The 71,160-nt window shown below is 38.0% G+C and overlaps 6 protein-coding genes and 1 long non-coding RNA gene across 12 annotated transcripts; 4 read left to right on the top strand and 3 right to left on the bottom strand.

The window, feature by feature from the left end:
• Positions 1-4,758: 4,758 nt before the first annotated feature.
• On the top strand, positions 4,759-9,890 carry LOC142531807 (anoctamin-like protein At1g73020). The gene is made up of 16 exons (XM_075638072.1): positions 4,759-5,242; positions 5,563-5,632; positions 5,808-5,923; positions 6,076-6,202; positions 6,276-6,376; positions 6,766-6,857; positions 6,948-7,052; positions 7,141-7,407; positions 7,634-7,766; positions 7,843-7,956; positions 8,205-8,275; positions 8,352-8,482; positions 8,599-8,681; positions 8,774-8,881; positions 9,149-9,307; positions 9,388-9,890. The coding sequence occupies exons 1-16, from the start codon at positions 5,057-5,059 to the stop codon at positions 9,514-9,516; spliced, it is 1,992 nt and encodes a 663-aa protein (XP_075494187.1). The 5' UTR covers positions 4,759-5,056; the 3' UTR covers positions 9,517-9,890.
• A 2,196-nt stretch (positions 9,891-12,086) lies between these two features.
• LOC142532046 (large ribosomal subunit protein eL28z) lies at positions 12,087-21,960 on the bottom strand. Of its 6 annotated transcripts, none has more exons than XM_075638357.1 (6): positions 21,798-21,960; positions 21,477-21,698; positions 13,794-13,959; positions 13,011-13,171; positions 12,391-12,519; positions 12,087-12,266 (listed from the first exon to the last, which is right to left on the bottom strand). In XM_075638357.1, exons 1-5 carry the CDS (start codon positions 21,798-21,800, stop codon positions 12,397-12,399), a joined length of 675 nt encoding a protein of 224 aa, XP_075494472.1. In that variant the 5' UTR covers positions 21,801-21,960; the 3' UTR covers positions 12,087-12,266; positions 12,391-12,396. The 6 variants fall into 6 exon arrangements, with proteins under 6 accessions (XP_075494472.1, XP_075494471.1, XP_075494470.1 ...); XM_075638356.1 differs by having other exon boundaries at positions 12,387-12,519; XM_075638355.1 differs by having other exon boundaries at positions 12,087-12,519.
• Positions 21,961-22,569: 609 nt separating this feature from the next.
• LOC142532045 (putative F-box/FBD/LRR-repeat protein At1g78760) lies at positions 22,570-26,621 on the bottom strand. Its single transcript, XM_075638353.1, has 4 exons — positions 26,604-26,621; positions 25,105-26,555; positions 24,836-25,006; positions 22,570-23,038 (listed from the first exon to the last, which is right to left on the bottom strand). Exons 2-4 carry the CDS (start codon positions 26,473-26,475, stop codon positions 22,874-22,876), a joined length of 1,707 nt encoding a protein of 568 aa, XP_075494468.1. The 5' UTR covers positions 26,476-26,555; positions 26,604-26,621; the 3' UTR covers positions 22,570-22,873.
• Positions 26,622-29,957: 3,336 nt separating this feature from the next.
• Positions 29,958-31,398, top strand: LOC142532072 (uncharacterized). Its single transcript, XR_012816474.1, has 3 exons — positions 29,958-30,090; positions 30,191-30,461; positions 31,205-31,398. It is a non-coding gene; the product is annotated as an uncharacterized LOC142532072 (long non-coding RNA).
• A 9,368-nt stretch (positions 31,399-40,766) lies between these two features.
• Positions 40,767-42,205, bottom strand: LOC142530534 (uncharacterized). Its single transcript, XM_075636368.1, has 2 exons — positions 42,142-42,205; positions 40,767-41,173 (listed from the first exon to the last, which is right to left on the bottom strand). Exons 1-2 carry the CDS (start codon positions 42,203-42,205, stop codon positions 40,767-40,769), a joined length of 471 nt encoding a protein of 156 aa, XP_075492483.1.
• Positions 42,206-59,768: 17,563 nt separating this feature from the next.
• LOC142530535 (uncharacterized) lies at positions 59,769-60,360 on the top strand. The gene is made up of 2 exons (XM_075636369.1): positions 59,769-60,085; positions 60,225-60,360. Exons 1-2 carry the CDS (start codon positions 59,769-59,771, stop codon positions 60,358-60,360), a joined length of 453 nt encoding a protein of 150 aa, XP_075492484.1.
• Positions 60,361-65,166: 4,806 nt separating this feature from the next.
• Positions 65,167-68,383, top strand: LOC142530298 (glycosyltransferase BC10-like). Its single transcript, XM_075636065.1, has 3 exons — positions 65,167-65,391; positions 66,281-66,824; positions 67,447-68,383. Exons 2-3 carry the CDS (start codon positions 66,291-66,293, stop codon positions 68,083-68,085), a joined length of 1,173 nt encoding a protein of 390 aa, XP_075492180.1. The 5' UTR covers positions 65,167-65,391; positions 66,281-66,290; the 3' UTR covers positions 68,086-68,383.
• Positions 68,384-71,160: the final 2,777 nt, after the last annotated feature.

Genomic DNA, 71,160 nt, shown 5'->3' on the forward strand with positions numbered 1-71,160 from the left:
ATTCTGATTTCTACCGATATTAATTATGAGTTCTGGTATTATATCTGTGATGTTAAAATTGACGGGGCTATCGAGATTGTATTATTATTATGCCGTCGAAACATCAGTTGATTGATACTGATCAGATTCGGTATTGATTTAAATGGTATTGTGGTATCATATGTCGATTGGCATTGATCCGATTATGTTTCGATTTGAATATTGATCAGAACAGGTTTTGAACTGAGTTATGTACTGATATTGTATCTATTCGATTGTCATTATCAGATTGGGTATGGACAGAGTTGAATTCGGGACTTCGTCTTCGTCGGACCGAGAAGATAAAGGTATAAATTAATGTTGAGTTGAGATTTCACAACTCGAGTGAAGTTTGGCTCGAGTTTCCCTAAATCACATACTTTACCTCATTGCATTGATTTGATTGATGTACTTGTTCTCTTGATTTATAGATAGCAGGTATTAGACGAGTAATCTTGTGACAGAAGTGCCTGATAGTGGCGGGATCGCCACGGGCACATTGCACGATGTCACAAGATAGTGTATTGGCGATAGTACCAAAGTCTGTCACCGGATGTTTGGCTATCGATGTGGATAGAATTGTAGCTTCTTCTATTACTGGTGATCGGTACCGTATCGATGTGGATAGAATCATAACTTCTTCTATTACTGATGGTCGATATCATATCGATGTGGATAGAATTGGAGTTTCTTCTATTACTGGTGATCGATACTATACCGATGTGGATAGAATCCGAGCTTCTTCTATTACTGGTGATCGATACCATATCGATGTGGATAGAATCGGTATTTCTTCTATTACTAGTGATCGATATGGAATGCTAACATCTGGAACCAGGATCCCTAGACTAGGATGGAGTCTAGTCTAAAATGTGGAGTCATGAGTCTAATTGACAGTTTATATTGAGTTATGTTGATTATGTTCCTGAATATGGTACATGATGAATTATGTTCCTGATGATGGTACATGTTTAGAATAGGATTTATTCTTGATATGGATTTATATTCTGATTTGAATACATGTTAGAAATATCTGTTATATGCTTTTATATTGTTTTTATGATTGCATGTATACATGATTTATACTGAGAAGGTAATTCTCACCGGAGTTATCTGGCTGTTGTCTTGTTTGTATGTGTGCATGGCAACAGGTGGGATAGGATCAGGGTCAAGAAAAAAACGGGGCTGGACTAGATAGCGTGGAGATACGGGCTCTGAGGCAACTTAGGATTCAGCACTGTCATATAGTTGAACCTAGTTGAATTCTTGTAGACAATACAAGATTTATATGTTTATGTTTAATATGTAATTTGAATTGAATTACATTACGTTTCCGCTTTGTATTTTAAAAAAAAAAATTTTAGACCCTGTTTATTATAATTGTTTGAATTATTCCTAAAGACGATTGAGGAATGAATTAGCGTCCGGGTCCCCACAAATATAGTGAAGACCAAGTGAATTTATCCGGGATTTAATCGCCTCTCGAATAATTAATTAAAGAATTAATCGAAAAGTCTCGAATTAAGCCGAATAAAATTATGAAAAATTATATTTAAATATATTAATTATTTGGGATAAGCCCATGTCATTAAAAGTAAGAAAATGATAAAAACAAGAAATTTTATCTCTAGGGGCAAAAAGTCATTTTACACTTGGAAAAATACGTAAAAGCTTGGCAACGTCCCAAAGGATTATAATGCATGTTAAATGATATTTTATGTTTTAAAATGATGATTTTGATGAAAAAATATTATATTTTATGATTTATGGATATTTTATGATTTATGGTAAAAGCTGTGCAATTATCACTGTCTAAAATGCTATTTTTGGAAAGTTATGATATTGTATGCTTTTAAAAGAAAATGAAAAATATTTTCAGCGACGTGAATTGGCTGTGATAAATGATATATGATTTTGTGGAGATGTCGTGAGGGGAAAATGCCCCAGAGGAAGCCCATTTACGAGAGAAGACCCTAGAGGGAGCTCATTTATGGGAAAAGGTCCCAGAGGGAGCCCGTCTATGGGAGAAGGCCCCCGATGGAGCCCTGACGATCGTATTTCCATGGTGGAGCCTAGTGCCCACCCCCATAGATCATGTGGAGCTGAAGACTGATCAATCGACCAAATGATAAATGTTAATCGCTTTCGAGGATCAAACTTCACCCAAAATGATAAAAGATTAAAAGCTTTACGATTAAAATGATTTATGATATATGATTTATGGTTAAAATATTTTTAAATGATTTATTTATGCTTAAATGATTTTAAATGGTTTATTTATGTTCAAAAGATTATTTTAATTAAAAGTATGATTTTTAAATGCATGTGAATGTATATGTATTATTTGTTATTCATTTTTAGAACGCGCTGAGTCATTAGACTCATTATGTTTGTATGATGCAAGATTTGATGATATATGGGAGGCGCTGACGATTGAGTGGATCGAGTACAGCAGTACACTCCCGAGGGACTTTTATGTTACCGCACTAGCTTGTTAGATATAAGATTTAAAGATTATTATTAATGATTTTATTAGAGATATTTTTATGTTTTAATTTTATGTTAGTTGATTTTTTAAAATTCGACGTAGGATTTTTGGTTAGTTGACGATTTAGATATTTATTTTATGAACTTGAGATTTTACATGTTAATTTATTATGGTTATGAAAATGTTAGGTATTTTAAATTAATATTTTTGAGTTATGTTTTTTTTTAAAAAAAAAGTCGAGGTCATTTCAATAACAGTGAAACGATTCATAAAATTGGAAAAATTTCATTCTGCAAAAAGAAATAATAATCCTCAAATCGAAAAATTGAAACCTGAATTTGTAAATCAAACCCTAGCCATTTCTGAAAAATTGACCTCATCCCCGCCACCTTCTCTCGCAAATCATCAACCATTGACCATCACTCATGAGCGGCCGACCTCTCACGAAACTACTCCGCTGTGATGTTGGCCGAAAAAAAAAAAGATAAGCTTTCAAATCGCACAGCTATGAAGGCGATCATGATTATGAATATTCCGACCAAACGAAGACGTGGAATATTCAGTTGCATCTTCAAAACATCGGGCACGTATCGATCTACCATTTCCTTCCATAGCAGCTACATGATTGGTCGAAAATCGGGATAGTGTACTGAAAAACATTGGCTTAATTTCGCTCTGAGAAAATCACAATTGTCGGTTGTTTCTCCAATGTACTATTCCGGACAGTGGTGTAGAAATGATCGCGTCGACAAAAATGGGTTGTTGGTCGGTATGTCCAATCATCGGAGATGGGTTGCGTACGACAATGAATTTCATCATTTAGAAAAACTTGGGTTTACTGTCCAATTTTTGAAAATTAAATTTCCAAATCTTAATCTGGGACTTATTATTAATTTCGGAAGTCATGTGAAATTCATGATACAAATATAAGTTGCATCAATATAATTTTTCAAATTTTTTGTCTAATTTAAAAAAAAATCTAAAAATATCAAGGCGGAGGCCAAACCGCCCTGATACCAGCAGTGAGAAATTTAACATAATGAAGAAATAAATTCAATCTACATATGCACAAACAACGTATGTAAAGATCAATATGCGAAAATATAAACATGAACGAATTGTTACATCTAACAATTGGTTTTGAATTTGAGACTCCAACTAACAAGATCTTATGAATACCGAAAACAGATATATTTCTAAATCTTTATACAATTTATGAGATGATATATTTATGAATAACTGCATTAATAATTTACAGAAATTGTATGTTATTATTTATAGATGTTCTCTAACCATCATCTATTGAGTTTGAATTGATTGTGATTTATCTTCAAGATATTTATCCGATATATGATAAATCAAATCTAAAAATCTTTATCATCTTAATCCATATAATATTCTTGATTTATCTTCTTTTAAATATGATGGAAGATTTCACCCTACCATGTGGGGCACTGCCCAATGAGAAGATCAAAGGTCCAATTTTAATCAAGTATATGTGGGGTCCATCAATTTCTTTAAAATCATTGGTCCAGATCCTGTGGAGGCACTGCCCCCACAGGTAGCATCGACTTTACCAAATATGATACGCCTCTCATATTTATCTCAATAAAATATATTAACTACAAATAAATTATTTTATAAACTTTAATAAAATAATCTAGAGACGGTATCATGAATCTTTATCTGTGAGACGAGTCAATCCTATCGATATTCATAATAAAAAGTAATACTCTTAGCATAAAAAGTAATACTTTTTCCATGGATGATCCAAATGAGATATTTGTCTCAAAAAATACGATCCGTGAGACCATCTCATACAAGTTTTTGTAAATTACCTTTAGCTCAAAACAATTTCTTGAATCACTCCCAATTAAGCTAAAATGGAGTTTTGGATGAGTATCTCGATGGCAACTCGGACGTCACAACGTATAGATATGGTTTTTTATATATATTTTGTGATTAGTTTCTAATTTTTTGAATTAATTGAATGAATAGTGATTCTGGAATGGTTTGGAAGTTGACCTGCAACTGCTACTGCCAGCCTTTTTAACTTAAAAAAATATTAAACTTTGTGACATTTTATAGAGAATATATAGTGAAAATTGAAAAAGATTAATAATGAAATTACTTCTAGAACTGCATTGCTGTGTATTTAATCCTTGATAATATATGTATATATACATATAATCTTTTTTAATACAAATATAAACAAATGTTTATAGCAACAGCTGCGTTGCCACGCGTTAGCTCTTCGCCTCGCAGGCCTGTGTGACACTTCCAAGTGGATCTCTTCCTCGGTTTCCGACTGATACGGACATCTGTTATTTGTTTATATGTTTTTTTCTCCTGCAGCTACTATTTTCTCGTGGTTCCCTTTTTTTTTTTTATAATCGAAACAAGAGAGTTTGTGAACTTTCACGAAAAAGTTTCAATCTTTGTTCACTGTTATGTGATCGTATCTTAAAAAGGATTAAAATACGGACGCACTTTAGGAAAATTTTATTAGCTGTTTTAAGCAGAACAGTTTCTTGAGACTTTGGGCTGAAAATGAGTGGGAACGAGAGGGAGGAAGAGGGTGTTTTCGAGTTAGCGCTGGTGGTTCCTAAATGGGGTGATGATAAAGGAGAAGATAGCGATGATGCATCTGATTGTGTTGAGATTCTTGCTGACGAGCTCAGGAAGAAAGGGCTGATTGTTGAAAGAGTCTCTGGCCTTCAAAATGAATTCATTAAGGTAGGTAGTGAGTTTTATTATTTTCTCCCACTTTTGAGGTGCCCATTTGTGTTTTTTCCTTTGAATGTTTTCTGGTTTGATCCTTTTGTTTATGACTTTTTTTCCTCCCGCAAATTTTTCATGCTTTCTTGATTTTTACATCCTTTGTTCCTAAACTTTGATGGTTCTGTATTATGTGACCAAAGTTTCTGCATGGTTGTTAATATGTATTTCATGGAATTCTCCGCTTGATTGTTAACTCTGTGAGTATGCGTATGATGCGACTTTTATTGGCTTGAATTAAATTCGACTGTAGAATACATTACTTTACCTGTTTGCAGTTGCTTGCACCATTGGAGGTATTAGGAAAGGCTGCTGCTGAGTTGCGGTTTCGAAAACGGACTCATATAGGTAAGTTGGCTGTCATTCTTGTTGCTCTTTGTACGGGTGAAGCCTAGAATTTAGAACCTGTGGTGAATCAAAATCTATTTTTAGTGCTCACCCAGAAATTTACCCAGTACTTTATCCAGCGGTGTGATGTGCTATTTTTTTTTCCTTAATCATGAATGACCCATGATGTTTTCAGGAATGAATTTTCCATTTGAATGGGATGAGGCCGAGGCTTTTGTTAGGCATCCCGATGGTTCGTTGTTTGGTTGGTCTGAACGATTCCATTGCTACCATCACATCATATATGGAATTGTGAGTCAGTCGTGTGCTTGTCTCACTTAATACTTGATTTCATCAAAATGCATTAAATTTCAGTAAACATTTACTAATAAGAGATCAAGGAATTGGTTATTATATGTGTGACCAAGGGAACATAATAACTGATTAAAGCAGAAAATTCGCAGGTCAATACAGGAACAGCTGTTATAGTAATGAAATCCAAATGTAAGGAGGTATACTGGAATCCAGGAGAATCTTTACTTGAAAAGTTGGAGTCAGTGGGCATTGTGAAAGAAGTATTTCCATTGCATGGTACTGATTGATCCTATAACCTTCATAGTTCTCAAAATCAGACATTAAAACACATTGTCAATATTGTTTTTAGATGAAAGTAAACGGAAGCAGCTTTTGAGAAGTTGGGCTATGAATTGGCTGGACTTCACCACACAGCCGATTGATGACATTTGTTCATACTATGGAGTGAAGGTAATGATTGTGGTGCACCTTGGTGTTGTCCACTAAATTGCTTGATCACCGTGAGATCATCTGAGCCAAACATGTAGGTGGGACTAACAGCACCACCATTGATGTTTTTTTTTTAACAAAAAATTAACGTGTAATTTATCTAAAATAAAAAAGGTTTACCTCTCCATGTTCTTCGGGCTGGCTTCCTCTTCTGATTTTTTGCATCCGCCCTTGCTCGCATAAGACCTGTATGATTCAACAGTTTTAAAGATGCTGTGTGTATCACGGTGTAGCACAAAAAATTATAGTTATTACCTGTTCATAGAGACTAAATGCCTGGTTTTGATTTTCGTCATAATAAAATAACGTTCTCAAATTTTTTCTAACAAGAATTTTGTTTTTTTCTGTAGATTGCTACGTATTTTGCATTCCTTGGAATGTACACAAAATGGATGTTGTTTCCAGCTACATTAGGACTTATTGTGCACTTGGTTGATTTCGGGTAATCTTATTCATCTACATGCATTTGTGTTAGTTTGTACTTTAGACACTGAATTTTGGAACTCACGGGTGATTTTAGTTCATCGTCTAGGTCCTTGCGATTTCTAGTTCTCCCGTTTTTCTTCATATCTCTGATATCATGGGCCACCTTATTTTTCCAGTTCTGGAAACGTAAAAGCTCTGCCCTGTCAAACAGGTATTATACAAGTTCTTTTCTATCACAGATTTCTTTTTTGCCCTTCTCATATTCGTATCTTGTCTTGATTATGTCATGGATGCTGCAGATGGCACATTTACGATACAGGTGCTGCAGAATCTGAATATAAGTTCTGGCATACAGATCGGAGCTCTTCATCATCTCCTACAGAACACATGAAGAAAGGGACGAATAAATTGAAAGAGAAGGCGGTATTCCAAAAAGAAGAATGGTTTACTTGGTTGATGAGGTTAAGAAATGACGTCTTTGTTATAATTGGTATCCTTTGTCTCCAGCTCCCTTTTGAATTGGCTTATGCTCATCTTTACGAGGTTATAAGGTCTGAACTTCTGAAGTAAGCACTGCATTGTCTTTTTTTCATTTTGAATTATTGGCACTAAATTTTGTTTCAAATTTTGATTTTACTTTTGGTGCCATGGATGCTAATACATTCATCGGGCATTGTCCTTGTCCTCAGTTCCACTAGTAAATGGTTTTTAAGAGACTTCTTAGGTGCTCTTTCATTATAAGTAGAAATAGATTTACTTTGGTAACTTTTTTTAGACTTCCTTTTGTTCCAGGTTTTGTTTGACGGCAGTTTACATTGTTGCCATTCAGTATTTCACAAGAATGGGGGGCAAGATATCAATGAAGCTTGTTAAATATGAAAATAATGAAAATGTAGAGTATAGTGCAAACAGCTTAGTATACAAGGTAAGCAAGAAAGTTGGGTGACATGTTTGGGATTACAAAATATAGCTCCATTGTAACCGAGCTTTGGTTTTTGCAGGTGTTTGGTGTTTACTTTATGCAGACATATATTGGTTTGTTTTATCACGCTCTTTTGCACCGCAACCTCATGACCCTTCGACAAGTTTTAATTCAGCGTTTAATCGCGTCTGAGGTAAAAGCATGCCACTTCTTTCCTTCCTTTTTTGTAATTTTCTTGTCTTGGGACGAATCCAGCGGGAGCCAGAGTGCTATCCCGCACTCATGCCAAAAAATATCATGTAATTTTCTAAATCTGCAAATTTGGCCTCCCAGAAAATCCATTAGTCATTTAATTTCAACCCTTTGTCCCATCTCATCCATCCCGATTTGCTAGAGCTTCCCCTGTTGTGTCTTGTGCTTATGTGAGGAACTGTATCTCAGGTGATTGGGAATATATTTGAAAATTCAATACCGTATTTGTCTTACAGCATCAAGAAATTCCGGGCTATCAGGTATTTTTATTATCGTTAATTTGTGGACAACTATTATTTTGATTTTATATGAAAGAAATAAATTGCTTCATTGAAGGAACAAGAGAAAGCATGAAAAAGGACAATCAAAGGTTAAAATGGGATCTATGCCACGAGTCGAGAAGGAATATCTTAAAGCTTCCTATGCTGCAAGTATCGGGCAAGAACTTGAAGATGGACTTTTTGACGGTAATATGCAATTTTTTATGTCTCATTCCATTATAAATAAATCATAACTATATGTGAGAGTCCATATTTTGAGGTTATATTAACATGTTTAGACATAAAAATCCGACTTCTGGCAGATTTTCTGGAGCTAGTGTTGCAATTCGGGATGATCATGATGTTTGCATGCGCGTTCCCCCTTGCGTTCGCCTTTGCAGTAGTGGTAGTGATGGATTTTCTTCCCTTTTCATTCATCACATCACTTTTTAAACTTTTACACTAATTGGTGTCTTGCATTTTGATGATGACTGGCAGAACAATATTACAGAAATTCGGGCTGATGCCTTAAAATTGCTTGCCATGATTAGAAGGCCCATACCCCGGGCTGATGCCACGATCGGAGCTTGGTTAAATATATTTCAGGTAAGTATATACTCTTACAAGGGAGTACTCGGAAAGTTATTTACACGCGATGATGCAATATATTTCAAGGGGAGCTGTTTCATTACAATGTCTAAGAAATCCCACACGAATCTGATTTTCTCGCTAAACAAAATTAAATATGCGGATAACCTCCTTGCTAGGTTCACCGCCATTCTTATAGGACTCGGGCATGATTTTGCTATTTTTTCTTACTTTTGCAAGTACTTTCTGATTTATTAAGCTGGAGTTGCTATTGATTTTTGTCAGCTTCTTGTCGTGGCTTCCATTTGTACAAATAGTGCACTCCTGGTATGCTTATATGATCAGGAAGGGAACTGGAATTTATCTCCAGGATTGGGGGCCATCCTCGTCATGGAACACGTGCTTTTGTTCATTAAATTTGGATTCTCACGCATTGTTCCCGATGTATGCCAAATTTTTTCTTCAAGTTGCTTGAACAATTCAATAGAGAATCGTGTATTATTCTTAAATGTTGCAAATCGCAGGAGCCAGAGTGGGTAAGGGCTGCTCGGAAGAAGAATGTGACTCGGGCAGAAAAAATGTGTTCTAAACAACTCTTGAGGAGCATTTCGGCTGACGGAAACATCTTCAAGGAGATGAAGAAAGATGATTAGAAGCCAAATTTTTAGCTGTTGAACCAGTTGGTTCGTCAATCACTTTCTTTGCTTTCACGAGTTCAAGATCTGATCAGGGCTTTCATACTTGTGTGTATGTAAGTAAGTATTGGCTGAAGTTTTATTTGTGTGGAAATGGTAGTTTGTATGAGTTGTGTGTGATAAAGATGATATTTTCTTGGTAATATTCAGTTGAAGAATGAAAAATGTTACAGTGTAATACGCCTTTCTCCCACTTGCACCCCGGAAATAGAGTAAAACAGAGTACTCCAAATCATTGCTATTCAACTCTAAACCTCTTTTAGAGCAATGAGAGGTAGTTTAAATCATAGGATGTGTTATGCTTCCTTCCAAGTTTGTAGTTTTATCTTTCATAGTTCTGTTCGAAGCTCTGGATCTTGGCTCCCCAATCAATATCAGATCATTTTACCCTTTTCTCTGAAATTAACAAAATAAATTTTGAATAAAGAAACTGTTTTGCTTTACTTTTTCTGCACTAGCCGCCATACCTTTGCAAAGAAAAAATAGAATATTGCATATATACACTATGTCTAGCCTTGATTCCAATTTCATCATACCACAGCTTTCAGCAGCAAAAACTTCTGAAGAATCTTGATATTAAAGGAAACCATCAAATTCAAAAATCAAACAATAGGTCTTCAAACCATCTCTCACATTTCATTCCTTATCCTCCCAAGTTTCTCGGGTTCCCTAGTTTGTGGCTCACCTGCCGAGTGTAAGTCACGACAGCTTTAGCTCATTTCTTGATCTCACCTTTCAACTTCTGTGAATCCAAATGCTTAAGAGACTTCACCCCGAGATCAATGGAGATTTCCATGAAGGAAAGACCGTGTCGTAAATCACCGTGCTCTCGAAAGAAGCTGACTTGCCTGCGGAGTCCTCTTCCTTCATTCGATGGAACTGTTTTATTGTATTGTTAGGTGAAATACGGTTCATTGTAACATAATAAGGTTTAAATACTAGAATGTTGAATTGGGGACATGAAAGAAACAAAAAAACATATATGACTTTGGGACTTTTTGCAGCCAAGGAACAATATTTTACACCCTGTGAAACGAGTTGTCTTGGACACACATTTTTTGACATTGCTTTAACTTGTAATGATTAGGTGCAAGACTGATATTTTGTTTTATTTTCAGAGTAGTGTTTGCAAGGAGAGGGATCCATGGACTTAGTAGGAGGTTTTAAAAAATTATAAATTCCTTCTCTGGAACATGTCATTATTCCATTACAACATAATTAACATGGACATTATATAAACATCTAATGATGTATATGAAGTTTATGGTCTAACTTATATAAAATAACAAAAATGTGTCCATCAATCCAAATACAACTTAAGAAATTTTAAGTACCACAGTGTCGAATGCACCTTCGTTGAAGTTAGTGTTAAAATTTATATATTCTTGCATGCATAAAAATATAGTATAAAAAAAGGTTAGTCTATATTATGTCAGGAGTGTTTTTCTTCATATTTCAATATTATTAGATCATGTGGGTTTTTCATATTTTCAGGGAAGTTAATATATATGTTGATGATATAAAAGAGTGTCTCATCTTGTCAGTGGCGGAGCCAGGTTTTCATTCCTACTGGGCTATAATTTTTTAAACCATGGTTGAACTAATATTGATAAATAGAACTCCGAGCTATCAGAAAATAAGACAATTTTATGTATAAAAATTGGAAAAAAAACAAGTCGTCCGGACGGTACATGGCTCCGCCAGTGTATCTTGTAATCTTAATTTGCACAAATTTGCTCAGAAATTTACTACCCCATAAATTCTCTCTTTTAACACCTCCTGCGCACTCTTTCTCGAGAGGGGAGGCTTATCATAGGTTACATCTCATTTTTATTAATTATTTACTTCATTTAAAAAATTAAGTTGGAACTTATACCCATTAAATTACATACGAGAATCATGATAAGGGTTATTATTAAGCCCAAGAAAGGTTCGCACGTTTCAAAGACCACATCCCTTATAAGATATCTATAAGTATGATAATCATGTACAATTTGAGGGTAACTTTTCATTTTCCCTCTTTAACCTTTCGTATTTCTGCATTTTTTTGGGTGATTACACTTCCTTTTCGTAGGCGTTTGCCCCCCATCGAATCGTGGGATAAGATTCCACTTTTACGGACTGCAAAGATACTTTCAAAGTCATTAAAGAACCTCAAAAGAGGTACAATCAAGATCACCGGTTGAACAACCGCTTATCATTTGGAGTTGCATCTCGAATGTAAATAACAAGTCTTCGCATCAAAGATTTTTTACTTGATATCCCTCGGTGTCTCTAACGTTTGTTTGCACGTAACAATTCACCGAGTTTTCTCCTTTGGGTTCACCGGATCGCAAAGTCAAAGTCAATTGTTCAGCGTATGTTCGAGTCTTTTAACGCATATAACATTTTTATTTGACTACATTATATACCATATATGCTTTCAGAGTATATTTATTAATGCTTTTATTTTGCATGTTGCCAAGTTTGATAGTTGTAAAACCTGCAAGTCGGTGAGAAAAAAAAACTTAAAATAAAAAAGAAACGAGTTAAATTATAATTAACGAATGGATGATCAAGTTCCGATTTCCAATAATAGCGTAAACCAAATAACTTTCAACCGAACAACAGTACGAATTTAAATTTCATCCGAAAATAGGGAAATGTAGACATCAAATAAGCCTGAAAGATAATGGTCTTCACTTGAGTCCCCAAAATATGACATCCGACTGATAAGAAGTTTGAGTAAAAGGGAGAATTAGAAAAAACTAGTACCCTATTTTCGGATGTAGCGAAGTAAAACAGAACGACGTAGCAGCTTGAGTTGTGATATATCAGCTAGTCTTTACCTACTTGGACCTAAGCAGCTTGTCTGTTCCTCTTCTTGACTCCAGACTTGGCAACCTTAAGGCTTCTGTTCACGACACTCAATCTAGCAAGAGCAGCCTTCTTTAGATCGGGCCGGTAATAGTTATCTACCACCTGTAGTAAGAGATTCAATTACTACACAACCAGGGGTAAAACTCATGATTTATGTAAACTTTATAACACAGCATTAACATTTTATTAGATAATGGTCATCACATAGATTATCTAGCTCGGTTATTCGATTAAATTCCCCAACGGATAGCCCAAAAATAGAATCAGTGGCTCATGCACTAAAAATATGTGAGGTTTGACACTGCCTAAGAATGGGTAGAAGCAGAAAAGAGTACGCAGAGATAAACCATACCTATTAACTTGTGTAACCAAAAAATTGAGGGCTATACTAAGAGTCATAATGCACCTTTTACAAGGCAATAAATAGTAATCCAGAGATTGAGCTACCTATTTGACTAGTGTAGTACCAAAAAAATTCAAATACTACACTCCAAAGTATTTTTGCTAGGAAGATACATCGCAAATCAGAAACACAAAAAACAAATTATTAAAACTGCACAGAAAAGACCACATTAGCAATGGGGCTCATATACCTGATTCGATACAGCCTTGGCCATGCGGCTGAATTCCTTCTTCATGAGAGACTTGTTAAGCAAACGGGCAGGCTTGTTCTGTTTCTTGGTCTTCGTAGTTGCAAACAACACTGATTGATCCTTGCCTGGTTGGATGGTCACAGTTTTCTTATTCGCCAACCCTACAAATCATAATAATCAAGTGGAGATAATCCAGTATAAATGCATCAATAAAACACATTCTCAATATGAAAACTCAACCAGATGTATGGTCAGAATCACAACATAACCAACTTATAATTTTCAGAAAATAAAAAAGAGAGAATTTAAAAGCTCAAAATACAGCAAGATCCTTTGACAAAGTACCAAAAAACTACATTACAATACATTCTTCCGCAAAGCATTAACCAAAAGACACGATATTAGACGGCCGAATCAAACCTTGAAATTGCACAAAAAGATAGACTTAAATGAAAATATATACGACGGTTATAAGTGGGCAATAAAAATAATCTCAGTTGTCCGTTTAATACCAAGATACATATTGCAAGTTCATCTCACTTCACTTTACAGACAACAAAAGATTGTGAAAAAAAAAATCTTGCCCTAAACAGAATCCAACAAATTCCCACAAAAGGTATTGCAGAAATACGAAAAAAATTCCAATTGAACTTTTCCCAACATCTTCCCTGATCAGAAATCACATTTCAACATTCAACTGAATCACAATTCGAATAGAACAAAGCTAGAAATACTGAAAATGCAGCTAACTAGCAATGATAATACTTAAAAAGAAAAACTAACCAGAGTACTTGTAGGAGTGAACATTGAACAGATTATTGGGCTCCTTGCTGAATTTCACGCCAGCGGTTCCGTTCCCAAATTCCTTCACCAGGAAACAGTTATTCTTTTTCACGATCTCCCATATCAGCTGGCCAGGAACTGTCGTCATTTCTAACACGGAAAAATCCTACATACAAAAAAAATTCTATAAATTACCCACTTATATGTAAAAGAAGGAAAATCTTATGGTAGCTGGGATTTACCTCTCGAGAGATTTGGGTTCTAGGGTTTAACTGAGACGGCTTGGTGATTAGCAATTTGGAAGGAAATTGAAGAGACTGAATAAATAGATAAATTAAAAACCCTGAAGGACATGCAATGACAGAACTAGCCCTATTTACATTTTCGTCCTAATAATATTTATGAACGAATCTTTATATGTGAGACGATCAATCCGACAGATATTTACAATAAAAAATAATACTCTTAACATAAAAAGTAATATTTTTTATGGATGAGCCAAATAAGATATTCGTCTCACAAAATACGACCTGTGAGACCGTCTCACACAAGTTTTTACCAATAAAATATGGTAAAAATTCCTAAAAATTATTAGGGTAAAAAACCACGAACAAGATGAAAAGATTTCCACTATAATATTTTATGGTGTACAACTCACTCACTGTGTTTTCAAATAAAACACACTCTTTTAATATGGGAGAACAAAACACCTCACAAATATTAGGGTAAAAAACCACGAACAAGATGAAAAGATTTTCACTATAATATTTTATGGTGTACAACTCACTCACAGTGTTTTCAAATAAAACACACTCTTTTAATATGGGAGAACAAAACACCTCACAAATATTATAGAACTAAGCACTCAAATGCTTATAAAATGAGAGAAAACTCGAAGAAATACATGATTTCAGAATGAAAAGGAGGAACTCTATTTATAGAGCTCCTTGTCCGTGTGAAGACGCGTGCGTCTTCCGTCTTCTATCCGAAATAGCCAACCACCACGTTTAAAATTCAGCCAACCTTTGTTGATTAAATGACAATGCATTTCATTTTTATTACTTGCTGACACTTCATAAGCGAGAATGCTAGGACCCTGATATTCACGAATGATACTCTACCGATCGTTCACAAATGATACGACATTTGTTAAGATTATTTTTCCATGAATTAATAAGGGAGTGTGAAAAACTATTACTCACCAAAGTTGACCGGCACACAATCCTCCTCTGCAGAAAGGTTCAGCACCTCATTGATTTATCAAAGGGGTTTGCGAGTATGGTTCTTGGATTACATGTTGATGTGATCCCGTTAAAATGGGTGAGCCGGGTACGGGGCTCCAACGGACCAAATCAATAATTTATAGTGTTGTTTAGGAAAATGAGCAAAGTAGATGACTTCGATCGTGACCTGTACACAATAAAAGGAACTCGTGAATGGGCGCCGGAGGGGTGTCCGGCGTGACCACTCCGATGCTTAAGTCAGCAGGTTGAAGATGAGAGAAAATGGCGATATATGTGCGAATATATGTGAGTGCCAATGCTCAGGATTTTTCCCCCCCCTTTAAATGAGAAACATACCTGCTATTTATAGGAGGAAATATCATGATTACTTCGACTTTCGTGTACACCTACCACTCATAGCCTTTGATGTTGACTTTCTGTCAAGCCACCCTACCTCTGATAGCTTCTCTGACACGCCAAACCCCTGTAGTTCTGACAGATAAGAATGCCCATACCGATATACTCGAGTATGGTGCGCTTCTCGAGGTAGCCCGAGTAGAAAGTTCCCGGGAGCTTGCATGAGAGCCCGGGCTATGATGATGGCCCGGGAAGAAATGGAATGCCCGGGAAGCTGGCTATGATCTGGGCTTCCCATTTAATAAACCGGGTTAAAGACGACCCGGATCCTTATGGGAGTATCACCACCCATCCCTAAAATAGTCGGGCTAGAGCTTGACTCGCTGTCCCGATCAGTTATACTTTGTACTTTTGTTGAAACATAATTTAGAGTGTGTAAGAGCATCGGAGGCTTCAAATTTCCCATAGATGAAATGGGGTACCGGGGTCTGATACAACCCGGGTTTTGAATGAGGCGCCGGGACCTTATTTTTCATGGGCTTAATAAATGGTGTCGGAGCCTCATATCTCCCGGGCTTTGAATATAGTGTCTTTAGTATTATCGGGTAGTCCAAAGAGTGTCATTATTACCCATGCTTTAGCATTTATGCCGCCGAAAATCGTTTCATATTCCGAGGATCCGATAAGTCTGACATATTGACATTCGTGCACGTCCTTTCATATGCTCGGTACAATTTACGAGGGACATCTTGATCGTCCACGTGTATCTAGATTAACGACAGAGATCTCCCCTCGCCCATATATATTAGACCTCCTCATTTTCAAAAATTAATTTCAAATTCAAATTTGCGGCGAAGCTCTTGCAAATTTTCCTCTCAGCTTTCCGGCGTGTAAACTCCTCTATCTCCGGCGACCTGGTACCACTGCAACTAGTCCCTTCAAAAACTCGTAAGTTACTTTTCTATAATCCATGTCTAATTCTACTTCTTCCACCTCAGGAGCCAATGCGCGAGGCTCATCTGGGTATGAGTCCATCGCGATGCGCTCCGATTCCCCCCCTTCTCCTCCTCGCCATCGTTTTGCTCAAACTTCTAAAAAGCCTGCAGCCCACCAAACTAAACCTTCTTCTTCGGGCACTTCACGGGTCCTGAAGAAGGACAAGAGTAAGGGCAAAGCCCGTGCTTCTGACCATTCTTCTATTGAGGCCCCGGGAGTTCCTTGGTTCTCCTCAATGAGCAGCACTTTGCGCTCAGGGGCGGACGAGGAGCTCCGGGTTCTGGGGTCTATCCCTTCTGCTTTTTCCATTCTGATCCCGGTCCTTCCGATAGAGCCAATAACCCTCCTCCCGGGTACACCACTTTCTTTCGGGACCAAGTCAGAAGTGGTCTTCGTTTTCCCCTCCCTCCGTTTTATATCGAGGTTGCTGAATTCTTTGGCGTGCCCATTAACCAATTCCATCCAAATTCCTTCCGCATTATGGCCTCGGCTTATATTCTTTTCAAAATGAATAATCTCCTTATCACTCCCCTTATTCTCCACTATTTTTTCGTTTGTAGATTGGGAGATAATGCCTTCTCCCTCACTGCCCGGCTAAATGCCCAGTTCCTTGATGACATTCCTTCTTCCCAGAAGGGGTGGAAAGGAAGATTCTTTTATATTCGACTCCCGGGTTCTCTCTCCTGTTTAACAGAGTTTCTTACTTCCCTTCCTCAACAACCCACCCTTCCCTGGGCCTACAAATTTGAGGATTTTTATACCCGGAGCCAAGACTTGGCAGAGGGCAAAAGATACGCCTCCTCTATCCTTATTTCCCAGGAGAATCTGGTTGCCTATGGGTTGAGTGCCCGGGCTGAAGACCCCATAGATCGGGCGATTGATGAGGCGGCTGGCTCGGGCTCTCAGCCTGGTAACTCTCTTTTCCTTGTCTTGTCTTTCCTATTCTTTATTTATGTTTCTTAGGTGATACCCTTTGTTTTTTCATAAATGCAGACAAGATGCAAGAAACTTTCGCAAAAAAGTGGGAGGCCGAGCGGCTAGCCAAGGAGAAGAAACTGGCAGCACGGAAGGCTGCTGCTGAAAAGAGGAAACAAGCACCAGAGGAGGCGGCGGCCAGGGAGAAGGAATTAGCCCGGGCAAATACTGAGCCAGAACGGGAGGTGCCTTGCTCCCCGGAGGATGAAGAAGATCATATCCCCCTTCGGCAGAGGAAACGAAAGGCTACCACAAGCCCAGAGTTGATTCTGGTTGAAGATGATCAGGCAGGAGACCAAGGTTCTTCCCGGGCAAGCCAATCCAACACCCCTTCCCTCCAACAGGCCCTTCAGGAGCCACTCCAAGAGCCCTCCCTATCCGAGCAGCCTACTCGGACCAGCATCTTCACAGCAGGGGCTACGACACTCGGGGTGAATCTTATTAGGCAGATGTTGATCCCTGCCGAGGAGGCTTTTCTGAAGAGCTCCACCCCGGGTCCTCGGTTCCTCGAGGGCTCAAACAGGCTTCTATCAGTAAGTTTCCTTACCCTTATTTCCTCTTTTTTTTTTGTTTGTTTCTAACCTCTTTCTTACAAAACAGGGCATGCAAATGCTGATATCAGCCTTCGAGGAGGTAGCTGCCATAGCTACTCGGCAGGCTCCCCAAGTCCGGGCTTCCAGAGAGATCCACGATCGCCTCCAGGGAGAGATTGCCCGGCTGAAAGGGCTCCATGAAGAAGAAAAGGCTTCCCTTCACGCCTCCCTGGATGTAGCCCGGGATGATTTACAAGAAAGTCTTGTCCGGGAGAAATCCCTTCAAGAACACGTCTCGTTTTTTGAAGGCAAGAATAAATCCCTGGCAGAGGGTATGACTGAGCAGACGTCCCGGGCGGATGCCGCGGAGGAGGCTCTGGCTGAGGCTGAGCGAAAGAGGGAGCAACTTCAGACCTCCTTCCTCACCTCCCCAGAATTCAAGGCAGCAGTTGAGGATCGGGCTTATCCTCTTTTCAAGACTGGTTTCAACAAATGTCGCAAACAATTTGAAGAGACCGGGCTCTTGCCTAAGGATAAGTCTAACTTCCCAGACTTTAGGCTAGCCATTGCATCACTTCCAAAGGCCGGGGAGGAGGAGAAAGAAGACTCTGAGGACGAAGAAGATCAGCCAAGGTCCGCGCACCCGGACATAGAATAGGATTTGTACTTGCATTTCTCTTCTTTTTCCTGCTCTTTCTTGTAATTCCGCGGCCTTCGGGCCTTCTTTTTTTTAATGAAATCTTCATTTTCCCTTTATCATTTTTGCAGTCATATCCTGATAAATCTTCAAAGACCCGAGTAATATAATTTCTTGTGTACGAAATAATTAGGAAATTTTCTAAGTGTTGTGATTTAACCGATAACTTCAAATGAGTACCCGGGATCTTGATCCTTATAATGAATAAAATGCCTCATAATCAGTAAGTGACCCAGATGTAAGCAAACTTAAACCCGGATATTGGTGCATATAACCAAAATGGGAAAATCGGGCAAGAAAGCAAATACCGGGATTTAGATTGGTCGAGGTGTGGTGCTCCGAGCCTGGGTCTAGTGCCCTGGGCTTTTGAATAACCAAGGTGCGGAGCTTTGGGCCGGGGAGCATGTCCCGGGACTTGGGAGTGGTCGAGGTGCGGAGCCCCGAGCCAGGATGTAGTGCCCTGGGCTTATGAATAACCAAGGTGCGGAGCCTTGGGCCGGGGAGCATGTCCCGGGACTTGGGAGTGGTCGAGGTGCGGAGCCCCGAGCCAAGGTGTAGTGCCCTGGGCTTATGAATAACCAAGGTGCGGAGCCTTGGGCCGGGGAGCATGTCCCTGGACTTGGGAGTGGTCGAGGTGCGGAGCCCGAGCCAGGGTGTAGTGCCCTGGGCTTATGAATAACCAAGGTGCGGAGCCTTGGGCCGGGGAGCATGTCCCGGGACTTGGGAGTGGTCGAGGTGCGGAGCCCCGAGCCAGGGTGTAGTGCCCTGGGCTTATGAATAACCAAGGTGCGGAGCCTTGGGCCGGGGAGCATGTCCCGGGACTTGGGAGTGGTCGAGGTGCGGAGCCCTGAGCCAGGGTGTAGTGCCCTGGGCTTATGAATAACCAAGGTGCGGAGCCTTGGGCCGGGGAGCATGTCCCGGGACTTGGGAGTGGTCGAGGTGCGGAGCCCCGAGCCAGGGTGTAGTGCCCTGGGCTTATGAATAACCAATGTGCGGAGCCTTGGGCCGGGGAGCATGTCCCGGGACTTGGGAGTGGTCGAGGTGCGGAGCCCCGAGCCAGGGTGTAGTGCCCTGGGCTTATGAATAACCAAGGTGCGGAGCCTTGGGCCGGGGAGCATGTCCCGGGACTTGAGATAATGTGTCAGGGCCTCATACCTCCCGGACTTTCAACCTTTTTGCTCCTCCTGCTATACTAGTTTTATTAAAAATCAAATCACTAACCTGGAAATATTGAATCCGAATTCATTTTCGGTAGAGTGAAACTTCTCTTGGTTGAGCTAAATTAGGTGACTAATATAGCTGTATGCTACTGAGTGCATAGTAAATGATCTTCATGCCAATCAGGGATAGCTGCTGAGCTTTGAGCCCATATGAAATCCACATATAAGATCTGTGTGTCGAGTTGGTCGGACTTACTTTTGAATGGAAACCATAACTACGTCTTGAGCTCAAGTTCCCACAGACGGCGCCAATGATGTGATCCCGTTAAAATGGGTGAGCCGGGTACGGGGCTCCAACGGACCAAATCAATAATTTATAGTGTTGTTTAGGAAAATGAGTAAAGTAGATGACTTCGATCGTGACCTGCACACAATAAAAGGAACTCGTGAATGGGCGCCGGAGGGGTGTCCGGCGTGGCCACTCCGATGCTTAAGTCAGCAGGTTGAAGATGAGAGAAAATGGCAATATATGTGCGAATATATGTGAGTGCCAATGCTCAGGATTCCCCCCCCCCCCCCCCCCCCCCCCCCCCCCCCCCCCCCCCCCCTTAAATGAGAAACATACCTGCTATTTATAGGAGGAAATATCATGATTACTTCGACTTTCGTGTACACCTACCACTCATAGCCTTTGATGTTGACTTTCTGTCAAGCCACCCTACCTCTGATAGCTTCTCTGACGCGCCAAACCCCTGTAGTTCTGACAGATAAGAATGCCCATACCGATACACTCGAGTATGGTGCGCTTCTCGAGGTAGCCCGAGTAGAAAGTTCCCGGGAGCTTGCATGAGAGCCCGGGCTATGATGATGGCCCGGGAAGAAATGGAATGCCCGAGAAGCTGGCTATGATCTGGGCTTCCCATTTAATAAACCGGGTTAAAGACGACTCGGATCCTTATGGGGGTATCACATGTGCTACAACAATCATGCATTAATGATTAGTCTTTAAGTTTTCACGTCACTGGCAATAATTTCACTCCAAGTTCATGCCTATTTGGTGGCAAATATTTGTATTCGTTTGACAGAAAATAAATTTGAACTCAAAATGATACACATTGCTACAATAGAAACTCTCAAATGTCCATTTATCTTGTCCCAATCTTTCGACTTGGGATACTTTAGGCCTTATTACAGATTTTCTGATGTTTGTTTTACACCAGAGACTTCAAAGGTTTGGTTCTAGTTTCTTCGCCATCTCTAGGGCCAGCGAGCGATATGGTGCTGGTGAGTCTTCTGAACCTCTGTTGAACCTTCTGCATGATTTTGGCTGTTTTGGTTCGCGAAATATGGAAACCAATGGCATCAAGATACCAACCGCTCCTCCCTTTGAATCCTACAATCTGCCCCCCTTCCATAGGTAAAGAGAACGGGGTTCCTTCTTCCACTCCAAAAGGTCCATATGTTCTTCGGTTACTCTTAAATGTGACGGACCGGATAACATGGCTGCCACCACGAACCACCGGGCTGTAATGGCCGCTCACGGATGTCAAGAATTCCTCCGGAATCTGCAACTTGATCTTGGGCCCCATATATGTACAAGGTCCGTTTCAAGATTTTATTAAGAGGAAAAAAAATGGCTAGACCATATAAACAAGGGGTTTGTGTAATTAAATCAAAATTAGGCCGGAGCTTAATAGAATGCATAAAAAAAAAGATTAAGGAAACAAATTAACTAAGTTTACCTCAGCAGAGTTATTGCCCCCACTACCTCCATGCTTTTCTGCTGAAACGGGCTTACCATTCTTGTCATACACTACGGTTATCGAGTCGATGCAACGAGCATAAACGACAGTGATTTCCCTAACTCCGTCGTAACTTCCATCATCCCAATCTGTCCCTCCATTACCTCCCCATGGCCCAACAACTATCGTCTTCGTTTCACCGGTCCGGTCCTTGTTCCCTTCCTACAAACCAGAATTTGTCTCCACAGGTGATATTCTAAAATGGGATGGTTTAGAACTAAAAAAATTACAGATATTTGTATAGACATCAGTTTCACATACCATTTTATCCAGGGAGCAGAGGATGTAATAGCTGCGATGAACGATGATTTTCTGGAGGTGGAAATTACCTCAACTTATAACAAAAAAGTGGTGTTTCAGCTATGGTATCTGATTCCCCTTATGGCACCTCAATTAAAAATATTGCTTTACTTTTCATTCTGGTATCAAATTAGCTGGCGAAAGTGCCAATATGCTTTGATTCTTGTTCTTATAGAATCGGGTAAGCATCTAATGCACCACAAAGAATTCAAAAGGGAGACTGTATTATGGTGTTACCTACATCCATCCATTTTGTGATGCATAGACCTTTAGTCCCTGCCCGAGATAGATAAATCCAACCTCGTACGTGGAGGTTTCAATAGTCAACTGTCATCAAACCACTCGAGTCGAATTCGAGTTTTAATAGTTTCTATTTGACTAGCATGCGCTATATATTAATTTTTTTTCAGAAGATATATAATTTAAGAATATTTTTATTCTTATAAATACAAAATTCAAGATGTGACTAACTGATTCACTCTACGAGATGTCGAAGGTGAAGATGGTGGTCAACTTGCTACCTTGAAGTAGAAACCCAATTAGTGAATTCACTTTCTTCTTCCGAAATGAACCTTTTTGCGCACAGTTTATTGTTGAAGAATGGAAGGTGCCATTAAACTGTCGAACTCGAAAATGAAATTGAATACTTGATCAAGTTCAAGTCGGGCCTACAAAATTTTAATCGAGTTGAGCTTCAGTAGTACGATAATTGAACTCGACTGAGCTCGATCGTGTGCAGCCGTAATCACATTAATACCTTTGCACTATAACAAGTGACATTCTATGCTAATTGCTACAAGATAAGAAGTTGATCATGTGGAACATACATGGCACCCACATGAATGTATATGAATTCTGCATAAAATTTCATAATTAAATGGTACTGTACCCTCTCAAAAAGTCATGCATCGTTTGGCGTTCAGCTATACTACCATGGTGTCGAAAGAAGCAGGCATACTACTTGAGTTGATTGGTTACCTAATTGACAAGAACTCGAGAATTTTTTAAAAAGTTTAAAATTTCAGCTTTCATGCAATTCACATGCTTCTAGGTCCTTTCCATTTGAAGAAATAAAATGTCTTTCTTGCAGACTTTGAGACCACCATTTGAACATTTGCCAGGTAGTGTCGCCAACATTTTTTCGAGTAGAAACTGCAGCAGTATGGATCATCTTCTCGATTCACGATCATCATGCGAATTAACTGCATTTAATTTGAATTAAATTTAGTATGACGAAAAGAAAAGGAGAGAGCACATAGTAAAGCAAAAGTTGAAAGTTCAAAAGAGGGATATGTGAGGCTTTAGATGTCGAGGGGATGATTTATTTGTCGGGTCAAAAGTAAAAAAACCGAATTTACCTTTTCATTTAAAAGAACCTATTCACCTTGTGACCACCAACCTCAGGAGTGCTGAACAATCTAAATCTAGATAAACAGAAGTATAAAGGAAATCTGTTGAACACATTGTTCTAAATGACGGTCGAGGCGGCCAGGCACCGCCTCGATCGCACCGCCTATGCATGAGGCGGGTGTTTTAGGCGGCCCAAGCTATACGGCGTTGAGGAGGTGGTGGGCGAGGCGGCCAAGATTTTGAAGTTGTAATCAACAATTTTAATAATCTAGTCAACAATTTTAAAATTTTAGTCAACAATTTTAAAAACCTAGTTAAAGTCAACTAATTTTAAATATCAAAACCCTAACATACCTCACTTTCTTTATTTTATTTTTGGTTTTCACTCTCAAGTTTCAACCACCACACACAGTCTGCCACCCATTGTCCGCCACCGCCGCCAGAATATTTAGGTTAGACATTGCATATTTATTATTTATCATACTTTTTTATAATATTTCATATTTTGTGATTTCAAGAAATCAATTTTTTTTTCCTATTATTAATTTATTATTTTATTATTGATTTATTGTTTAAGATTAATGGCGGAAAAAGATAAACAACTGGACTTGGAATTTAAGCTAAAGTCTATTGATATTGTTTGGGAATATGGGGTGTTGTATAATAAAGAGAAAATGGATTGGATCAAATGCAAGTTGTGTAAGAGATCTATTAAAGGAGGAGTTTATAGGATGAATCATCATATTGCGGGCATTATAGGACAAGTTGAAGCATGTCCTAAAGCATCCGATGAGGACAAAAAAAGATTGAGAGACTACTTGTTCTAACGATGGATAATTGATTGAAACTTTGAAATTTAAACTTAGTTTTTTGGTAAAAGTAATTATATTACTTTGTTAGCATAATAGCATTAATATGATGATAAATCTTTATTAATTGCACATTATATATATTATATTATATTGTATGTAACTTCTTTGTGTTTAAACATTATTTAATTGCATATTTTATATAAAAAATGATGACTATTTGTGATTATATTGCATGATTATCTATAAAAAATTACTTAAAAAATTCAACCGCCTAGGTGGCCGACCGCGCGGCCGAGGCGGTCGGCCGCCTAGGCGGTCACCAACTGCCCCGCCACCACCTCCCGCCATTTACAACATTGGTTGAACACAAGATAATCAACTTATTCGGATGTTCAAGTGCACTCACCATAGGGACCGCTATATATTCATCGGCACTACTTCGAAGAGAGTGGATAAGGTAGTTGTCTAAAATGGGAAGAAAAAATATTCAATCTACTATGCAGCTTTCGCGATATTGTTAAAATTATCTTTTTCAGATTTAAAGAGTTGCTCCATCTTACTGAAGCCTGAATCCACCCACGAGATATAACTATTATTAGATATTTTACGACGTAATGCTTATAAGATTTCGAAATCCAGAGCGAATTATTTACACATACATCATTTACATTGAGCAGCTGTGTATAACATGTTGCAAGTATTAAGCTTCAGTCATAAACATTTCTTCGATTAGGTGTTTAATTAAAGTTAAAAACAGAAAGCTAACAATACTTTGCCCCTAATTAGCTTCAAAAAATTTCATCGCAAACTTAAATATACGGACAAAATCTATCTTACTTTCACCAATTCACTGCCAGGAGATATTAGAGTAAGACTCCTTCCATGCGATTCCAATAACCACTTGTCAACAATTTTCACCACAGTTGATGATGATAGAGTCAAATCTAGCTTGCTAAAGCTGTTTTGAACTAGATCAGCTTCTTTCAGATCTTCATAAATCTGCATAATCTAGACAAAGCAATAGAAAGGAAAGATGCAAATTATTAAGATAGACAGACGTTATAAGAGAACTTTGGCATTGACTATGAATCAAGAACTTATGGTACCTGTTTGGTATGTACAACTAATTTGAAACCCTTAGATCGATTAATATTCCCAAAAAATTTTTTACATTCATCAATAATCTGTGGTGATTTCACGATATGACCAAAGGAAAACTTTACTTCACACAGACCCAAAACATTCATGGAAGAAAAAGGCATTCGATGGCTGCTAAACTGGAAGGAGTAAAGATTTGGAGCATCAATATCAACTTCCTGCATTTTCGTGCACTTCAATAAGGCTAAACTCTTCAATTTTGCACTCAAAATTGTGAGTCTTTTCACTTTGCTACATTCTTGGAGCACCAAATTCTCAATCAATGGACACTTGGACATATAACTCTGAAACTTAGTATCTGTCATTCTGCAGTCCCTCAATGTCAGATTCTTCAGAGTCTCACATCCTTTTAAGTTGATATCGCAATACTGATGCTTCTTTGCATGATACCAAAAGGTTTCAAGATTTGGTGCCATGATTTCAATGTGAATGAGGCCAGCACACTCATGCACCTCCACCCTCCGGAGCTTGGCAAGTGAAGGAATAGTCAAAGAGGACAATCCAGTGCAGTAAACCAGCCTCAAATCCTCTAGCAATGGGCAGCTTTGTCCAAGTTTCTTGATCAAAAGTGCAATACCAATAACGCTTTTCAACGATAGTTCTCTCAAATTACATAGCTGTAGAGAACTTAAACAAGGTATAACTGACCCTGACAACTTCAGGAAAGTTATTGCCTTGGAAACTAGCCCATCACAAGGTAACCTATATCCGCTCTCCTCTGAATTTACATGAATCTCAAGCACCTTGACATTTTTCTCCACAGCAAGATGTATCCAACGTTCCATACTAAATTCCAATTGATAATTAAGATTACTAACATACAGCCTGAACTTATCTATGCAAGTAGCAGGTGCAAGTCTTGTTGCAATCGATTTCTCGACATAACTCTTGAACTTCCTTTCCTGCACTTGGCGAGATCTGAGCCTATTATGCTTCCTTTCTCCCCCTCGTACACTAAAACACCTCTCATCAAAATCAAATGTCAAGTATGAATCGAACATGTTTTTCCACTTCTTTGACCAAATGCACGTACGCACCACATCTTTCGGGCAACGCAGGTGTGCGAAAATGTGATGAACAATGGGTTCAGGTAACTCCGAAATCCGATCAACTTCACGAGGTCTATCATTAGTCCCACTATTTTCACTCATCCTCCGTTTCTTCCCAGCTCTGTCGTTGTTCGGTTCAACACGGCTGCAATCTAATTTTCGCTTCCCTCTCGAGGGCTTTAACTTCAAATTAGCACCAACAATTCTTGATTTCTTAGTAGAATGATCTCCCTCGAGGAGCTGATGCAAAGCAATTCTCTTCCAAAACATTGTTCGATCAAACTCTATTCCTTATAAAATCAGTCCAACAATTAGTCAATAAGAACTCAAAATTATTATGAAGTAAAACACTTCATGCGAAAGCATTCACACAAAACTAAAGAACATTGCAATACCACCATACAAGCAATAAAAAGATCACGAATAAAAACATGAGATTCACATAAATGATTCAACGACTAAGATTTCGGTAGAAACAAAGAAAATAAAACGCCAATAGGTTAAAAAAGCCTCGTATCTTCCGAATAGAATTTGGGGGAGGAAAACGGAACTCATGAGAAAATAGGGTTTCTTGAGAAGCAAGTCTGTAAATTGCTTTCGGAAGCGAGATTCGTGGTCAACTGGGTCGGATCCTATCCGACAATTGGGCCCATTCAATTTTTATTTAATTTTGTATTTGAATTCTATTGAATTGAACATTTGGTGTCTCAGATACTGTGGGATCTTTCGCTTTATACACCGTATAGATACAATAAAACTTTATTAAATTAATAATTTCAAGACGATTAAATTTTATTAATTTTAAAAAATATTAATTAATCGATAAATTGATAATTTAATATTTTAAAGATTATTTTTTAGGTTTGTCAAACATAATCATGTCTAAAAATCACTCTATTTCACTAAAGTCTTATCGTATTTCTTGAATTAGAGTAGGTCTCTTGTGAGACGGTCTCACGAATTTTTATCTGTGAGACGGGTCAATCCTACCGATAATAACAATAAAAAATAATATTTTTAGTATAAAAAGTAATATTTTTTCATGGATGATCCAAATAAAAGATACGTCTCATAAAATACGACCAGTGAGACCGTCTCACACAAGTTTTTGCCTTTGAATTAAGATTAAAAATATTAATTATACATATATATATATGTGTAAAATAATTCAAGATTTTCATTTTTTTAAATAATTAAATAATATTTATTGATTGATTAATCAAATAAAATTTACTTTATAATATGAGTATAAGCACTTTTGGAACTTAGATAAATGACACCCAATTTGATCACACAGTAAAAATTAAATAGCAATAGAATCATATTTTATTAAATTTTTCTAATATTTATAATTTTGGAGAATTATTAATTTTGATATCGAGGATATCATAGATTTATATAAGTGTATTTCGAAAAATTATTATCTTATTACTTTAGCAAAATTATTAATTTAGTAAATTGATCAGAAAATATTATTTTAGAAAGTATAGAATATAGATTTTATGTAGACTCTTCACAATTTTGAAATTTCCTTAAACAGAGGTTTTTAAAAATTTATATCCGTTAAAGACGTATATAAATTTTTTTTTTTCTAATAAATATATTCACTAATTTTCATATACAATCCTGTAACTCATATTTTCTTCCAGTTTTAATTATATTTACCAATTGTGTGAAAATGTTCTTATAATCTCTTTATCATAATAAATAAAATATTATTTAATCAAATTCAGATACTTTTTGTCAAAATTTTTAATTTTTAAAGCATTTTAATCGAAGATATTTTTAGAAAAAAATTATGGACAAATGATTTTTTGTTGTCAAAAAACATAAAATTAGATATAATGAAAAAAAATTTTTTTGTTTCATTGGTTTAATCAACACATAAAAAATATTGGCAAAAACTTGTGTGAGACAGCCTCACGGGTCGTATTTTGTGAGACATATATCTTATTTGAGGCATCCATGAAAAGTATTACTTTTTATGCTAAGAGTATTACTTTTTATTGTGAATATCGGTAGGGTTGACCCGTCTCAGAGATAAAGATTCGTGAGACTGTCTCACAAGAGACCTAGTCATATATATATTATCATAAAATGTATATTTGAAACCTTTATAGTTTAATATTATTATCATAAAATGTCACGCCCCGGGACGGGGATTGGTTGACACCGGCGTTGCTCTCAAATTTACATTCGAAAACAACAAGCCTCAGAAGTACAAAATTGAGAAACAAGTCTTTTATTCATAATACGAATTAATTCATTGTCTGATACAACTCAAGTCACTAATGTTTTACAGCGGAAATGTAAAACCAAATATAACAGTATCTTAACAGATGCAGCGGAATAAACATAAACTAGAACTGATAAACAACGGTCTTCTTCACCAGCCCCAGAATTGAATCTGCTCTTCTTTTTCTAACTTTTCTTCCTCGCTTTTATCTGAGATGGGTTTGGTGGGTGAGTGATATGGTTGTCACTCAGTAAGCAGGGGCAGGAATAACTCCTAGTTTTCGAAATCGTTTTCAACAGAACCAGTAATACAATAATATACAGAAAACTCGTATTTTCAGAACAGAAATCAGAATTCAGAAATCACAGGTTTCAGAACAAAAATTAGAATTAGTAAGCACTGAGCACGTTAGTGAATTTTCATGGCTAAACTGATATCAGTCCCCTATATGTTCTCTCCTCTAAGGGGTGAGGCCAGAATCAGAATCAGAATTCAGAAATGTTCAGAATATATATTTCTACCATTAGTTCACTAGGGAGTTTCAGTGCTTCAAAATCATATATCAGAAATTAAACATACAGAAACGGTACTTTAAGACAGAATTATCAAACTGATTTCAAGATATTTATATATAAGCCCACTTACAGTAATTTGCTTAAAGAATTTCGGTTGAAGTCTGGAAATCTGCTTGTCTCGCTACTGGATTTTGCCGCTTCGAAAAATGCACTTTCTTAGTTCTAATTTCAAGTGATAACTCAAGATTTTGGTAACATCAATTTCAGAGATTGATGGTACTATTTATAGGCAAAAAATTTGACTATTAGCCTTCCAATTAATGACCATAATCTGCCATTAACAGTCTTTATTCCATGTTAAATGCTTCAGTTACAACTCCTGAGCAGAACCAATAGCTATCTGCTGGATTCTCGCTACTGAACTCTTCTGCTGCTGGATTCTATCTGCTGGAAAATACCATATTCTGAAATCTAAGTTGCTGCTGGAATTGTTAGCTTCTGCTGAAATTTGCTAGCTGCTGCTACTGCTGAAATTTCAGGTTCTCACATAAAATGTACATTTTAAACCTTTAGAGTTTAATATTTTTGGGTAGGTCTCTTGTGAGACGGTCTCACGAATCTTTATCTGTGACATGGGTCAACTCTACGGATATTCACAATAAAAAGTAATATTTTTAGCATAAAAATTAATATTTTTCATGGATGACCCAAATAAGGGGAAAATTTGCAAAATAACCTCGGTCAACTATTTATTTAAGAAAATGACTTCCTCATGTGTATTTGAAATACACATGAGGAGGTCATTTTCTTAATTAAATAATTGACCGAGATTAAAAAACAAAATACCCCCCAAATAATCACAAAATACGACATGTGAGACCGTCTCACACAAATTTTTATCTATATAAATACAGGAACCCACCTGCGTTACTTTTCGATTAACATCAAGTAACCCTCGCAGTCCTGCCGATCACAATGATTGGAAACCCGCGGGCCTTCTGAGAGCTTCGACAATTTATTGCCGAAAGACACCCTTCTTTGTTGTTTATATATGAAACTAAATTAGATAAAACCTAGTTTCAAATATGGAAGTATCAACTTAAATTGAAAGGGCTCTTTATGCGAATTGTGAAGGTAGGAAAGATGGCTTGGCTATTTTGTGGTTTGATCCTTTGGATATTACTATCAGTACCTATTCGACAGGTCACATTGATGCCTTGTTTCTCTTTAGCAGCGTGTTTGGAGGTTCAAAGGATTTTATGGCAATTCGGTGCCGCACCTTAGACCTCGTTCTTGGACACTCCTCCACCTCCTCTATCAGATTAGGTGAATTTCAGCATCTCTATGGCTTGTTGGTGGGGATTTCAACGAAATCCTTTACGATGGCAAGAAAGTATGAGATATCTTCTCTGTGATGTTCAGTTTAGGAAAGGGCCTAAGCAATTTACCTTTGAGCATAAGTGGATGGTGGAGGAAGATTCTTTTTGCTTCTTGATCATTGGAAGGTATGTGGGTTCCATGACGATCTCCCTAATAAGCTCTCACATTTCAGTGGAGTACTCAAATCTTGGACATGATCTAGGTTCTCGGATTTTCCTCAAAAAATATTGAAATTTGTGTAAAGAGTTAAATGGATTGCTACATTCGAATTTTGCCAAATATAACTTCGCTACGATTACTAATTTAGATCATGAAATTGAAAAGCTGGTGATCCAAGAAGAAATGCATTGGAAACAGAGTCCATACTGTTAAGATCTGGACATGTGTTTTTTGACCAAAATTGTAGGTAAAAAAATTGTGCCTATGTTCACATTGTCGTCCAATACGAACGTCTGCACTACCGTCCAAATGATGACTAGCAAAGTTTGAAAAGTTTGCTATATATAGAGCTCATTTGCTAGATATTCAATCCCAACAAACTTTCTAAGCATCCAAACTGAGAAGAAAAAATTGAGTGTTATGCTTGTGTGAGTTAGAGAAAACATTTTCTCAGTAGTACTCAGGGTTGAGATTGTGAGTTGAGTGTTGTATACATTTGTAATATTTTCTCCCTGTAATAAAGATTTGCAATAGCTCCGTAAACGTAGCCTATCTTGGTGAACCACGTAAATCCTTGTGTTTTTGTTGATTATTTTATTCCGCATATTTTTTATTTTCACGATCGTTATCGCTTCGGTGTAATTTCTCAACACGTACTAAATTGGTTGGAACATGAAATATGACTCGCTTTGTGCTCTTTTTACTGCAGTTGAAATTCGCGAGGCTTTATTTGATATGCACCTCTGATCATGATGGTTACACATCATTTTTTTCCCAGAAAAATTGGTCCATTGTAGGACACGAGGTTACTTCCGTTGTTCTGGAAATGTTGAATGGGAGGGATGAACCTTCTGGATGGAATTACATACTTATTACTTTAATCCCTAAAGTGTCGAATCCCTCGTCTCCGAAAGATTTTAGGTCCATAAGCTTATGTAATATCTGCTACAAGATTGTCTCTCGTGCGACTACTAATAGGTTGTGACCGATTATGGCGATTGTGATTAACCAGCTATATAATGATTCCGTGCTAGGGAGAGTTATAACGGACAACATTATCATAGGTTTTGAGTGAATGCATTGGATTCGGAACAACATAAAAAAAATCTTAATGGTTTTGGTGCCCTCAAGATAGATATGATCAAAGCCTGTGGCCGAGTGGAATATGATTATGACTAAATTAGGTTTCACAATGAACCTTGTCAATCTCATGTCATGTGTGTCTCTTCATTCTCTTATTCATTCTGTGTTTACCAATCAATTTATGGCTTTCTAAAACCACATCGACGACTACGACAAGGTGATCAACTATCTCCTTACTTGTTTGTTATATGTGCCCGAGGGCTTTTGGGTTTTTTCCAATAAAACTGAGGCTGAGAGGCGTTTTAAAGGAGTGAAAATTTCCTAAACACTTAGCACATCAATTTTTCACATCTTTTTTGCCGATGATAGTTTTATTGTTTTCCCAACATTGGAGAATGATTGTGTTCAAATTTGACATTGTTTACAATCCTATGAACGGGTTTCTGGTCAATTGGTGAATTATGATAAATCAGCTCTAACTTTCAGCCCAAGTGCTTCTCCGGATGCAATTCAAGAAAGGGCTTGATTTGTACTGCCATGTGCATCCAGTTTAGAGGTTTGAGGGATCGGGTGCCTTAAAAAATTTAATGGGTGGTCGTCTAGATTTTTTTCGGTTGAGGTTAAAGTAACACTTATAAAAATATGTGTTACAAGCTGCACCGAGTTATGCTATGTCATTTTCAAATTGTGAGTTTCTCTGTGTCGTGAATTGGAGCAGCTTTGTGCAAAATTTTGTTAGAGTTCAAATACAAAAAGAGAAGAGTTGCATTGGGCCAGCTGGAAAAACATGCGTAAACCAAAAAAAATATGGGGGAGAGTGGGTTTCAGAGTCTTATTGAGTTTAATCGGGCCATCCTAGCGAAGCATGTTATCCATCATCCTTTATGGCACAAATTCTTAAATCGAGACATTTTAAACATGTTGATATCTTGGATGCGACTTTGGGTTCTATTGTTGGAAATTTATAGAGTCTTCGGAACGATTCCAGTTATAAAAATTATTTTTCGATAGGCACTCAGAAATATACAAACTTAGAAATCAATTTTTTTTTTCTTAGAGAATATATTATGCTCGAAAATATTTTCATCAAACGAAAATATTTTCTCAAGATGGTTTTTCTTCAATTTTTCTTATTCCTTGAATTGCATGTATTGTTCTATATAAATAATTGAGATTCAACAGTAGCAAATTGATTGTTATAGAAAACTGTTTTTCTACGTAAGTTTCAATCATTTATAAGGCCAATTGATTGTCTTGATTTTTAAAACAATGAAAACAATTTTCCAACGTTTAATTCAATTTTTTTAAAATAATAATAATATACAAGTTGATCAATTTTGACTACTTTTTTTTAAAAAAAATCAATTGCCTATTGTATTTGAAAAACGTGTATATTCATTTATGATATTATCACGATAACTAAATTTATAATTATCTCATAATTATAATTTAAATATAATTAATAACTCATATTTGATTATATTTATATCTAAGCCTTTGATGATATGGAAACAAATTTTCATTATCTCGTGTGATTTCTAAATTGTATTTCTTATCCGTCATTAATTTGAAAAGCATACTGAGGACCATGGACTCATAATTAGAAGCTCCAATAAATTAGATAAATAATTAAACTCTTTAAATAATTTACCCAACTTATTAATTACATAATTACTCCACTAAAAATATGAAATTGCACTCTTCTTCATTATGAAATATTTACTCTACAAAACGAGTAGTCCATTGATATAATCATTACATATGAATTAATCCTCAATAGACAATTCATAACTGAAGCTAGAAATTTTTCGTTTACCTTTTCAATTACTTATTGTCCTCATTTACCATTAATTCACTAGTGAGTGGTTCAATTTATAATTCAATTATAAATTAATTGGGCCCACACTCAGTTCTAAAATTAACAAATGAGAGAATTATCTTTCTGCTTCTCGCAAGAAGTAATGGATTCCATGTCTGTGAATTCATATTCTCGACCATTAATTTCAAATGTAAATCTGAAATGCAAGTATTGAGAATGCATAATTGCAAACTTTAAACAAGCAAATCAAGAATCACATTGAAATGAACAGGAGTCTATAATCACATCAGGATTCAAATTTATTCATATATGATCATTTTCATGATTTAATTTAAATTTCATAGTAACAACGGAATTTATTATGAAATGTCTAATTAAATCGGTCAAAGTCCTACATAATCTCATTATATATAAATGCCTCCATCTAGATGTCTCTACATCGACAGTCCGGATAAGATGGTCACATTCTTGATGTTCATGGGCCGCATTGGTGATGCTTTAATTAAAGATCCCATAATTTAGTTAATTTCATCACGGATTTTGTAACGTCCCGAAAATTTGAAGGGTCTCGTAAACCACATGCATGCAAATTATTAAATTTCTTTAGTATTTTATTAAATTCTTTTAAAGCATAAAATGCATGTTTATTAATTTGTGTTTAATTATTTTTATGCATTTTATACATAATTCACGCATGATAGAATGTATTCCATACATTTTATAAGTTCATGCATTAGATTTTTTTTTTAAGTTGCATTTCGCGCTCGAACGAGGAACGGAGGTCGGGGAATTATCAGAAAAATTATTTTATTACACGATTAATTTTTATTAATTAATATAAGATGTTTTAAAGGTATTTTTCTAAGATTGGGATTTATTGGGTATTTTTACCCGCATAATTTTAATTTTTAACGGTACGTAAATTTTATCGAATCGAGGGACTTTTTAAAGGTTCGGCTAATATTTTCAAAAACTTTTCAACACGAAATATTTTTCGGAAGTGTGTTTGGATTTAATGGACCTATTTTTAAGATTATTGGGCTTAAACTCTTTTAATTTAAAATAAAAACTAATTAATCTAATTGTTAATGATACATTAATAATTAAATAACCCTACATCTTTTAATTTACAATTCAACAACAGGCACACTTCCTTTTCAAGCCAACTATCATTGTTTCTTTTTCCCTTCGTTAAATAGATATGGGTGTCTCGGTTCTACACTTGTCCTTGCAAAACTTCATCTTGAATCCTTCACATCGGTTTTGCTCTCCAAACATCTAAGGCACGCTTGTTACTTCGTTTCTGCATCATTCATGTTGATATTACTGATGTGTATGCATGTGTACATGAAATCTTTCGATCTAGTCGTGAGCATGAGAGATCCTTCGGTTTTGCTCTTTAATATTGCATTTTTATGTGTTGCTCACGGTTTCTTCAATTCTGTGCAAGGGGCTGCTGTTTTCTTGTTGGTTTAGGGACTGATCATGATGACAATAAGCAGCTTTAAGGTGTAGGGTCATGACAGGGGCTGCTGGTTGAAGGGCCGAGTGTAGGAGGATGATCGCGTTTGTGCTTGGGGAAGGGGCTCGATCGTGTCTCGTGGTTCTTGCTGTTCAAGGGCCTTCTCCAACCCTGGACCAGACCTTGATGGGTTTGAATTGGGGTCTGGAATGGCTCGAACCAGGCTGGAGTTGGCGGAACGATCGATCTAGCCGAGATGAGATGGGTTAGGCGAGGTAGGAGATTTTGAGGATTATCAGTTCTTAGCAGTTATCAGCGTGCATGGAGCTTATTGTGTGGGTCAGGTAGGTCCATTAGGGTCTCGTCTAGGTCCATGGTAGGCGGTTTCAAGGCTGGTGCACGCTGGTGCGAGCATGGGGCTGGTGGAGTTCGGTTGGTGCCTTGAGGAATTGATAATAGGATAAATGAAACAGACCAGCAACTTTTAGGTCCTTTCAGAGATGTTTAAGGGCTGAGTCTTGATGGTTTTAGGACCTTTTTAGTGTTTATAATGGGTGGTAAAAAGATGGAAAAAAATTTGGTTAAGTTTCGAGTCAATTCGGGTTAAAACCGAGACACCGGTACAAGTTTAAAAATAATTCGGTTAAGTTACGAAATGAGCTCGAGTTTACGTCTAGGAATATTTTTAAATATTTTTGGGACATTTTTAGGAGTTTAGTAAGTTTTGAATCAAAATAATGAGTTTTGGATTTATCCGGGATTTAATCGTCGCACGAAATGTTAATTAAAGGATTAATGGAAACGTCTAGATTTATGCTTAATAAAATTATGAGAAATTATATTTAAGCTCAAATAATTATTAGAAGTCTAATTTTTTAATTTGGGAATTTTATGCTTATGTTTGATTTAATTCGGGATTAAAACACATTAATATGTTATATTTAAAGATTAATTTAAAAGTCGTAGATTTAAGCCAAATAAAAATATGAGAAAGTTCTTGTAAGCTTAAATAATTATTTGGGACGTGTTAGTCAATGGAATTAAGAAAATGTCAAAGAAGTGAAATTTTATGTCTATGGGCAAAATGGTAATTTTTGGTTTTTCAGGGGCAAAATGGTCATTTTGCACCTGGGGTGAGATGTTGGTCCTGGCAGTGCCCTGAGCACAAATTTATGATATTTTAAATGTTCATGCATCATGATCACGATTTTAAAATTTTATGAAGATATACGTCATATGCTTGGATTTAAGAAAAATTGCATTTATTCAAGATTTTTATAAGTGATGAAAATGATAATGTTTTGAATGATGGGAATTAGTTGTGGCTATCGAAGTATATGTAAATGGTTAAGATGTATATGTAAATGCTGATGATGAGCCCTAGGCACAGTGGATGGGTGATCCTGTCACTGATGTCCGACAGCCGCCGGGTACCGCGGTTCTATGTATGATGGATCCATCGTAAATGATGTACGATAGTCACCTCTAATGAACTGAATTCACAATGATAAACGATGAATGATGAACGATGAACGATGATTAACGATGAACTGTTTTGACATGTCACGATTTCATATGGCTAGTTTACATTATGTTTTTAAAGTTCATGAAAGATATGTTGAGTATGATATTTTTCACTGCTGTGTACCATGTATATGTACTTGTTATTAACAGTGCAGGTGTGTTGAGTCTTTAGACTCACTAGGCGTGTGTGATGCAGGTGAGCTTAATGATGAGTAGACTGGAGGTGCCAAACTCTGAGTAGGCAGACCTGGTGCATTGACACGACCCGAGGACCGCATATTTTCCGCATTATGATTTATGAGATTTGAAGTAAATGAATATTTTCATACGTTGATGATTTTAAGAATTTTATACGTTTATGTTTACCTATGATTTTAGACGAGTTAGGTTATTTTAAAGGCGCTATTTTTACTGAAAAATATTTAAGATCATTTTTTTAAATGTTATATTTTTCTATTACGATTTTTACTCCTTTACGTTTACATTTGATGTTGGTCATTTTAAATTGTGATATTTTTATTGTAAAATAAAGACGATTATTTTAAATGATATTTCGAAAATGTGAGCTTTAAAAAAAAATATTCCGCACTTTTAAAATGAGTAGACGTCACAGATTTAATTTAAGTTTATTATCCATAATTTTAATTCTCTTGTATATATAACTTTTATATATACTAAAATCATGGTTACATCCAATAAACTAGGGATTTTTCTACGATATTTAAGACAATAAATTTCATGTAAATATGTTCAATAATATATGTCACTTTTATTAATAACATAAAAATATAGTCTAATTACAATGTTTTTGGGCACTATTCCCAACAATCTCCCACTTGCCCTAAAGCATATGAGACATGTTTTTAAGTCCCATATTCATTATATGCCTCTCAAACACTTTTGCAGGCAGTGTCTTAGTTAATGGATCGGCAAGGTTGTCACCAGACGCAATCTTGAGAATGGAAACGTCACCTCTTTGTACTATCTCTCGGATCAAATGGTACTTTCTTTCTATATGTTTCGATCTCTTGTGACTGCGAGGTTCCTTTGAATTAGCCACCGAGCCACTGTTATCACACCACAAAGTGAGTGGATTATCCATATTTGAAACAACTTCCAAATCATATAGGAACTTCTTAAGCCATACAGCCTCTTCAACAGCTTCAGAAGCAGCTACGTATTCAGCCTCCATGGTCGAGTCGGCTATGCTGAATTTTTTTATGCTTCTCCAGACTATGGCATCGTCACCAAGAGTTAACACTGATCCAGATATTGACTTACGAGAATCTCTGTCTGATTGAAAATCAGAATCAGTGTAACTGTCTATTTTAAGGTCTCTACCCGAATAGACAAGCATATAATTTCTCGTTCTCCGAAGATACTTGAGAATGTTCTTTACAATTATCCAATGATCCATACTAAGATTTGACTGAAAACGGCTGACTATCCCCACAACATAACATATGTCTGGCCTAGTGCACATCATTGCGTACATAAGGCTGCCTACTGCAGAGGCATAGGGAACGCGTCTCATGTCCTCAACTTCTTGCGGTGTCTTAGGACACTGCTCCTTGGAAAGATGATTCCATGTCGGCTTGGTAGATAACCTTTCTTGGAATCTTGCATTCTATAACGCAATAACATCTTATCAATATAAGAAGCTTGAGACAATGCCAACAATTTGTTCTTACGATCTCGAACAATTCGAATTCCAAGAACATAATTTGCTTCTCTCAAATCTTTCATTTGGAATTGCTTGGCTAGCCAATGCTTTACTATAGACAATTTTTCTACAACATTCCCAATGAGCAGAATATCATCTACATAAAGCACTATGAATACCACACAAGGCTCATCAACACTTTGATCAAAGCCATAAGATTTAATTGTTGCATCAAATCTATGGTTCCAAGATCTTGGGGCTTGCTTTAGTCCATAAATGGATCTAAGTAATTTGCAAACTTTTTGCTCTTGACCTTGTGCTATAAAACCTTCTGGTTGCCTCATGTAGATTTCCTCATCTAGATGACCATTCAGAAAGGCCGTCTTGACATCCACTGCCATATCTCATAATCAAAATGAGCAGCAATTGAAAGTAAGATGCGGATAGATTTAAGCATGGCTACAGGAGAGAAATTCTCTTCATAATCGACTCCCTCTCTTTGGGTATAACCCTTTGCAACCAATCTTGCTTTAAAAGTCTCTACTTTCCCATCTGCAGTTCTCTTTCTCTTATAAATCCATTTACACCCAATTGGTCTAACCTCTTCAGGTGTATCTACAAGAACCCAGACAGAATTAGAGTACATCGACTCCATTTCTTGGTTCATAGCTTCAAGCCACTTTTCTTTGTTAGGATCTTCCATTGCATGTTGAAATGAAAATGAATCATCTTCCACCCCATCAGTGACTGCAACATTTGCCTCTTCGTCTTGACGATAGCGGAGGGATAGTCTCACTACTCTCCCACTGTGTCGAGGTGAGATTATATCTTGACTTGGTTTAGTGGTATCGTTAGTGGTTTCCTTAACAACATTTGTTGTACGTGGAATGATCTCATCATTTAGTAACTCCTCGAGTACAATCTTACTTCGAGGTTTGAAATCGGTCATATAATCATTTTCAAGAAAAATGGCATTTGTCGTTACAATTATCTTCTTTTCTTAAGGATCATAAAACCAACCTCCTCTCGTTCCCTTGGCGTATCCCACGAACAAACACACTTTTGAACGTGGATGCAATTTCCCAGTCTTTCTTTCCAGCACGTGCTGGGCACCCCCATATGCGAAAATGAGATAAACTAGGTTTTCTCCCATTCCACAACTCTAGAGGTGTCTTATGGATTGACTTAGATGGCACTGGATTCAAAATGTAAGTGGCCGTCTCTATTGCATAACCCCAAAACGAGATTGGCAGTGAAGAGTAGCTCATAATAGATCTCACCATATCAAGCAAAGTGCGATTTCTCCTTTCAGCAACACCATTTTGCTAAGGGGTACCATGTGCTATGAGTTGGTATAAAATACCATGTTCTAGCAAATTATCTTTGAACTCAGTATCAAGATACTCTCCACCTCGATCGGATCGAAGACATTTCAAAGATTTTCCTTGTTGCCTTTCGGCTTCCACATGAAATTCTTTGAACTTTCCAAAAGTCTCAGATTTTATATGCATAAGATAAATATATCCATACCTTGAGTAATCATCTATAAAATGACAAAGTACTTATAACCACCTCTAGCTTGTGTAGTCATAGGACCACATACATCACTATGTATAAGCTCTAGTGGTTCTTTGGCCCTATTGCCCTTTGCAGAGAAAGGTCTCTTAGTCATTTTTCCTTCTAAACAAGATTCACAAACAGGAAAAGTGTCAACATTTAACTCTCTTAAAGGACCATCCTTTACAAGTCTGTTTAATCTTTCTAAGGAAATATGCCCTAACCTTAGGTGCCATAAATATGTTTTATCTTCATGAAAAACCTTTTGATTTTTAGTTTTAGGATGTTCTACTTTAAATATTTCGACATTAAGCAGTGGTTGTTCATTTGTTCTTAGAATATATAACCCATTTTCCATTAATGCAATACAAAGCATACGTCTATTTCTTAAAATAACAATCTCGTTATTATTAAAAGAAGGCGAATAAAATTGTTCATGCAATTTTGGTACAGAAATCAAATTTCTCCAAAAACTAGGTAGAAATAAACATTGTTCAAAACCAAATATTTATTATTAAATCTGAGTTTAACTCCAACTGCTCTTGCCGAAACCACTGCACCATTGCCTACTCTCATCGTGAATGACACATCGACAAGCTCTTCATAAGAACTAAGTATCTGCAAAGAAGAACAAACGTGATTAGTAGCACCTGAATCAACTATCCATATAGAAGAATCAATGGTTACTAAACAAGATTCTAGAACAAGTAAATCATATTTACCTTTCTTCTTCTCTTTTAGGTCAGCGAGATACTTGGGACAATTTCTCTTCCAATGACTATCAATCCTATAGTGAAAACATTTTCCTTTGGGCTTTGCAGTGTTGCCTTTCTTTCTTTCATTGGAACTCTTCCAATTCTTTTGCTTTTTCTGAATTCACTTTCCTTTCCATTTATTCTTCCTTTTCAAACTAGATTTGGAGGAAGATGGCTTATTCTCGACAACATTTGTCTCACCTTCTTGAACTTTTCCAATGGAAATAGCCTCAAAGGTTTGCAACTCGTTGAGCAATTGTGTCATGTTATAATTGAGCTTGTTCATGACATAGTTGCTCTTGAATTGAAGGAAAGTAGGAGGCAATGATTCCAAAATCATACTCACTTGTGTACCATCATCTATGGTCGCACCATGAGTTTCAGCTTCAGTGAAGTAATTAACCATGTTCAAAAGATGCGCACCAACTGATTGCCTTTTTTTTTCATTTTAGCATTCATAGCATTCTTAATGGCCTCATGCTTAGATTGACTAGATCGCTTGCCAAACATTGCTTGTAGAGAATCCATTATCTGATAAGCATTCCATACATGTTCGTTCTTTAACCTAAGCACGTCATTCATTCCAGCTAACATGTAGCCTTTTGCTTTGTTGTTTGCCGCGATCCATCGATCATAAATTTGTCGTACACTACGAGAAACATTAAAACAGGGCTCAGAAGGACATTCCTCCGTTAAGACAAACTTGAGGTTCTCACAGACGAGGGCGATGTTAATGTTACTCTTCCATTTTAAAAAATTTTCGCCAGTCAACTTTTCATTAAGTAAAGCAAGAAAGAGATCGGAAATCATGATTGCTGAAATATAAAAGTGACATTTAATCAATTGAACAAATATCATAGATAAATAAATTTAGGAATAATAAATATGATGTACGATACAATATATTTATTTCACCAATTCCGAGGAAATTTAATCTCGCATTTAAAAAGTAGCCTTAGAGTCGAATGAATTAAATGACGATTAAATTGAGACTATCTCTATTAATAAATAAAACACTAAGATATCTCATATTTTTACTTTTATTTATTAATTACCATTTAATTTAGCCTAGATGCATTTAAACAATTTAATTGCATCTTTATGAGTGTAACCCACAATTTCAGATTTTAAAGCTCAATCCATAATTGCCACCTTAGGGTAGGTAAAGAATGAACTTAATTAAAAATCTTATCCTTTCGGAAACTAAGCCTTGAATTTTGATTTAAATGAAAACCTTCCATAGGGAGGATGTCCTATGCGTCACTAGGCGCCATGTAAATCTCATGTTGCTTTTGTTAATAGTGGATGCAGTAGAATTTATTATCATATATTCTTCTCCCACTCATTATACTAATTAAAGTTTCTCAAATTTTTAATTATTTAATTAATTAAATCATCTAATAATTTAATTATAAAAATTACAATCTTATTGTTTTTTTTATTAAAAACGTTGCATCAACTTTTTTCTTCTTCCTCAAGCAGCTTTGCTGCCATTAAAAAAAAATTGCAGCAACTCATTATGCAATATGGAACATAGGTTTCATATTCCTCAAGAAATCCATCGAATTTTCCGTACTATAACTCGTCCGACGAGCCATTTTTCTCGCATAAGCAAATTTACACGAAGTGCCGTATGCGAGAAATTCCTCGAGACAACAGACACGAGCCATGGTGGTCCAACCATCCATTGCTCGTACAGTCGTTTTAGTGCCTGCACAACTCGTGCACGAGTCGATGTCTCGATCCAGCTAGTAAAATCGCTTGAACCATCGAATACTAATACTCGACCCAGCGAGCATCTGTATTGGATCCAACGCACATGAGTCATGGTTGGACGAACCATCCATTGCGCTGCCGCTTAGTTCCAGTTCTCCAATATTGACATCGATCGGAAATCATTCCCGATAAAGACCGAATTTTATGGTTCGAACAAGTCAAGCTTTTTACAAAGAAGAACTATTCTTTCTTCTGTGCACAAAATTAGAATTCTTCTTCCAGCTCATGTAGGACACGATAGAATAAATTCATATTTTATATGTAAAATCATCTTATTTGATTTGTAACATAATTAAGATAATCAAATATCCTCGGCAATCAAAAGTTTAACAACTAAATTTATAAACTTCAACAATAACCCATTATCATAAATTTAAATTCTCGTGATTTATATTCATATGAAAACAATGGCTCTGATACCATTTGTTGGAAATTTATAGAGTTTTCGGAACGATTCCAGCTATAAAAATTATTTTTTGATCAAATCAAAACACAGCAGAAGCGATTACATAATTTCATAAATTATAATCGAACACATGAATATAAATTAATGATGAATTTAAATAAAATTATTTTCTAGAAAAACTAACTTCTTGTAGTTTTCTTTTTCTTTTTTGTGAATCTGGGATATGTAGCAACTACAACCTTCGAGTACAATTCTTTCTATCGATACGGTAATAAATATACAAACTTAGAAATCAAATTTTTTTTCCCTTAGAAAATATATTACGCTCGAATATATTTTTATCAAATGAAAATATTTTCTCAATATGGCTTTTCTTCAATTTTTTTTATCCCTTGAATTGTCTGTATTGTTCTATATAAATAATTAAGATTCAACAGTAGCAAATTGATTGTTATAGAAAACCAGTTTTCTACGTAAGTTTCAATCATTTATAAGGCCAATTGATTGCCTTGATTTTTAAAACAATGAAAATAATTTTACCACGTTTAATTCAATTTTTTTAAAATTATAATAATATACAAGTTGATCAATTTTGACTACTTTTTTTTAAAAAAAATCAATTGCCTATTGTATTTGAAAAACGTGTATATTCATTTATGATATTATCACGATAACTAAATTTATAATTATCTCATAATTATAATTTAAATATAATTAATAACTCATATTTGATTATATTTATATCTAAGCCTTTGATGATATGGAAACAAATTTTCATTATCTCGTGTGATTTCTAAATTGCATTTCTTATCCTCATTAATTTGAAAAGCGTACTGGGGACAATGGACTCATAATTAGAAGCTCCAATAAATTAGATAAATAATTAAACTCTTTAAATAATTTACCAAACTTATTAATTCTATAATTACTCCACTAAAAATATGAAATTGCATTCTTCTTCATTATGAAATATTTACTCTAGAAAACGAGTAGTCCATTGACATAATCATTACATATGAATTAATCCTCAATAGACAATTCATAATTGAAGCTATCAATTTTTCGTTTACCTTTTCAATTACTTCTTATCCTCATTTACCTTTAATTCACTAGTGAGTGGTTCAATTTATAATTCAATTATAAATTAATTGGGCCCACACTCAGTTCTAGAATTAACAAATGAGATAATTATATTTATGCTTCTCGCAAGAAGGAATGTATTCCATGTCTGTGAATTCATATTCCCGGCCATTAATTTCAAATGTAAATCTAAAATGCAAGTATTGAGAATGCATAATTGCAAAATTTAAACAAGCAAATCAAGAATCACATTGAAATGAACATATGTAAAATCCAAGAATTTTAAGTTTTATCATTTAAGTGTTATCACGATAGTATATTTTGGATACCAGGATTTATCTCATTTTAGGATGTGAGACTTGTAAGATTTTACCAAGATTAAGTGAATAAAAATATCGTGTACATTATTTGAAATTTCGCAGATAAATGCCTAAGATTTGAGTTGATATGGAGATACCGGGATAAAAATCAGGCAAATGATAATAAAAATCCCTAGAATTCGAAATTAACCAGTGTATATATATGCAAATTTCGAAATTTGTATGGGATAAAAGATTTAAATTTCGAACAATATCACGGATAGATCATGATTTTTGATGAAGATTTGATTCAGAGTTCAAATGCAACTATAACTCTTGATCACGATAGCAGCCAAACCCTATAAATAGGAGGGCCCTGTATTTCGAAAACCACACCTAAAATTGCACACCAAATTTTCGAAATTTGTGCTCTAGTCTCCTTAGGAATTTTCGAGCACAGCGAAGCCCTGCCACCGTCCAACCAGTGAAGTAGGAATTTCGAAGAACCCTAGCTTTTTCACGTTTTTCTCTAAGATTTAAGGTAAGTGGGCTATTTTAAATTTCGGTTTTATGCATTTGAAGGTTCGTTTTTTTGATTTTAAAAATTCGGTTGAACACCGTCTACGTTTTTAAATCTTGTTAAATTTTTTTACGTTGGCACTGTGAGAATTCCCTGAAAATGGGTGGAATTCCAACATATGGCCCTTAACAGTGGGATATAACTATTTTATGGCCTCGCCCTCTTAGAGGATTAAAACTTAGGGACTGACGTCAGTAAACCATGAAAGGTGAAAAATCGCAGTGTTATTATGATATGATTATGATGTTACGATTATGAAAAGCATGTTGTATTTATATGTATGTTTCGAAAAGGTTGTAAAAAAATGTTTATGTTGTTTTAAATATCCCCCACTTGCTGAGTATTTCCCAAAATACTCACCCCTTACACCCTTCCCCAGGTAAATCCGAGGAACGGGTTGAAGAAGAAGAATCTGAACAATTTTGAGGATGGTGAATTTTGTGATTTAGTTAGTTATATTATTTTTTTTGAATTTTAGTACTTTCAACTTTATGTCAGACGTTTCCGCAAATTTATTTTATTTCAGTTGTAAAGACTCTGTTTTGAGAAGTTATGATTAATAAACTGGTTTTTCGGTTTATACTATGCTACGAGACTGGTTGTTTTCAATTGTGTGATTGTTAAACAACGTCGGTGTCAAATCCCGAGTTTCGGGGCGTGACATTTCAGTGGTATCAGAGCCGCCAGGTTCATAATCCGAGTGGCAAAAATCGATTTTCAAAAAAAAAAAATTCGGGAAATTCCGGCCAAACAGGGCCTTCGCGCGCGCCGCCGCGTTTCCTCCGATTCCGGCCGCTTCCGGTACTATTTCTTCGATCGGCGACCATTTCCAGAACCGCCTCGATGAGAGGAACAAAAGCCCTCAAACAATTTCGGATTTCGTGCTCGGGTACAACCGGAATTTCGGATCTACGGATTTGGCGTACAAACCCTAACGCCGAATCTTATTTCGTCCAATTACCCTACCAATCCTACTCTGATTCTCATTTCCGTTCACCCAAACATTATAATAACCATGGGTAATGTAGAACCCGTAAATCAGTAGACGTATAAGCCATGCATAATTCTAGATTTTTAAATTTAATTGACTTCATTGCATGATTATTTTAAATGCATTTATTTGAAGTTAATTATTTATTATTTCAGTTCAGTAGTTTGATTTTTAGCATTTCAGTATTTTCAGTGAGGCCGGACCGGAGTTGGAGTTTTGAGATAGAATTTAAGATTCGAGAAATATTTCCAGAAGTTAATTTAGCTAGTAACCAAGTTCATTTAAGTTAGAAAGGGAGGTTTGAGGATTTAATTTAATTATTTGAGGTGATTAAGAAATGAATTCATTTAAGTTATTTAATTAAGGGGTTAGCTCACTAAATTATTTAAAGGATTAGTAAGGCTTTCAAGGATTATTAGTTGACTAGATAATCAACATTTCCCTTTATTTTATCATGCATTTTTTGGCCACCCTTAGTGCTAGAAGATTCATTTTCCAACTTATCAACTTTGACCAATTCTTTGCATGTAATTAGTAGGATAATTCTAGGATTTTTGGGAGCACAATTTAATTAAATAAATGGACATATCCTAGTCTAGAATCAAGATAAATTTCGGCCACCACCTCCTAGAAGCATCCACCAACTCATTTGATATCAAACCATAATTCAAAATTCAAATTCAAAAGGGAGTGGACTTGGTCTTGATCCTTCCTTATATTTTGCACCCATCTTATCTCACTCCCCAACCATTTTCTCCCTCCCTCACCACCGAATTCAGCACCATTCAGATCCATTTTCAGTGTAGAAAAATCGTGAGTCTTAGCTAGAGGGAAGGCAAGAAAATCGAGTTCAAGAAAGGTAGACAAGAAGCGCTCCACCTCCTCCGTGCCGCGTCGTCGTTGTTTCGTTCGTTTTCTTTCAAAACGAAACCAGGCATGTCTAGATTTCTTTCAAACCTCAATCAAGTCATATTATCATTTATTTTTCAGTACATGATCATGTTTTAGCAAGCAAAAACCGAGATACATGTCAAAATATTTTGGAACACACATGCAGAATTTCGGCTCTTCATGGCAAGCTTCACGATTTCTTTTGGTTTGTGAGTTTCAGGTATTGGATCGACTCCAGGCTCCCAAGGCAGCTTGTATACATGTAGTAGGATGCATTAGGACCATGTTGGTCCATCCAAACCAGCCCTATGCTTGCTGGAAAACCGAAATGACAGCAAGTTCCCCATAGGTGCAGAAATGTGATTCGAAAATTCAGTTTGGATGTCAAGGAGGAAGGATCTGATCTTGGCTGCCCCAAGGGCCTATAGCCATGGTTGGATCACTTCCCTAGCATGTCTAAGACGTGACTAAGTTGCCCTTTTGGTGGCTTGGTCCATGGCCCCTCGCTTTTTAATCAAAACGTGAAAACAGCCCCTTTCCCCATTCGGCTTCTTCATTTGTTCAGCTTTTGATTTCGTTCTTTTGTTGCTTGGTATGGATCTTGGTTGGCCTATGGCCCTTAGCCACGGTTCATATCATGCTCCTAGATGTCTAGATCGTGCCATGGTCAATCAAATGGCCACTGGAACGACGCAAGACATCGATCATAGCATAAACACTACACACGCATGCACGTTGCTCTCGGTTGGACCCTTCGGTTAAGATTTGGTGTGATGCGGATTGTGGCTGGCCTAGGGCCCTTAGCCATGGTTCAAATCATTCTTTGGGATGTTGGTAAGAGTCCCTGGTTGGTGGTTCACGCCCCTAATGGCCGATAGTCTCGAAACCAATGCAAGTCTTGTAGTGCGCAGCTGCTGTATTTTTTGACAGCAAGTATGCTGCTGTTCAGAAGCGTCGTTTGAGTTCTTGGTTGGCTTTTAGCCCATGGACTTGGACTGGACAGTGCCTCATTGAGTTAGGAAGGTCATGTTTTTGACCGTTTGTCATTTGGATCATTTTTGAGGTCGTACGAGAATTTACGGTGCAATGTGCCAAATTGACTCTCGAAAGAGCGTTTCGTGTTTTGGCCTCCATTTCACCTAGATTTCGACCCTATCATTTTAGGAACATTATTTTATGATTTTTCAGCGTATTTTAATCATGACTATACGTCGGTTCAGTGTCGGTTCAGGTTGGCTCGGAGTCATGATTAAATGCGAAGTCATTAGGCGTCATAGTCGCATCTTTTGAACGTAAATTGCATAGTTGATCATGTTTAAGCTATTGCATATTTTTCATGGCACAGTTAGGTTGCAGCAAGCCTGGGAACGATCCAATCCAATCCAGTTGGTAAAATTACAGGAATTTTCATTATGCCAGTTAATTATTTTACGTGCATTAAATAGAAAATGATTATTTTTGAGATTTATGCGATATGGCTTGTGGTTCATTCACTATGTGGGAGTGTTATTTTATACGGTCGCCAGTGACCGATCAGTTCAGTATGGTACCACCCGGTCGCCAGTGACCGGCCAGCTCAGTTCAGTTTCAGCCTCCCCGGTAGCCAGTTACCGATCAGTTCAGCTTAGTGCAGTGGCCACAGGCGTAAAACATAATCTCAACAGAAAATTTTACCAGATATTTCAGTACAGGCTCCTAGGAGCAAATATTTTTACAGTGATTTCCAGTTCAGTTATGCACGTATTATAATTGCTCAGTACAGATTATTTTCAGGACAGGATATGTTAACTCATGTATATTTTAATTCAGATTTTTACTCGTTACCTGTGATACATGCATGCTGAGTCTTTAGGCTCACTAGACTTGATTGTTGTAGGTACTGATGAGGCCAGGGCCGAGGGCGGGGACCAGTGAGCCAGCTTGGGTCGGCAGTAGTGGCACCCGAGGACCTCAGTGCAGCAGTTGTTATGTTTTTCCGCAAACAATTTTATCAGTTGTTGGATATTTTTAAATTGTGATTTTTGGCAAACTTTATTTTCTTCCGCTGCTATTATTTTAAATATTGAACTTGATTCACCAGTGATTTTATGAATGAGGCCATTAAAGTTCTTTTAAAAAAAAAAAAAAAAATTCTTAATTTTCCGCAAATTTTCAAGAATGGAGTTTTTGGCCCTTCACAGTTGGTATCAGAGCGGTGGTTCTGTATAGGGTTTCACTACTACTGACCGCGAGAAGCTCACGAAGCCACGCCTTTGGTCTGTAAGTTTTTCAGTTCAGCATTTTGTTCAGCATTTTAGTTAAAGCATGAATTAGTTTGTCAGCATGCTTCCAGATTTTTCAGTACTTCAGTGTTCATTTAAAATAAAGTATGGAATTATGCATGTTAGTTACGTATGGGTTATGTTGGAACAGTATGCCTCCTAGACGCATTTTAGAGCGCAACAGAGAGGAGGAGCCTCGCCGAGAAGACAGGGAGGAGCGTAGACAGGAGGGAGACCTACCACCTCCTCCACCGCCCCCACCGGACATGAGTGCCCAGATGTTAGCTGGGATGGCACAGTTCTTCGCACAGTTTGCGGGGGGCAATGCCGCAGCCGCAGCCAGGCCAACAGGGCCCGAGGCTGTGTATGAGCGATTCATGAAGATGCGCCCGAAGGAATTCTCTGGGGCATCTGACCCCATGGTTGCCGAGGGATGGATCAAATCCCTAGAGGTTATCTTCGATTTTATGGAGCTGGGGGACGCAGACCGAGTCCGATGTGCCACCTACCTGTTCAATGGAGACGCCCGCTTATGGTGGGAAGGAGCTTCGGTAGCCCTGACATTGGCTACACTTTCTTGGACCCGCTTTACGGAGGTTTTCTACTCCAAGTATTTTGCTGAGGAGGTTCGCACCAGGCTGACCACCGAGTTCATGAGTCTGAGACAGGGGGATATGTCGGTTACGGAGTTTATCCGTAAGTTCGAGAGGGGCTGTCACTTTGTGCCCCTGATAGCGAATGATGCCAGAGCCAAGCTGATGCACTTCCTGGTGGGTTTACGGCCGATCTTGCGCCGGGATGTTAGGGTATCTGACCCTGCTACTTATGAGATTGCCGTCTCCAAGGCCTTAGCCGCAGAGCAGGATCTGCGGGATATCGAGAGGGATCGCCAGGGCAAGCGCCCAGTCCAGGCACCGCACCGCCCTCCTCCTCATCAGCAGCAGAATAAGAGGCCTTTTCATGGACCGCCCAGGAACAGAGGCCAGCAGCAGCAGCAGCGGGGACGCCCAGCCCCGAGGACTCAGGAGCACCCAGTCTGTCCCAGGTGCTCACGTCGCCATCCTGGAGCATGTATGGCTGGCTCAGGAAAGTGTTTTAAGTGTGGCAGTCCAGACCACATGTTGCTGCAGTGTCCTCAGAGGAATCTGCCTACCCAAGGCAGAGTTTTTGCTCTCCATGCCGCGGAAACCAACCCGGAGACTATGTTGTTGACAGGTACCTTTAAACTTTAAGTTATTATTTGAATTTCCGTGTTTTGGGAATCGGGATTTAGATTTTGAACTTAGAACTGTTATAGGATTGCATGCTCTACTCAGATTTATTTCGGGGAAATTAAGCTAGAGGAACCTTGACCTTTGCATGTCTATAAGTTTAGACCTTGTAGTGGGATTCAACTTAGAGCTCCGCTCTTTCAGGGAGAATTTTTATATCTGGTTCCGCTACCAAGGCCTTGATAGATTCAGGGGCCACTCACTCGTTTATTTCGGAGGTCTTTGCAAACTTTCTCAAGATCCAGACCATTGGGCTAGATACAGCCTTTTCAGTAGTGTTGCCGTCAGGAGAGGAGATGGCAGCTACCAATGTTATCCGAGATATAGACCTTGAGCTGCACGGTAATCTTGTTTATGCGGATCTGATCGTGTTACCGATGTCGGAATTTGACATCATCCTAGGGATGGACTGGCTATTGAGGAACAGAGTGTTGATAGATTTCCAGCGGAGATCCGTTCTTGTCCGACCGCCTGGAATGGAGCAGTTCTTATTTGAGCCGGACAGGTACTTTTCTTTACCGCGCATTATTCCTTATGTTCAGGCTAGGAAGCTCATGCATAGAGGGTGTCGGGCATTTCTAGCAACCTTTTTATCTGTCCCCGAGGAACCCAGCCAGTCAGCCTCAGATGTTCCGATTGTTAGAGATTTCTTAGACGTTTTTCCCGAAGACGTCTCTGGTATGCCACCAGAGAGAGAGGTGGAGTTTTCCGTTGAGCTTATGCCAGGTACGGCTCCGATATCCAAAGCGCCGTACCGTCTAGCACCGACAGAGATGGCAGAGCTTAAGAAGCAGATCCAGGAACTTCTCGACAAGGAGTTCATTCGCCCGAGCTTTTCTCCATGGGGCGCGCCAGTCTTATTTGTGAAAAAGAAGGATGGCTCGATGAGGCTTTGCATTGACTACCGGGAGTTGAACAGGGTTACAGTGAAGAATAAATACCCACTGCCGAGGATTGAGGATCTGTTTGACCAGTTGCAGGGAGCTTCGATTTTCTCCAAGATAGATCTGCGTTCTGGTTATCACCAGTTGAGGGTGAGAGGTGCTGATGTTTCGAAGACAGCTTTCAGGACTCGTTATGGTCACTACGAGTTCCTTGTGATGCCGTTCGGTCTGACGAATGCGCCAGCGATCTTCATGGATCTCATGAATCGCGTATTTCAGCCGTACCTCGACCAGTTTGTGATAGTGTTCATAGATGACATTCTCGTCTACTCCAAGAATCGGGAGGAGCACAGCAGGCATCTGACCACAGTGTTGCAGACATTGCAGAAGCACAAATTATTTGCAAAGTTCAGTAAGTGCGAATTCTGGTTAGAGAAGGTGGCGTTCTTGGGCCACATTGTTTCTAGCAGTGGTATTGAGGTAGACCCCGCAAAAGTTGTAGCAGTTAGAGATTGGGTTGTGCCTCAGAATGCATCCGAGATCCGCAGTTTCCTTGGACTAGCAGGATATTACAGAAAATTCATTCACGGATTCTCATCCATTGCCGTTCCACTCACAGCACTGACCAAGAAAAATGTGAAGTTTGTGTGGAGCGAGGAGTGTCAGAAGAGCTTCGATACTTTGAAGCAAGCTCTTATCTCAGCACCAGTTTTGGCCATGCCATCAGGGCCCGGTGAGTTTGTCCTTTATACCGATGCTTCGAAGCTTGGTTTAGGTGCAATTTTGATGCAGCATGGGAGAGTGATAGCGTATGCTTCTCGACAGCTGAAAATCCACGAGAAGAATTACCCTACCCATGATCTGGAGTTAGCGGCCGTAGTTTTTGCTTTGAAGATTTGGAGGCACTATCTGTATGGAGAGAAGTGCCAGATCTTTACCGACCATAAGAGCCTCAAGTATTTCTTTACGCAGAAGGAGCTGAACATGCGTCAGAGGCGTTGGTTGGAGCTTGTGAAAGACTACGATTGTGACATTAGCTACCACCCGGGTAAAGCTAATGTAGTTGCGGATGCTTTGAGCAGGAAAGTCGCAGTGATGGCTCATTTGACGATGCAGAAACCTCTTCAGATTGAGATGCAGAGGTTTGATCTTGAGACTTACCCTCGAGGTAGAGTTCCTCGTTTATCTATCTTGACTATCCAGTCCTCTCTTATTGACCGTATTCGCAGCTGTCAGGCAGCAGATGACCAGTTGGCACAGTGGAAGAAGAGAGATGAAGCTAAGGGCAGTGTTTTGTATACAGTCAGCGACGGTATTGTGAGATACCGAGATAGGATATGGGTTCCCATCAGTGATTCTATCCGAGCAGACATCTTATCAGAGGCCCATACGTCCCCGTACTCCATTCACCCTGGGAGTACGAAGATGTACAAAGATCTGCAGCTACTGTATTGGTGGCCAGGGATGAAGAAGGACATCAGGCGTTTTGTATCCGAGTGCCTGACTTGCCAGTTAGTGAAGGCCGAGCATCAGAGACCAGCAGGTTTGCTCAAGCCTCTTCCTATTCCCGAGTGGAAGTGGGAGAACATTACCATGGACTTTGTGACCGGATTGCCGAGGTCAGCCAGAGGATCGAATGCTATCTGGGTGATTGTAGATCGTCTTACCAAATCAGCGCACTTCTTGCCTATTAAGACGACTTTCACCATGGTTCAGTATGCAGAGCTGTATATCCGAGAGATAGTCCGACTCCATGGTATTCCAGTTTCGATCGTATCCGACAGAGATCCCAGATTCACTTCCTCGTTTTGGAAGAGTTTGCATTCGACTTTGGGTACAAAGTTGCTTTTTAGCACAGCTTTCCATCCGCAGACAGATGGACAGTCGGAGCGAGTTATTCAGATCTTAGAGGATCTTCTCCGTGCTTGCGTCATTGATTTCTCTGGGAGTTGGGAGTCGAACTTACCATTGGTAGAGTTCACCTATAACAACAGTTTCCAGTCGTCCATAGGTATGGCTCCGTATGAAGCGCTGTATGGTCGCAAGTGTAGATCTCCTGTTCATTGGGATGAAGTAGGAGAGAGAGCAGAGTTGGGTCCAGAGATTGTTCAGCAGGCAGCAGATGTAGTAGTCAAGATCCGTGATAGAATGAGGACTGCTCAGAGCCGACAGAAGAGTTATGCCGATCAGCGGAGGAGAGAGTTAGAGTTTGCAGTGGGCGATCATGTCTTCGTGAAAGTGGCACCTATGAAGGGTGTCATGAGATTTGGCAAGAAAGGGAAGCTCAGTCCGAGATTCATTGGACCGTTTGAGATCCTTGACAGAGTTGGGACGCTAGCGTATCGTGTGGCTCTTCCGCCGAATCTGGCCGGAGTACACAATGTCTTTCACGTCTCCATGCTGAGGAAGTATATGGCAAATCCTTCGCATGTGCTGAATTTCGAGCCGTTGCAGCTTACTCCGAACTTATCTTATGAGGAGAGACCCGTGCAGATCCTAGACAGTCAGGAGAAGAAACTTCGGAACAAGTTGGTTAAGCGAGTCAAAGTCAAATGGCTCAACCATTCAGAGGAGGAAGCTACGTGGGAGTCTGACCGGAGATCAGAAGTTGATACCCTGAGTTATTCGGTGAGTTCTAATTTCGAGGACGAAATTTATTTAAGGGGGGGAGGATTGTAGAACCCGTAAATCAGTAGACGTATAAGCCATGCATAATTCTAGATTTTTAAATTTAATTGACTTCATTGCATGATTATTTTAAATGCATTTATTTGAAGTTAATTATTTATTATTTCAGTTCAGTAGTTTGATTTTTAGCATTTCAGTATTTTCAGTGAGGCCGGACCGGAGTTGGAGTTTTGAGATAGAATTTAAGATTCGAGAAATATTTCCAGAAGTTAATTTAGCTAGTAACCAAGTTCATTTAAGTTAGAAAGGGAGGTTTGAGGATTTAATTTAATTATTTGAGGTGATTAAGAAATGAATTCATTTAAGTTATTTAATTAAGGGGTTAGCTCACTAAATTATTTAAAGGATTAGTAAGGCTTTCAAGGATTATTAGTTGACTAGATAATCAACATTTCCCTTTATTTTATCATGCATTTTTCGGCCACCCTTAGTGCTAGAAGATTCATTTTCCAACTCATCAACTTTGACCAATTCTTTGCATGTAATTAGTAGGATAATTCTAGGATTTTTGGGAGCACAATTTAATTAAATAAATGGACATATCCTAGTCTAGAATCAAGATAAATTTCGGCCACCACCTCCTAGAAGCATCCACCAACTCATTTGATATCAAACCATAATTCAAAATTCAAATTCAAAAGGGAGTGGACTTGGTCTTGATCCTTCCTTATATTTTGCACCCATCTTATCTCACTCCCCAACCATTTTCTCCCTCCCTCACCACCGAATTCAGCACCATTCAGATCCATTTTCAGTGTAGAAAAATCGTGAGTCTTAGCTAGAGGGAAGGCAAGAAAATCGAGTTCAAGAAAGGTAGACAAGAAGCGCTCCACCTCCTCCGTGCCGCGTCGTCGTTGTTTCGTTCGTTTTCTTTCAAAACGAAACCAGGCATGTCTAGATTTCTTTCAAACCTCAATCAAGTCATATTATCATTTATTTTTCAGTACATGATCATGTTTTAGCAAGCAAAAACCGAGATACATGTCAAAATATTTTGGAACACACATGCAGAATTTTGGCTCTTCATGGCAAGCTTCACGATTTCTTTTGGTTTGTGAGTTTCAGGTATTGGATCGACTCCAGGCTCCCAAGGCGGCTTGTATACATGTAGTAGGAGTCATTAGGACCATGTTGGTCCATCCAAACCAGCCCCATGCTTGCTGGAAAACCGAAATGACAGCAAGTTCCCCATAGGTGCAGAAATGTGATTCGAAAATTCAGTTTGGATGTCAAGGAGGAAGGATCTGATCTTGGCTGCCCCAAGGGCCTATAGCCATGGTTGGATCACTTCCCTAGCATGTCTAAGACGTGACTAAGTTGCCCTTTTGGTGGCTTGGTCCATGGCCCCTCGCTTTTTAATCAAAACGTGAAAACAGCCCCTTTCCCCATTCGGCTTCTTCATTTGTTCAGCTTTTGATTTCGTTCTTTTGTTGCTTGGTATGGATCTTGGTTGGCCTATGGCCCTTAGCCACGGTTCATATCATGCTCCTAGATGTCTAGATCGTGCCATGGTCAATCAAATGGCCACTGGAACGACGCAAGACATCGATCATAGCATAAACACTACACACGCATGCACGTTGCTCTCGGTTGGACCCTTCGGTTAAGATTTGGTGTGATGCGGATTGTGGCTGGCCTAGGGCCCTTAGCCATGGTTCAAATCATTCTTTGGGATGTTGGTAAGAGTCCCTGGTTGGTGGTTCACGCCCCTAATGGCCGATAGTCTCGAAACCAATGCAAGTCTTGTAGTGCGCAGCTGCTGTATTTTTTGACAGCAAGTATGCTGCTGTTCAGAAGCGTCGTTTGAGTTCTTGGTTGGCTTTTAGCCCATGGCCTTGGACTGGACAGTGCCTCATTGAGTTAGGAAGGTCATGTTTCTGACCGTTCGTCATTTGGATCATTTTTGAGGTCGTACGAGAATTTACGGTGCAATGTGCCAAATTGACTCTCGAAAGAGCGTTTCGTGTTTTGGCCTCCATTTCACCTAGATTTCGACCCTATCATTTTAGGAACATTATTTTATGATTTTTCAGCGTATTTTAATCATGACTATACGTCGGTTCAGTGTCGGTTCAGGTTGGCTCGGAGTCATGATTAAATGCGAAGTCATTAGGCGTCATAGTCGCATCTTTTGAACGTAAATTGCATAGTTGGTCATGTTTAAGCTATTGCATATTTTTCATGGCACAGTTAGGTTGCAGCAAGCCTGGGAACGATCCAATCCAATCCAGTTGGTAAAATTACAGGAATTTTCATTATGCCAGTTAATTATTTTACGTGCATTAAATAGAAAATGATTATTTTTGAGATTTATGCGATATGGCTTGTGGTTCATTCACTATGTGGGAGTGTTATTTTATACGGTCGCCAGTGACCGATCAGTTCAGTATGGTACCACCCGGTTGCCAGTGACCGGCCAGCTCAGTTCAGTTTCAGCCTCCCCGGTAGCCAGTTACCGATCAGTTCAGCTTAGTGCAGTGGCCACAGGCGTAAAACATAATCTCAACAGAAAATTTTACCAGATATTTCAGTACAGGCTCCTAGAAGCAAATATTTTTACAGTGATTTCCAGTTCAGTTATGCACGTATTATAATTGCTCAGTACAGATTATTTTCAGGACAGGATATGTTAACTCATGTATATTTTAATTCAGATTTTTACTCGTTACCTGTGATACATGCATGCTGAGTCTTTAGGCTCACTAGACTTGATTGTTGTAGGTACTGATGAGGCCAGGGCCGAGGGCGGGGACCAGTGAGCCAGCTTGGGTCGGCAGTAGTGGCACCCGAGGACCTCAGTGCAGCAGTTGTTATGTTTTTCCGCAAACAATTTTATCAGTTGTTGGATATTTTTAAATTGTGATTTTTGGCAAACTTTATTTTCTTCCGCTGCTATTATTTTAAATATTGAACTTGATTCACCAGTGATTTTATGAATGAGGCCATTAAAGTTCTTTTAAAAAAAAAAAATTCTTAATTTTCCGCAAATTTTCAAGAATGGAGTTTTTGGCCCTTCACAGGTAACTTTTCCCAACAATCAATTTTGAGATCAGATCAACCAATCGAAAACGCCCAATTTCAAGTGAGTTAACCGAGTTTGAGCGAGTTCCGGCCAAATTAGGTAGTTTTCCGACCGATTCTGGCTGTGCCACCACCGGTTCCGTAATCCTTACCCCTTCGCCGACACACGCCTTAGCTCCGACCATACTCCGGCGAGTCAACCCGGCGAGTCAACCTGGCCGAGTCAGCGAGTCAACCCGCCAGCATACGTCCTTCGATTTTTTTCGAAGTCTCCTTGATTCCGCACTCGTGCCCAGGCTGCCATCCACATGAAGCAGCTTGCCATTGATAAACAGTCGCGCCTGATAAAGCGCCTTAGAGCCAGACTAGGTGAGAGAAGACGGGAGAATGCGATCTTAGCCACAGAAAAAGAGGAAATGGCCGGCAGACCCCCAAGACAGAACCGCAACCCGCGTTATGCTAATATCAACCGTGAAGGCGGACAGGAGAACGAGCAAGGGAATGGACCCCCGCCGGCAGTCAACTTAAGCCAAGTTGATCTTATGGCCATAGCCACTATTGTGGCGACAACACTGCAAGGGTTGGGAAACCCGAACGCCAATCAGCCACCACCACCTCCACCACCAAATGGAATCAAGTTCCACTATGAATCACTCCACAAGAATAGGTGTCCAACCTTCAGTGGAGCCGCTGACCCTGAAGTTAGCCAGAGTTGGCTGAAAGGTGTAGAGACTCAACATCGCCTATTGGAAGTTCCCGAGGCACTGAAAGTGGACGTGACGGTGCCGTTCCTGGAAGATAAAGCAGGAAAATGGTGGGAAGCAATCTCGCCAGCCATGACAGCTGCAGGACCAATCACTTGGCAGCGATTTCGAGAAGCTTTTCTGAAACAGTATTATCCAGCCGAGGTCAGACTGCAGAAATTGAGTGAATTTGAAAACCTCACTCAAACTCCGGATATGTCAGTCGTGGAATACACTTCCCAGTTCAATGCCCTTGGATCTTATGCTCCGGTAATCATGGAGGACGAAGTTTTGAAATTGCACCGTTTTAAAAAAGGATTGAACAGCAGGATCCAATCAGCTCTAACAGTCTACCAACGGTGAATTTTTCAGACCTAATGGGCGCAGGTATCCGAGCTGAAGCTGACATCCAGCGCAGGGAGAAGGAAAATAAGAACAAAAGGCCCATGAATAATCAACCCTCACGTAGCAATCAGACTTTCAAGAAGCCTAACCAGTCCGGTGGACCATCTAAAGGGCCTTCGCCTACCCCAAGTTACCAGGATATTAAGCCTTGCCCAACTTGTCACTTACGACACCCGGGAGAATGCCAAAGAAACAGTGGTGTATGCTTCGGATGTGGGAAAGCGGGACACCGAATTGCCGAATGCCCTACTGCCGCCAACCAAGCAGCCGTGCCCAACAAGGGAACAGGTTCAAATACAGGAGCTAACCCCAACAAGCCAAAAGAAGGCAAGCCTAATGCCAGGATCTTTGCTATAACTCAAGAAGAGGCCGACGACGCCAACGAAGTTGTTTCAGGTACCCTCCTAATTCAAGAAGTGCCCGCTTATGCGTTATTTGATTGTGGTGCTACGCATTCATTTGTATCTAAGAGACTTGCTAAAAAACTAGGACTTAAGCCTGAATTATTAGCCGAACCTTTTCGAATAGCCACACCTACAAATAAGGCCATCGAAACTCACGAGATTCATAGGGACTGTTTAATCAGTATCAGTAATCAGACTTTCAGCGCAGACCTAATACAAATAGTCATGACCGATTTTGACATCATTCTGGGAATGAATTGGTTAGCCAGAAACAATGCAATAGTGGACTGTAAAGGGAAAAGAGTTAAACTCCGAACCCCGAATCAGAAAGAGATCGTGTTTCATGGTAAATCCAAGGAACGGAAATCACTCCTTTCCGCGTCCCAAGCATGGAAGGCCATGAAATCCGGAGAAGATATCTACCTAGCAATGGTTAGCGAAGTGCAAGGAGAAGTCAAACTGAAAATAGAAGACATCCCAGTAGTATGTGAGTTCCCGGATGTTTTTCCAGAAGAACTCCCAGGGACAGTCCCGGACCGCGAAGTCGAGTTCGAGATTAATCTGGTTCCGGGTGCAGCACCAATTTCGAAAGCACCTTACAGGATGGCGCCAGCTGAACTCAAGGAGTTAAAGGAACAACTCCAAGAATTGTTAGACAAAAAGCAAGTCCGACCCAGTGTGTCCCCATGGGGAGCTCCAGTGCTCTTTGTAAAGAAGAAATGGGAGTATGAGATTGTGCATCGACTATAGAGAACTGAACAAGATCACCATCAAGAACAAGTACCCCCTCCCAAGGATTGACGACCTATTTGATCAGCTTAAGGGAGCCGCAATATTTTCTAAACTGGATCTAAGGACAGGATACCACCAACTGAAGGTCAGGGCGGAAGATATCCCCAAAACAGCCTTTCGGACAAGATATGGGCATTATGAGTTCACAGTGATGCCGTTTGGGTTGACCAACGCGCCTGCAGCCTTCATGGACCTAATGAACAAAGTCTTCAAGCCATTCCTGGATCAGTTCATAGTGGTATTTATTGACGACATCCTCGTCTATTCTTCTAACGAACATGATCACGAAGAGCATCTGCGCATTGCACTTCAGACTTTGAGAGAGAAGGAGCTCTATGCTAAGTTTAAGAAATGTGAATTCTGGTTAAAGAGTGTATCCTTTTAGGACACGTAATCTCTGAAGCAGGAGTATCAGTGGATCCCAAGAAAGTCGAGGCAATTACAGAGTGGCCAAAACCTAAGAACGCCACCGACATCAGGAGCTTTCTTGGACTGGCAGTTTATTACAGAAAGTTTGTCGAAGGTTTTTCCTCAATCGCCATACCACTGACTAAACTCACTCAGAAGAATTCCAAGTTCGTCTGGGACGAAGGTTGCGAGAAAAGTTTTCAGACGTTAAAAGAAAAGCTCGCATCCACGCCAGTACTAATCTTACCCACTGAAGATAAGAAATTCACCATCTACAGCGACGCATCTAAGGAAGGTTTGGGATGCGTACTCATGCAAGAGGGAAGAGTAATAGCCTACGCATCAAGGCAGTTGAAACCGCACGAGCAGAACTACCCTACGCATGATCTGGAGCTAGCAGCAGTTGTATTTGCCTTAAAAATTTGGAGACACTATCTCTATGGCGCCAAGTGTGAAATTTTCACAGATCACCAGAGCCTCAAATACATGTTCACCCAAAAGGAACTTAACATGAGGCAAAGACGGTGGATCGAACTCCTGAAGGATTACGACCTGACCATCAGCTACCACCCGGGTAAATCGAACAAGGTGGCAGATGCTCTGAGTCGGAAAAATGAGAGCAAGATTACTCTGGCTTCACTCTCCGCTCAGCCATGTCTGCAAGAGACCGTCAAGCTAAACCAGGATCGAGACCCTGAACTAAAGAAACTTAAGGGACAAGTCGAAAGTGGGAAGTCTCAAGGTCTACAAAATGATGACAAAGGAGTCTTATGGATGAAAGGGCGACTGTGTGTACCAGACAGCGATAACCTTCGCCAAGAAATACTGTCAGAAGCACACAAATCCAAGTTTTCAGTCCATCCAGGGAGTACAAAGATGTACAGAGATCTTAAAAGCAATTTTTGGTGGAATGGAATGAAAAGAGACGTGGCAGAATTTGTCTCTAAATGCCAAGTGTGTCAACAGGTCAAAGCAGAGCACCAGCGACCCGGAGGATTATTGCAACCGTTGGAGATACCTGAGTGGAAGTGGGAACATATCTCCATGGACTTTGTGGTGGGGTTACCAAAGTCGAGGCAAGGTCAAGACGGAATATGGGTAATTGTAGATAGACTTACAAAATCTGCACACTTTCTACCCGTCCGTATGAACTATAATCTGGACAAGTTGGCTACACTGTATATGGACAATATTGTACGACATCATGGAGTACCAGTGAGCATCCTGTCTGACAGAGACCCAAGATTCGTCTCACGTTTTTGGAAGAGCTTTCAGGGAGCCATGGGAACTAAAGTGACTCTTAGTACGGCCTATCACCCACAAACCGATGGCCAAACCGAGAGAACAATTCAAACCCTGGAAGACATGCTGCGAGCCTGCGCTCTAGAATTCAGTGGCAATTGGAGCAGTCACCTACCATTGATCGAGTTTGCTTATAATAACAGCTATCACAGCAGTATTGGGATGGCTCCATACGAAGCCCTGTATGGGAGGAAATGCCGGTCACCCTTATATTGGGATGAAGTGGGAGAAAAAGCAATAGTAGGACCCGAACTCGTACAGATAACAATAGACAAGGTTACAGTAGTCCGAGAGAAACTCAAGGCAGCTCAAGATCGACAAAAGAGTTGGGCAGAACTGAAAAGAAGGCCAGTGGAATTCAACGTTGGTGAGAAGGCCTACGTAAAAGTCTCGCCTATGAAAGGAGTGGTCCGATTCAGTAAAGCCGGGAAGCTGAACCCTCGTTATGTGGGACCCTTTGAGATTTTGGAAAAAGTGGGCACATTAGCATACAGATTGGCGCTGCCACCAAGCATGTCTAGAATTTACAACGTCTTTCACGTGTCCCAACTACGGAAATACATCTCGGACCCAAGCCACGTGTTGGAAGCAGAACCGCTCATGATCGAAAGTAACTTGGGAGAAGAGCTGAAGTACGAAGAAGTTCCCATTAGAATTGTGGACACCAAGGACCAAGTACTAAGGCGACGTATCATTCCCTACGTCAAGGTACAGTGGTCTAACCACACGGAAAGAGAAGCCACGTGGAAGCTAGAAGAAAGGATGAGAAACCAATACCTGTACCTCTTAATAGACCAAGCCAACCAAAGTTTCGAGGACGAAACTTCCCATAAGGAGGGAGAGATGTAAAATCCAAGAATTTTAAGTTTTATCATTTAAGTGTTATCACGATAGTATATTTTGGATACCAAGATTTATCTCATTTTAGGATGTGAGACTTGTAAGATTTTACCAAGATTGAGTGAATAATAATATCGTGTATATTATTTGAAATTTTGCAGATAAATGCCTAAGATTTGAGTTGATATGGAGATACCGGGATAAAAATCAGGCAAAGGATAATAAAAATCCCTAGAATTCGAAATTAACCAGTGTATATATATGCAAATTTCGAAATTTGTATGGGATAAAAGATTTAAATTTCGAACAATATCACGGATAGATCATGATTTTTGATGAAGATTTGATTCAGAGTTCAAATGCAACTATAACTCTTGATCACGATAGCAGCCAACCCCTATAAATAGGAGGGCCTTGTATTTCGAAAACCACACCTAAAATTGCACACCAAATTTTCGAAATTTGTGCTCTAGTCTCCTTAGGAATTTTCGAGCACAGCGAAGCCCTGCCGCCGTCCAACCAGTGAAGTAGGAATTTCGAAGAACCCTAGCTTTTTCACGTTTTTCTCTAAGATTTAAGGTAAGTGGGCTGTTTTAAATTTCGGTTTTATGCATTTGAAGGTTCGTTTTTTTGATTTTAAAAATTCGGTTCAACACCGTCTACGTTTTTAAATCTTGTTACGTTTTTTTACGTTGGCACTGTGAGAATTCCCTGAAAATGGGTGGAATTCCAACATATGGCCCTTAACAGTGGGATAGAACTGTTTATGGCCTCGCCCCCTTAGAGGATTAAAACTTAGGGACTGACGTCAATAAACCATGAAAGGTGAAAAATCACAGTGCTATTATGATATGATTATGATGTTACGATTATGAAAAGCATGCTGTATTTATATGTATGTTTCGAAAAGGTTGTAAAAAAAATGTTTATGTTGTTTTCAATATCCCCCACTTGCTGAGTATTTCCCAAAATACTCACCCCTTACACCCTTCCCCAGATAAATCCGAAGAACATGTTGAAGAAGAAGAATCTGAACAATTTTGGGGATGGTGAATTTTGTGATTTAGTTAGTTATGTTATTTTTTTTTAATTTTAGTACTTTCAACTTTATGTCAGACGTTTCCGCAAATTTATTTTATTTCAGTTGTAAAGACTCTGTTTTGAGAAGTTATGATTAATAAACTGGTTTTTCGGTTTATACTATCCTACGAGGCTGGTTGTTTTCAATGTGTGATTGTTAAACAACGCCGGTGTCAAATCCCGAGTTTCGGGGCGTGACAACAGGAGTCTATAATCACATCAGGATTCAAATTTATTCATATATGATCATTTTCATGATTTAATTTAAATTCCATAGTAACAACGGAATTTATTATGAAATGTCTAATTAAATCGGTCCAAGTCCTACATAATCTCATTGTATATAAATGCCTCCATCTAGATGTCTCTACATCGACAGTCCGGATAAGACGGTCACATTATTAATGTTCATGGGCCGCATTGGTGATGCTTTAATTAAAGATCTCATAATTTAATTAATTTCATCACAGATTTAATTTAAGTTTATTATCCATAATTTTAATCCTCTTGTATATATAACTTTTATATATATTAAAATCATTGTTACATCTAATAAACTAGGGATTTTCCTATGATATTTAAGACAATAAATTTCATGTAAATATGTTCAATAATAAATGTCACTTTTATTAATAATATAAAAACATAGTTTAATTACAATGTTTTTAGGACACTATTCCTAACATCTATTCCCTCGTATTTTTGGAGATCGATTTCATGTGGCTGAGATCTTAGGGTTGTTGTGGAGGGTAGGTAATGGGCATCAAATTAAGGCGATGTCTGATAGTCCTTGTTCGTGGTGAAATATTTCATCTCTTCATTGGGCTATTGGGATGTGGATATAGTGTGTAAAATATTCCGATTATTTTCCTTTGGCCTACTGAAACTGAGCGCATCAACATCAGTTTTGTTTAACAATCATAAAAAACAACAAGTTTCGTGATACAATATGAACCAAAACTGGTTTATTTCAAAAATAACTCGTATTGATGACGAAAATTCCAAAAATGAAATAGAATTACGGAATCGTTTTACAACTTAATTAAAATCAAAATAACATAACAAAAATAAATTCTTAAATTCGAAAACATATTCTTCACCAACCCCAAAAAATAGTTTGTTCATGTTCTTTTAACTTATCCTCATTTTTATAAGGGGAATGAGAGTAAATGGTGAATAGTTGGGGAAACACTTGGCAAATAAAGGACGATCGATGCACAATGCACCAATACATAATTTTTGAATATCAGGAGTATAAAGATAAGGGAGTTCATAACAAATCACAACGTGTATCATTAATATTTCATCTTATTTTCCATGTTTACTAATAAGTCTCTAATTCTTAATCCTTTAATGAGCGAGGCAATAGTTTTGTACCCATCGTGTAGGAGTTATATATTAGCTTTATATTCACCATGAAGGGACCATATAACGGTTTTTATACCCACTGTGTATGGGTCATATATTTTTCAAGAATTATTTTTCATATCAAACTTGAATCATCACAGTGTTTTGAATTCTTTATTTTATAAAATACAGAACAAAATAAGCATGTGCGATCGGATCTTTCAAAACATATACATAGATTTTAAAACATCAAGCCCACTGACAAACTATTCTTCAAAACAACATGAAAAGTACAAGGGTTCTTCTCGAAAATTTTCCTCTCTTAGACCTCGAAATCTTTGCTTCTTTGAGAGAAAATCTACAGCGTTTTGCCTAAGCTCTTCTAATCTTTTCAAAAATATGAGCGAAGGAAGTCGTATAAATTTCAAATGGTTAGAGGTCCTATTTATAGGTTTATAGGCTTACGAGATGAACACACCATCTTCATCTTCAAATTTCAAAAATCAGAATAGATTAAAAATCCGAAGATTTGATTTTGGTGTTGGATAGATGAGATCACTATTCTTATGTTGTAAATATTTTATCTTGAAATATACATCTTGATATATATACATAATATCGAATTTCTTGGCACCAATCTAGTATGAACTTTGCAAATTTAAAATGCTGAGTTTGAAAATTTGTAGCCTTTACATTAAGATCTGATCTGAGCTTAGAATCTGAAATATGTATATAATGAGATTCGTAACGCATATCTAGGTGAAATGTTAATCGCAAGATCCAGCTGGATGGAACCGTAACAACAACCACTGTGTGATGAGATCGAAAAAATCAGCTGCACTAGAGATTCAACTGAGTTGAATTCGAGTTTCGGCTTCTTAAAACTTCAAATTATATGCACAAACTTACTCTTCATAAAATGTGTCATCAACACAACAAGTATCATAAGTCTGAGTTTTTAACTCAAGTAATTCCAATTTATTGCCAAAGTCAAAAGTAAAAAATCTCACAAATCGATGGTACACAATCTTCATAGTATTTCATAAAATCTACTGTAATTCGATGCTCAAAATCTAGTAAGAAAGCACACCAACTCTCTAAATACACACTAAGACAGTCATTAAAAATCTCCAATAAATCCCAAGACATCACTCACTCCTTAATAAATGTTAAGTTTCACAAGTTCTCACACAACAACAAATCATGAGCGGTGCATTTTGGTGCTAACCACTGTTCTTGGCGTTTTGGGAAAAAATTAAGACAGCCCAAGAAAGGTGTGAAAGGCTAATAATCTGTTTCATCATTTAAATCCATACGTTTTTCTTCTCATTGACAATAAATTCCATTTTCTTGACTGCACATTTATTATCATCCCAACATGATGATGATGAGTAAATTAACTTCGTAAACCTTGAATTAGTATTGTAAAACTTGGAGATTTTTTCCTTCTTGTTCATATTTATCCAAGAAAACAAGCTGCAAGTTCTTGGTTTCGAACCTTTTTTCATCTGTTTGATGTATCAGGTGTTCATGCAGAGTTTCGAGTTCTGGGATTTATCATTCGGTAAGCATATCAAATTTGTTTTTTTTTTTTTTTGGAGAATTTCTCGATGGTGCATTCATGATTTAAAATAGTTGCAATCGCAGAAACTGAAAAGTCGCAATCTTCATCTTTTTTTAAAAAAATTACTTTATCATTCATTGTCGTTAGGGATGTAAACGAACCAAACCGTTTGTGAGCTATTCGAAGCTCGATTCGATAAAAGCTCGTTTAACGAGGCTCGTTAAGATAAACAAATCAAACTCAAGCTTTACAGTATTCGGCTCGTTAGCTCGTGAACATGTTCGTTGGTAAGCTCATGAGTAATCTTTTAGATGAAAAAATAATAGTTTTGATATTTGATTTATTGATTTTGCATATTATTTATGAAATATATAGAAAAATCTATTAAATTTATTTATTATAATAAATTTACAAATTTAATAAGAATAATATATTTTTCTTTAAATATATAATTTACTTTTTAATTAATTTAATGAAAATTTAAATGTATAATTCATATTTATTAAGTTTGTTTAGGCTCGATAAGGCTTGAATAAGCTCGTGAGACATGCATATATTCGTTAAATAAAGCTCGAACTAGGCTCGATTATAAACGGACCAAGCTCAAACATTCAAGAGATCGGCTCGGCTCGACTCGACTACATCCCTAATTGTCGTTATTTTGGAGTTGAAACATTGGAGTGAGTCTTGATTTACTGAGATACTTACACGTGAGGGATTTGATATGTGCAATTAAACCGTTACGCATTATTTCTTTTCATAAATCAGATATAAGATATTGCATATTTCAGAACCTTAGTTTTAAATTTCCAAAATCTGGCATCTTTTATGGTTCTTGGATGAAGAACATAGCCATTTCCCTTTTCTAATTTGATTTGTAACTTGTAAGGTTTGAAATAATGATGCAAGCAAGAATGGGGAGTTTCGGGTCATTGAACGGAGGGGAAGACCCTCCCGTTAGACTGATAAGCCAACCCTACAGGCCAGTTCCACATAGATGTCTTCAGTTTCTATTGCTTTTCATGGGAGTGAGCATCGTTTTTTCATTTCTGAGTATTCATGCAAGCTGGTACATTCGCCTCCCAGGCGTCATTCCTGTAGTTCAGCCGAGAATCGAACCGCCCTGTGTTCATGAACCGATGGATTTCAAAACGTGGATGAGGCCTCCAACTACCCTTTCGCACGAAATGGATGACTCTGAGCTATTTTGGAGGGCTTCATTTGTTCCTAAGATTAAGAAGTACCCAATGGAAAGAAAGGCCAAGATTGCATTCATGTTCTTGACTAGAGGGCCTTTGCCTATGGCACCTCTTTGGGAGAAGTTCTTTAAGGGGAATGGGAAGCTTTATTCGATATACGTACATTCGTTCCCATCTTATCAGCCAGAGTTTCGGCCTTCATCCGTGTTCTACAATAGGCAAATTCCGAGCCAGGTAATAAGATCAGCGTTGTTTCTGGTTATGTGGATTGTTTTTATGCTGTTTTTATATAGTAAGTGACGTACTTATACTCATCAAATCGAAACTGTTCCGAATTATTGTCTACCGACTTTCCGTTATTGTTAAAATTACATGTGGAGAAATTAAGTCCTGATCACTACTAAGCAAGCGCTCTATCTGTGTCTGTCGCTATGCGGGCTCAACAAAAATGTTAGCAGATAAGAATCTCATGAATTTTACACAAGACTCGGATAAATAAAAAAATTCATAAATATTACACAAAACTTGCAAATACACAGTATATCAATCTAGGTGTAGCAAAAAAGTTCATTTTCTTGTTGAGAAACGCTATGTTGCATATCCACTGATTGTCTATTGCAAAATCTCAGTCCACATTTTATAGTTTATGATAGTGTAGGATCAGAGTGTATAGCTGATGTGCTAAAAGTTATACCTGTAACTAGGACCCCAAGCACCATCTTTCGATTGGTATGGCATCTTAATAGACATACATAGCAATTGCTGCCACCGAATGGAAGCAAAAGAAAACAATGGTTTCACTAATTCAACATGAATGACATCCATAAATGTGTTATCCTTCATTTATTCTGTGCAGGTTGCTGAGTGGGGCATGATGTCAATGTGTGATGCTGAAAGACGACTTCTAGCCAATGCATTACTTGATATCTCCAATGAATGGTTTGTCCTCCTATCCGAGGCGTGCATTCCTCTCCGAAACTTCAGAATTGTCTATCAGTACCTAGCAAGATCCAAACTCAGCTTCATTGGTTCGTTTGATGACCCCGGTCCTTCTGGTAGAGGACGTTACCATGAAATGATGGCCCCTTTAGTCAATATCACGAATTGGCGAAAAGGGTCCCAGTGGTTCGAACTTAACAGAAAACTTGCTGTGGAAGTCGTTCAAGATAACACCTACCACCCCATTTTCAAGCAGTTCTGTAAACCAGATTGTTATGTTGATGAGCATTATTTTCCAACTATGTTGAGCATTGAATTTCCTAATTTGCTCGCTAATAGAAGCCTAACATGGGTGGACTGGTCGAGGGGCGGGGCGCATCCTGCTTCGTTCGGGAAAGATGACATTACCGTGGAATTTTTTGAGGAACTATATGAAGGTGCGGAATGTATGTACAATGGTAAGCCAACTTCTCTATGTTTCTTGTTTGCTAGGAAGTTTGCTCCCAGTGCTTTGGCACCTTTATTAAATCATTCGGCTAAATTTTTTGGGTTCTGAGAGGAGTTTATACCGTAAGATTTGAAGTTTTTTAGCATGAATTTAGGCATAAAAATGGGCAAATAACATGGATGTAGCAGAGTATGTACATCAGATTTAGCATCTGGTTATGTTTATTGTACTGTTTTTCGGACTTTGAAGTTCTGTCACTGTAATAGAAGTTTGGCATTACCTGAGAACTAAGCTCGAGTTTGTTTGGGATTTGGTTATTGTAAAAGTTTTGGCTGCTGGTTGAGATACTTCAGAAAATTATTTTGAATGCAATGAATACATCCAAAAAAATAGTTTCTTTGTTGAATATTTGGTGGATATGTGTCGGATCAACGAGAAAACAAATCGAGCCGGTTCATAACATAAAATACTTAATTAGATATATTAATTTATATAATATTTAAATTATTTAAGTTATAAATAAATAAACATACTTTGCTTGCTGGACGAAGTGTCAAAAATTAGAAAATAATTAAGAAAAGTGTCGATGTTTAGTGGTTCCTCTTATCCTATAAATAGTCTCCATTATGAAGTATTTCATCATAAATTCGTGGAATTAGAGAAATGAAGTGTTATGAGAAAGTTATAGTGAAAATAAGAAGAAAATAAGAAAATTCATGAAGAATTCCAAAACTTGTCCAAGAATTCCCAAAATTTTACACAAGCACCCTTGTCCACCCAGAAACACTTTGGAGAATAAGGTGTATCAAGATCATCAACCACAATTTCATAAATCGATTGAAACCGTGAAGAATATTTATAGAAATTTTTCCAAAAAAAAAAAAATCAATCCAGGTTACTAGTTTGTGCTCCTTATTTCTCATTCTTCTTAAACAAATTTCCATTCGATCCAAACACAATTTGTTCAAAATGTGTTCTAGTTTTCATTTGTGCCGGCTGATAGCTGTGACGATCGACATAAGTACTATTTTTGACATCTGAAACTAGCTTGATCGTCATAATGGTTTCTGAAAATATGGTACTTATCTGTCGGAGATCTTTAAAAATGTTCAACATAAAAGTTGTCGATCATTCAAAATTACAGTGGTCTGTAAAATTGCAACCACGCATGGCCATCAGAGCAGCCACGCGCCGCCGCACTGGCACATGCAATTCACGTGCTGGCCGGAATTTTTTTTCTCTTTCCGATCAAATTCTGACATGATTCCAGTTGTGCGGTGAAGTTTTGTATTTTTGTACATGTATTTTAATTGTTATGTTTTTGTAAAGTTTTAACCAGCAATACTCGGTATAAGTTTGGTACAAAAATGGTTTTAAAGTTTCCAACACCTACCTCCATTCCTACTCACTGGAAAATTACTCCAATAATATTTATTGGGAATTATCTTGGATTGGGTTTCGTATCTATTACATCATGTTGTGCATTTCTATCTATTACATCATATTGTGCATTTCTTAATTTATTGGTCATAGTGTACTTAATATTGAATTTTTGGATTTGTTTCGATTGCCTATTACAAATTTGAATGGCTGAATGAATTGAGCCTGAACAGAGTGTTAAATCCATTGAACAATGCGGCTTCGGCCCAAAAATATGAGCCCAATAAACGTGTTTAAAACCTGGTATATAACTTATTTGAACAACGTGACTTCGATCCGAAAATGTGATTTATCTTGTCTCGTAAATTATTGATTTTACGGATTTTACTTGAGTATGTGAGAAAAAGTGATACACCGAATGTTGGTAAGAATCGGCTCTTTAGCCCGATATCATAAGAAATTATCCGAGGAACAATAATATCCTCACCTTATTTGTATCCCAATTTTTCAAAATGACATTGTATTATATCAGTGTCGTATCATATTTATATTCTCGTACTTGTATTTCTGCAATATTATATATTATTACGATTTTAAAATTCTGATACAAAATATTGAATTAAATTATAAAGAAAAAATGTTCAAAACACGATTTGGGATTTAGAGTTCCGGAATGCCGATAAGCTCCTCAAAAGCCCATGACTCTGGTTGCAAGTAAACCAAAACACCCATGCATAATTGCGAGAGCCCAACAAGGTTCATTGCAACATACAAGTAATTGTTAGATAATTTGTAGATCACCGTACATCAGAATCTTAATGTTAGGACGAAATTTCAGGATCGAGACTCAATTATAACATTGTCTAATAATGATACACCCAAGTTCGAGACTTGATAGATGCTACTCATGTAAATGATACGATCATCCACTTACCACATGATATGTGTGTTGAATGATGAATCATAGTCAACCATCTATACGATATGGCTGAATGAAATGTCGTGTGATTTATTCATTCAGCACACAAGTTAGTAGCACGAATAAAATCTAAGTTCCAATATCTTATCCCATTTTTTTTCCTTCTAAGTGATTTATTTAGTTTTAACTTTTTTCTTATAAGTAATTTATTTACTTCTATATTTGAACAAATGGTGGTGTGACTGGTAGATCGTGAAAAGGTTTGGAAAATACAAAAAGAAAAAAACAAGCTCGTGGAGTGGAAAGCACAAAATCAGTGTTTCTGCTCATCTTCTCCATTGCACGCCATCTTCAGTCCAGCAATCCAAGGTACTCTGTTTTCTTATTTTTCTTACATATTTTTGTCGAAATTATAATCGATTCAATATTTTTCTTCATGGGTTTTCTTTACTATTGAAATGCGTGCTTGATTGTGAGAAAGTAAGTCTGATTTCATGAAAATGGGAGTGATTTTTATTACATGTCCGGAAAAAATTTAACTTTTAGAATGGAGTTATGAAGTTTGATTCAACAGTGCGATTCTGGTGTTGTTTTCAGATTAGTATTGCCCTGGTTGAATTTCTAATTGCCTCTTCATGTTTTACAAGCATTCTATAAGCATTAACTGGTATGTTTGCGTGACCCCAAATATTGCATCTGAAAAGGTAATCGAGGCCAAGCAAGTGCTACTAAGATCCTTAATTTGGAGCTAAACGTGTATTATCCAAATAAATCCCATGTTTCCACACCTAAAAAAATAGATTTTTCTCACAATCAATGTTGGTGGATTGAATCTGACACTTAGTTTAGTTTGGTCGGTGAAGGGTTCTAGAATCTTATGTGGT

The sequence above is a fragment of the Primulina tabacum genome, chromosome 17 (genome assembly GCF_025594145.1).
Source record: "Primulina tabacum isolate GXHZ01 chromosome 17, ASM2559414v2, whole genome shotgun sequence".
Lineage (NCBI taxonomy): Eukaryota > Viridiplantae > Streptophyta > Magnoliopsida > Lamiales > Gesneriaceae > Primulina > Primulina tabacum.

Bases quoted from the DNA above. Each gene is read 5' to 3' on its own strand.
- LOC142531807 (XM_075638072.1), top strand. From the start codon at position 5,057: ATGAGTGGGAACGAGAGGGAGGAAGAGGGTGTTTTCGAGTTAGCGCTG. The intron at 7,957-8,204 runs GTAAAAGCATGC...ACTGTATCTCAG, and splicing joins AGCGTTTAATCGCGTCTGAG to GTGATTGGGAATATATTTGA. The intron at 8,276-8,351 runs GTATTTTTATTA...GCTTCATTGAAG, and splicing joins AAGAAATTCCGGGCTATCAG to GAACAAGAGAAAGCATGAAA.
- LOC142532046 (XM_075638357.1), bottom strand. The intron at 13,960-21,476 runs GTAAACTTAGTT...TTTTGTATGTAG, and splicing joins GGGGCAATAACTCTGCTGAG to GATTTTTCCGTGTTAGAAAT. The intron at 12,520-13,010 runs GTATATGAGCCC...CTCTTACTACAG, and splicing joins CCAAGGCTGTATCGAATCAG to GTGGTAGATAACTATTACCG.
- LOC142532045 (XM_075638353.1), bottom strand. From the start codon at position 26,475: ATGTTTTGGAAGAGAATTGCTTTGCATCAGCTCCTCGAGGGAGATCAT. The intron at 25,007-25,104 runs GTACCATAAGTT...TGCTTTGTCTAG, and splicing joins TAGTTGTACATACCAAACAG to ATTATGCAGATTTATGAAGA. The intron at 23,039-24,835 runs GTAAGATAGATT...AATTAAATGCAG, and splicing joins CTGGCAGTGAATTGGTGAAA to TTAATTCGCATGATGATCGT.
- LOC142530534 (XM_075636368.1), bottom strand. From the start codon at position 42,205: ATGGATGGTTCGTCCAACCATGACTCATGTGCGTTGGATCCAATACAG. The intron at 41,174-42,141 runs GTATTAGTATTC...TTTATATTTCAG, and splicing joins ACAGATGCTCGCTGGGTCGA to CAATCATGATTTCCGATCTC.
- LOC142530535 (XM_075636369.1), top strand. From the start codon at position 59,769: ATGAGGCAAAGACGGTGGATCGAACTCCTGAAGGATTACGACCTGACC. The intron at 60,086-60,224 runs GTCAGAAGCACA...GTGTGTCAACAG, and splicing joins AACCTTCGCCAAGAAATACT to GTCAAAGCAGAGCACCAGCG.
- LOC142530298 (XM_075636065.1), top strand. From the start codon at position 66,291: ATGATGCAAGCAAGAATGGGGAGTTTCGGGTCATTGAACGGAGGGGAA. The intron at 66,825-67,446 runs GTAATAAGATCA...TATTCTGTGCAG, and splicing joins ATAGGCAAATTCCGAGCCAG to GTTGCTGAGTGGGGCATGAT.